Raw genomic sequence first — 72,089 nt, forward strand, 5'->3', positions numbered from 1 at the left:
TGAAAATGGGCCTCACATTTGGGAGCAGTTGAAAAGAGGATTTGGCTGAGGGAGCCAAACAGCGAGTGAGAAGTAGTGGCCCAAAGAAGAGTCATTTCAGAAGGGAAGTGCAGAGGGTCTGGAGGGGAGTGTTAGCTCAAGGGCTTGGCCTGAAAGGGCCTACTGAGGCCCAAATCCAAAAGTTCCTCCATCCCCAGAGAAAGGGAGCTGGGCCTACCACTATCTTGGTTAGGGGATTACAGGCAGGGCCAATAGACAGGGCTGGCCAACTCGAGGAAAGGAACAGCCGGAAACACAACGAAAAAATGGCAGCCACAGCATAACCAGTGATTTCTGTCAACAACCATTTGTTGAGCATATACTTAACACCAGGCATTGGTTATAGGCTCTGCCTGCTCTCCAGGAATTTACATTCCAGTAGGAGACAAAGTCAAAGCATAGATTATTACCCTATAACACCAGGATGCTGATATTCTGTAGGGGAGACAGATGTAGAAAGGGCTTTGGGGGTTTTAGCATTGATGTGTGCCAAAGAAACGCAACAAAGAGGTCTGTACACAGTCTAGTTAATATAGGGTCTACTTTCCTCCAGGAAGTGAAGAAGAGGCTTCGTGCTGAGGTCTTGGGGTTTCGTTTAATCTGAATAAGTCCATAAATCCACTAGATGGTTATTTTTTGTATTTTGTCACTTTTGTCGTTTTATAATGAGAAATATTTTTCAGAGTCTATATATACATCATTTCAATTCCATTTGAATTATGACAAAAAGGATCAATAACATGCCCTGTTAGAATAAAATAAATACATTGAAAAGCATTCACCTGCTTGGGGAGCACATCCTAAGGGTGGTCCTGTGGGGACTGCATGCCCTTAACCTCTGGAGCAGTGTGTGCCTAAAACCATCTATGCTTCCCTAATATTGGCAAATCAGTTTTAAAAACTGTTTCAATAGTACTTATTCACCTTGGAATCATTTCTAAAAATACTTTGTATGTAATTTTTAAACATAACTTCTTTTCTGATTATAAAAGTAAGGCACACTCATTGTAGAAAAGTTGGGGGGAAGTATAAAGCAGATTTTTTTGTCATCTTAAAATACCATTTGTGAACTGGGGAATATCACCATCGAGATATATATATATATATATATATAGTGCCAAAAATGTATATACATTTTAGGAAAGGAAAACTGTATTAAAAATGTAATAATATATACTGATAACAAAAGATGAATACAAGTCATGTTTGACTTCTGCAATTACAAGAGGTGCTCAAAGTGGTTACCATCAGCGTCCAGACACTTCTGATTATGGCAAACTACTGCTTGAGCAACGTTGACCAAAGTGTCCACTTGTATACATTTTTTGGCACCCCCATATGCATATATATATAGCAGATAATATAGAAATATATAATTATTGATATATAACATATTGTTATAATTATAAACATATAAATACATATTTATATATCTATACTATATAGCAATAAATTATATATTATATATAAACAAATATATATTTATCTTTATGATTAATTTATTTATGTAAATATGTTTTATATACATATACAAATAAGGACTTTGTGATATGCCCCAGTTAACAAATGACATCTTATGTATATCAAATATAAAATAATAGGAAGTCTTGTACTTCTTCATCCAAAGGACAGACCAAAACAACCAATCAACCCCAATGCTTTTAACTGGTGAGCTGAAAGTGGCGTATTATTACTTGGAGTTGATTTAACAAGAACTGTGAACTAGACAAAGTTTCTTTCCAGGTGATAATGTTAGGCAGAATTCGTAGACGGCCCCCCTGATCTCCACCCCATGGTGTTACCTCCCGTATGTATAATCCTCTCTCCTGAGTGTGGGTGAGATCTGTGACTTGTTTCTAGTCAATAGAATATGGCAAAGGTGATGGCTGGCACTCTCGTGATTAAGTTACATTACATAAGGCTTCATCTTAGCAGACTGGAGTGAGTGAGTTCCCTGCTAACCCTGAAGAAGCAAACAGCCATGCTATGAATAGCCTTTGGAGAGGGCCACGTGGCAGAGAACCACAGCTGCAGGTAGACCTGAGGGTGGCCTCCAGCCAGCAGACAGCCACAAGGAAGTGAATTCTGCCAACATCCTGAATGAGCTTGGAAGCTGATTCTTTCCCAGTCAAACCCCCAGATGAAAACACAGCCTGGCCAACACCTTGACTGTAGTCTTGTGGGACAGCAGAAAATCCAGCTACACCATGCCCGGACTCTGTGCTCATGGAAACTGGGAAGTAATAAATGTGTATGTTGTTTTGATCTGCTGCATTTATGATCATGTGTTACACAGAAACAGAAAACTAACAAAGCAGCCCCCACCAATCCTGCATTTTTTAGCACTGTAGCCCATATAGGCTTTGCCCTTCTCCAACAATGTTTGTATCAGAATGGAAATGGGGATTTCTAGTGTCTTTTTCATCCTTCCCCCCCCCATTAATTCCCACCAGGTATATCCCACCAAATTGGCCTGAAATGTGTCATGCATATTACTATCTCTGGCTGCATTTTTGTTTATACCATTCCTTCCAATTCAGAATCCCTCCTTTCTCCCTTTGTGCCTCATCCATCTCATCCATGAAACCTTCTGAACTTCTAGACCACTGGACCATTGCTTCTGTTGCACTTTTTATTTGCATCACTTGTTTGTCCCTGATTCATATGCTGCCATGTGGCCTCTTCTGAAATCTTATTTTTCTGAAAATGTTATTGAATATGTATGTGTGGGGGGTGTAATATAATATATAAAGTACAAAGAACATATAATAAGACTATATAAAGTTATTCATGTCTTTCATCCTCAATGAAATTATAAACTCATTGAAGCTCAGGATTCCACCTTGTGTATAAAATACTGCTAGGAATACACACCTCTGCTTTAAAAATCATTACATGAAGTAGCTAAGCGTGGTTGGCCACTTATTGAGCCTCTCCAGAGCTAGATTTGAGAGCATCCTTCATTGTTACCCTAATCTCGCTGAGCTGCACTTTCCTTTACTGAAAAAAAGAAAAATGTCATCTAATGCAATTATTTCAAGGATTAAATTAGGCTAAGGCAGTGCCTGGCACTTCATAGCTACTCAATAAATGTGAATTGAATCAGAATTTAGGTTGACAAACCTCCCACGTGCAAAGACTGTGCAGACACAAGAGTGGGTGGAATTATCACAGGCAGGCCAATACTTCAAAGAGCTCAGTGAAACTGAAGAAGCGTGTGCACACAAAAGGCCAGTTTAGGTAACTGTGTGTAAGCTTTAGTTTCATTTCCAAGTGGATATATGCGGAATGCAAGGCCAGCAAACGACTTACAAATACTGATCAAGAGTGGGGAGGGATCTAAAGGAATGCAAGTAGGTCTTGCCAGGAAAGAAGTTTGCTGTTTCTGAAATGTTTTGGTCTTAGCCACTGGCAGGATTGATCGATTGCAGTTAGAAAAGCGTTGTCTGTGCAGCCTGTCCAAACGTCTGCTTCTGTACTTCTGTATAACTGTTGCTCGAATTCACTTTTCCTTTCGAAGAGCAAGAAGAAAATCCATTCAACCACCCTAAGTATCCTAACGCCTTCCAAGTCCTGTAAAGGAGGGTCCCTAACATTTCCCCTTATCCCCTGCCTGGGTTCAAACTTCAACTCCCAGGGTTCGTCCAAATCCCTCCCCTTGCCCTGTCATCTAATGCATATGCATATACCACATAATTGGCAGCCAATAGTGTGGGTTCTGGTCACATGGTGCCGGTGGTAGGTGAGCGGACAGAAGTTGTGTGTCGGTGAACAGAGATAGCTCTCAGTCTGGGGCGAGCGCTTTAGTGAGCGTGGACGGATGCTTGGGCTGTAGTCTCTGCGGCAGCGGTGGCGGCACTAGTGGTGGCAGAAGAGAGGAAGGGGGAGGGCCCGAGGGCTACACACGCTCACACTTTCAAGTTCCCTTGGAGGGATAGGAGGTGGGGCTGCAGAAAGAGGAGGCCAGGAGCAGTTCCATCCGTCCCGTCCCGTCTCCCCTTTTCCTCTGGCTCCCTGCACCCTGGCTCTCTGAGAGTTGAGGGTTTAGGTGGCAGTACGCGGCAGTGAGGGCAAGAGGACCAGGAGAGCGGGGAGCGGAGCCAGGGGTGCGGGGGAAGATGCCCATCCTGCTATTCCTCATAGACACGTCCGCCTCTATGAACCAGCGCACTGACCTGGGCACCTCCTATTTGGACATTGCCAAAGGCGCTGTGGAGTTATTCTTGAAGGTAAAGGGAGGGGAGGAGAGAGGTGGGGAGAGCTCCGGAGGGATGGGGATTTAGGTATTTCTGTAACGTTTGTGTCGCCCCCTCCTCCCTTTTCCTTTCGCGGCCCCCTCCGTCATCCCTCGTCCCGCAGCTGCGCGCCCGGGATCCCGCCAGCCGCGGAGACAGGTACATGTTGGTCACCTACGACGAACCGCCGTACTGCATCAAGGTAACGGGGCCATCAACGGGGTGGGGCGGGCGGGAAGTGCGAGCCAGTCGGTTGGGGCGGCTTCCTCTCCTGGCCCCCGCCAGAGCAGTCCTGCGTCGCCCCGCGGGGTGTGCGGGGCAGTGGGGGGCGCGCAGAGCGGTGCAGTCGGCGGCTTCCAAGTCGCCGCGGCTCCCAGGGTCGGGGGAGGGGCAGCCCCGGGGAAAAACCGCAGGAGAGCAGGGCCCGTGGCGGCGGCGACCACAGCAGCCTCGGAAGATGGCGGACATTTTGCTTTTGTATGAGCCAGAGAGGGAGACTGAGGGCGCTGCTGAGATGGAAAGGAGGGAGGGGTGGGGAAGAGGACCGAGACCCGCCCCTTCGGGGCGCACCCCGGGCGGCTGCGGCTGAGGCTGAGGGGCAGAACGAGCCTGCGACTCCGCCCCGGGTGCTCCGGACCCGGCGCGGGCTTCCCTGGAGCCCCAGCTCCTCCTTTGGCTCCTCCTTCCCCCCCCCCCGCTCCCCGCTGCTTCTCCTTTTCCCCCTCTTCCTCCGGCTCCCCTCCCCTTCCTGCTGAGAGCGTGGCAGCGCCAGCCACCGGCCTTCAAAGATTAGACTACTGCTTTTGCACTTCTGCAGTCTTCCATCCACCCTCGCCCAAAGGAAAATCTGTCCGCTGAGCAAACCTCCCAACCCCAGACCGGAGAAACTTTTTCTTTCTTCTCGGGAATTGGTCTGGCTAAGCCCGGCTCTCGGTTACCTTAGTTACTGTTAATGTTTTATTGGAGACAAATCCAAACCGCGACAGGGTGGGGCGGGGAAATGCCCAGGCGGAACCCACCAGGGGCAGAAGAGCTTTTTAGGGACCTGGCCTACCTATTTACATTATCAATTAGGTTTGTGTTAGCCACGTAGGGATTTGTCCAGGGAAGAGGAAGGAAGGAAGGGTAGGACTCTACTGGGCGCAGTTACAATAGTTAAATTGGATGATTTGGTCCACAGGATTCTGACCTACAGGAGAAAAGTAGGGACAACTTCACCTCGGTGGGGTAGTTAATATTTGTTACTAGTGTCGAGGAGATAACCGCTTTGCCTGCAGTGACCCGATGAAATAGAGCTCGGACTATTAAATCAACCTGCCTAAGAGTCCTGCTTGCATATTGAAACTTAGAAAATACGTTACCATAATCCTTGATGTCCTTTGCTAGACGCCCTCTTTTTCTCAGAATTATCTTAATAGTGCTGGGGAGGGGCCATCTGGATGTGCTGTGATTCGTTTCAGCCAAGTGAGGTATTTAACAGAATGGAGCCTACCGAACTGAATAGTTGGGCAAAGAGATGTTTCTTCAGAAATAAAACCAAAGGAGGAAAAAAGAATAAAAACCAAAGGGAGGCTTTAATTTTGTAACGCCTAGTTTCGGTGAACAGTTTGATTAGTAGGTTCCCCTTAAAACTTCTGTTTTTGATACTTTGTTTTCGGTTTTTGATTATCTATTTAGAAAAATTGAGCACGTAGACATCTTTCAAAATACCATAATCTTTCTTAAAACGTCAGTTTCCCAAAAGGGTGTGACCACTTATTTCTTCCATCTAGAAAAGCAGATGTTTGTACTTCCTAAGTCTGAAGGTCTGTATCCTTTGAATACTGATACAGATAAGAACTCACCATTTGTAGCGTGGCCATTTGTAGTCCTCCTTAATTGAAGTAGTAAAAAGGATAAACTCCAAAGCAGTGTGACTTTTTAAAAAAAGAATCACTTATTTAGCATTTTTCTGAATGTTGAGACTCATAATTTAAAAAGGGGTTTTGAACCAACATTAACTCATAGATACAGACAACAGAAAAAATATTTAAAAATGGGTTTTGATTTATAAGACTTTCGTGGCAATGTTTACAGAATCTTTGGAAAAGGAAAAGAAAGTCTCATGTTCCTCTTAACCATCATTGCATCTTTTTACCTAGCATTGTAATCACAGTGTACATATTACTTTGTATTCTGCTTTTTCCACCTATATTGCTCCGTGAATTATTCCAGGCTGCCACATAGTCCTCATACTTAAAATTTTTAGTGTCTGTGTAACTTATCCATGGTATTTTAGAGGCTCAAGATAGTTCTGGGGAAAGTTGGATTTTGTTTTTAGTGGAAATTTCATCTGTTAGCTCTTTTTATCCTGTCATCTTATACACTATATTTCCACCCCCACCCCCCCGAAGTACAAAAGCATTCTTCCAAGTTGAGTCTGATCTTTTTTCCTTATGTAGGTCAGGTATGGGAACATACTTTCTGTAATACTTTTAATTACTAATCATTGGTTATCTTCTTAGTTAGTGTTTAAGATTTCCAAGGTTATTCAGGTTTTTCATTTTAATCTTATATGATAACTACATGTGCTATGAAATGATTAATGATCTTAATGATGTTCTTGTCATGTTGTCATCTATACCTGAATTACTAATAATTTGCCATAGTTTGGTAGCATTTTCTTTTTCTGAGTCTCTTTCAGCCACTCCCTCCTGCCCACCCCCAACCCTCCCCTCAGCATGTGGTAACTATTTGTTCTTTTGCTGTTAGGAACTAGCCATTCTGGTAGGTCTGAAATTTTAGAACAGCTGGTGAATTTTTCTTAAAGTTTAGTCTAGTCTTTCACTTGCTAATAGCTAGGAGCCATAAATGTCTGTTTTCTGTCACACTGATCATCAAATAGGTCTTTCTTTGATTGTAAGCAGGCATCTTAGTTGGTACTTAAAACTTCACTCTCCATTAGCAGCCTGAGGTCCTTTCAGCAAAGTGATGTTAGATAGGGTTTGATTTTTGTAGCTTTTTTTTCTGCAGAATAATGGAAAGTATATTCTTTAATTTCTCTGTGGTTGGAGGGCCATTGTTTATCTCTTCTCAAAATAACTGCTTGTTTCTCAGGTCTTCATTATATCCAACTCTAAACATTGCAAAAAATTTTTTTCTACTAGAAGATTCAATTCTATTGGTGTTACAACACGCATAAGTTGTGCATTTGGTTGGGAGGTTTATTCCTTAATAGGCATGGAACTATTCCCAGTATATCCACTTACAAGCTCTGACAATAAATCTTGTTGTGAAAAGTTACTGTGACTGGAACTTTTCACTAATGTATACTGTTGTGTATGTGAATATAGTATTTCACCTAGGACTTAGTAACTTCTCACAGCACACCCCTTACACATGGCTATGTGCTCTTTTTAAATTAGTCATACCTGTTACTTGCAGTCAGCTCTGCACAGATGGAATTAAGTTTGATTTGGGTGCTATATAAAAAGCATATGAAACGCAAGCATTTTGTGCTACATCTGTTTCAAGTATTCCTTTGCAGACAAGTTTTATACATAGTGTCACAAGTGTTAACACTACATTTATACAGTGGTATCTTTAGTGTACACAGCTAGGATGAAACTGTAATATTTTAAATTTTCCAGTGTAGCCTTAAAAGACTAATACATGATTTTTTAAAGTGGTTTTTTTTGCATATTCTTAATAGTTTTGTCTATGGTTCTGTTGTCTTGTATGTTTTGTTTTGCTATGAATCATGATCTCCTTTTATTCAGTGACTAGCAGAGGTAAGCTCGTCACTACTACTAACTCTGAGCCAACTGAGTGCATCAAGAAGAAAGTGAGCCAGGAGACTGGAGTGTATGATAAAAAGATTAAAAAAGAATAAAAAGATTCAAAATAGTTTGATGTTTTGAGCTACTTTCTTTAAATGAATTTTTTATTGAAGGAAATGCTTTTAAACATAAAACCAAGTCACTTTTCTAGAAATAGCCAAACAGAAGGTTTAAATAGTGGACAGAATGTTTCATTCATATATATATATATATATATATATATATATATATATATATATATATATATATATGGTTGTTTCAAAGAAACATCCTGAGTCTGTAATTTGCAAACACAGAACATTTGAAAAAGTGAAATTTTCCCTTGAGTATTGCTTTTTCACATCCTGTAGCTAGCTTTGCTTACTGGTTTCTGCATGCCTTTATTCACATGTATCAGTAAAAGGCAACATTTTGGCTTACAGATTTAGGAAGTAAACTTATGCTTGTTTTATGATCTGTGTTCCAAATATTTACTGGTATTTTAACTAAGGCATAGCTTTTTCATATACCCGTGAGTATATTTTGTGGGCCTTATTTGGAAAAGGAGTGAATTTTAGGGGAGCCTTTTGTTGTGGTTGGAGGCTAAGGAATGGCCCTCCAACTGCTTTTGGGTGAAACAGTAGCAACATGGCCTGTGAGAGCAACCTGAGACAATGGAAGGTGCGTTTAAAACTCAAAATGTGATGAAGGCAGTGCACTGATTTTTAAGATGAATTGTTTCTCCCCTGATCTTGCTTCCTTTACACCTTCCTCATTGGCCATTTGAAGCATGTGATAATAGTTATTTTGCAGTAATAAAAGGGGAGAAAAACCATCAACACAATAAAAAAGCAACCTACAGAATGGCAAAAACTACTTACAAATCATATATCTGATAACAGATTAATGTCTAAAGTATGTAAAAACTCATACAACTCAATAGCAAAAAAAAAAAAAAGAAAGAAAGAAAGAAACAAAAAAAAGAAAACAAAACCAAAAACAAAGAATCTGATCAGAAAATGGGCAGAGGATCTGAACAGACATTTTTCCAAAGAGGACATACAGATGCTCAACAGGTACATGCAAAGATGCACAACATCACTAAGCATCAGAGAGATGCAAATCAAAACCACAATAAGATATTACTTCACACTTGTTAGAATGGATAGCATCAAAAAGACAAGAGATAAGTGTTGGCACGGATGTGGAGAAAAGGGAACACTTGTGCACTGTTGGTAGAAATGTAAATTGGTTCAGCTACTATGGAAAAGAGTGTGGAGGTTTCCCAAAAAAATAGAAATAAAACTACCTTATGACCCAGGAATTCAACTTCTGGGTGTTTATCTGAAGAAAATGAAAACACTAACTAGAAAGATATATGTACCCTCCTGTTCATTGCAGCATTATTTACAATAGCCAAGATATGGAAACAATCTAAGTGTCCATTGATGGATGAATGGGTAAACAAAATAAGATATACATATATATATATATGTATATCTTATTTTGTTTACCCATAATATTCATATGTGTGTGTGTATATATATATATATATAGATATAGATATAGATATAGATATAGATATAGATATAGATATAGATATATATGAATATTATTCAGCCATAAAAGAGAAGGAAATGTTGCCATTTGGGACAACATGGAAGGACCTTGAGGGCATTATGCTAAGTGAAATAAGTCAGACGAAGAAAGACATACCAAATGATCTCACTTATATGTGGAATCGAAAAAGAAAAAGAAGCTCATAGAATATAGAATATAATGTACATTGTGGTGACTATAGTTAATAACACTGCATTGCATATTTAAAAGTGGCTAAGAGAGTAAATCTTAAAAGTTCTCATAAGAATAAAATTGCAAGTATGTATGGTGACGAATGGTAATTAGACTTATTGTGTCATTTTGCAATACATAGAAATATCAAATCCATGTGTTGTACACCTGAAGCTAATAGAGTAATATATGTCAATTATACCTAAATGAATAAGTAAATGCTTACAGACGTTTATCCAACCTATGAATTAAGTATAGTTTACTGGAAAGAATTTTAAGCGTGAGGTACTCTGACTGGTAGCTCTTGTCCTTTATACAAAAGTAGAACGTGGAGGAACTTTATTGAAAGCTTATACAGATTCTTCATCACTCATGTATATACCACTGTATCTGTATTTCTGTTTGTTTCATTTTGCAGTGAATAAAATATTCCTGTTTTTTGTAAAAAAAAGAAAAGGGGAGACTTATTGGTAGAAGACTAAATCTCTGGGCAAGAGAGTAAAGGCTATCCAGACTAGGCACCTGCAGGAAGGTGACTGGGAAGGGCTGACAAAAAACATGGGGTCCTGTCTGTCCTGTATCCTAAACCTCTTTTGTATCGATTCATTCTTATTTACTCCTCCCTTGTTTCAACCTTGATCATTCCTCACCTGGACCGTTGTTGTAGCAGCCAATCAATTCATCTCCCTACTTCTGATCTTGCTCTTCACTGATTCTTCCCCCGTATTGACACTAGATTGATCATTCTTAATATACAATAAAGTAAAATAGAAAGTCATTCCCCTACTAAAAATCCTTCAATGGCTCTCCATTACATTTCAGAATAAAATCCAAACTCCTTAGCCTGTCCTCCAAGGCCTTCATGATCTTCTATCTTATCTTTCCAACAGTGTCTCTCCTCTCTCTTCTCTTCTCCTGGATATCAGGCTCCAGCCACAATGAAAAATTAGGCCATCTTCTCCAAATTCACTCTGCCATTGCATGTATTGTTCCCTCTGCCTGGGACACACTGGTTGTTGGCCTGAAGTGCCTCTACACTTGGATCTACATTCTCAGAAGTCATCCTGCACCTCTGCCCCACCCCGACTCCAAACAGTGTAACAACTCCCACTGTGGTCCCTTAACACTTTGTCCAGACCTTAACTGTCTAGAGCAGTTAGCATGTTACATGGTGATTGTCAGTGTTCACGTTGGCCGCCTTAATGTGAGCTCTTTAAGGGCACATATTTGAACTTCTCTATATTTGTACCCCAAGTACCTAAGGGAGTGCCTAAATTTTAGTAGCTACTCAATAAATGGGGAAAAAATATTTCAAGTACTATGTAAGTGTGAAAGCTACCCTGTTCCCCTCACCCCTCCCATTTCCACTACTGTTCTCCAGAGGCTAATCGCCATTAACAATTTCATACTCGTATGTTCAATATTTATTACAGCTAGCATGTTCATTGAGGTTCAGGTTTATAATATGGTGGAATTGTATTTTTACAAGACCAGTGTATATGTGTCCCCTTTCTTTTGTTCATACAGTAAAATACATCAATCTTAATGACTTGATGCATTTTTACATCTTTGTGCATTCATGTAACTGCTACCCCAGGCCAAGATACAGGACATTTCCATCAACCCAGAAAATGCCTCTTGCTTTCTCATGCAATCCCTTTCTCCCCTGCTTGGTAACTGTTGGTCTGACTTTTGTCACCAATGCAGCGATATGATCAAAATGGTCTTTCTGGAAGATAAGTCTCACAGTGGATTGCTACTACAGCAATTTAGGCATTCATTTACCATGGTCATTGAGTACCCTCTCTGGACCAGGCTTTATTATAGGGGACTAAGGTGACACCAATAAAGACCTGGCCCAAGGGGAGATAAGAATAGTAAAATGGTCCTACTTATCAAGGGTCTTGAGAATAGTCATTGGAGATAGATGACTGGAGAATGTGGATTAAAGTGTGGGAGGTGTCAGGAGCAGTAGACGCTTAACCAACAAATTGGAGGTGGGGGGAGGATGGGCAGGACTAGTTGAGATTGGATCGCAAAAGGGCTTTGAAACTTACAAGCTAGAGTTTCTACATCTCTCCCAGGGTAAAGAACTATGAGGTGGATTTGAAGAGAAACAGGGCAAGGCTTGTTATCTGTGTGCTTGTTTGGTTATTATTACATAGAAGCATATGTTGAGGTGGGCTTGGGGGAGGGAGGGAAAAATGAAAGGTGGGGGAGACCCAAAAGATGTAGTTGAAATTGCCTAGTTTTGTATTAGTGCTGGCTATTTGAGAGCTTTTGGCCTTGAGTTTGGGATTGGGGTAAGAAGGACAGCAGAAGGGCAGGGCCATACGTAAGCACAGGGCAAATATTGTCCTTTTCAGTTTGTCTTTGCTTCAGAAAGATAATTAGAACTGCTCAGGAGACAGACGTCATTTCATACTGGCCAAACATGGCAGCTCTTCTACATCTCAGGGAGAAATGTTTCCAGAGAAGGGCAGGATTGAAGGACCCTCTATATGGAGGGTGGGGGAACAGGGATGAAGAAGGGAACCCACTGGTTTTAAGTTCTTAAATGAAAAACTTGGTAAACATGGCCTCCAGTTCCCTTTCACTGAGAGTTTAAATGAGAGATCCAGGCAGTCTTTTTGTGTACATATTGGAACCTTGGAACACACTCTGTCCTGAATACAATGTTCTAAATGGTGATTAGGTTCCCAGACCTTCCTCCCCAGGAAAGCCTTTTTAACCCCTAATGTCACTTAGCCATAGAACTATTGTGTTTGTTATTGTTTCTACAGTGAAATGGATTTGGGTTTCCAAGGTGATTTGTGAAAAATACATCCTTCCCCTCTTCTTCCTCAAACTGTGGCGGACTAGTGGTCCCAGTGAGGGGTGGGGACATTATAAGGGCTCCATCAAAGAAGATTAAGGGCTGAGGTGGCAGTGAGGGTAGGCATGGCTCTTCAAATATACCAGCTATTCATATTTTAGATAGGCTATATTTACACTGTTCGGTACAGCATCCACTAGCCAAGTGTGATTACTGAGCACTTGAAAGGCAGCTAGTATGAATCAAGATGTACTTTAAGTGTAAATTAAACACTTGATTTTGAAGACAGCACAAAAAAGTAAAATATCTCATTAACAATTTTATGTTGATTACAGATTTTACAAGTATTTCTAAGATATTGGGTTAAATGCAATATATTATTATTATCACCTGTTTCTCTTTTTTTAATGTGGCTACTTGAAACTATAAAATTACGTATGTGGCCTCCACTGTATTTCTATTTGACAGCAGTGTTGGTCTGTATTCTTTCTTAAAATATTTATGGTGTTCACATACTAGAAATTGCTTCTGAAGGAGGAGCCTTTCTCTTGAAGTTCTGTTTAAAATGAACACCACCATAATGGACTCATCTGTGCATGAAAGGTTGTCGTACAGTTCAGAGTTGATGGGTTGATAACCCTTGGACCCAGGGCAAAATATGAAAGCATCCCAGTCTTGTGTGTATTGAAAGCCAGTTTGGTTGCTTAGACTTATGGATGTAGTTGGTGATCCAACTGGTTGGGTTAGAAAGTTTTTTCCTGGGGTAAGTTCAGTAGAAGATATATGTGAACTCCTAGTATAGCTGCAGTAATTCAGAATTTTGTGTGTTGCGTGTAATATGTGCTCACTAGTGGCACTAAATGGTCCATGCTTTTAGTATTACTAGAAATATGTAACATATCCCTTATTAAATTTACATAGCTACTTGGATCAAGAATTCCTAAGAACAGTATTCACCATGAAAAGTAGGATAAAGGATAAATTCTCTAGCTTGGCATAATGTAAAACCTAAGAAATAAAGGGGAGTTTGTATCACTGCTCTTATTGAGGGCTTTCTGGATGTCCCCTAGCAGAGCCCTTGTCTCATATCCTAAGAAGTCATCAGTAGCATTAAAAGAAGGGGAGACGTCCAGGTCCACATGATAGGCGTGCTCCCATGAATGCTACTTTCTCTAAGCTCAGTCCTCCTAATGCGGATTACGGAAGTGACTATGTTAGTTTTTGTTACTTTAATGGCTCCCATTTAAGGAATAACACCAATGTTCCATTCTGAGGCTGGGTGAAAGCAGCGATGTGCTGATGAATAGCATGTATAGGAGGTGGAACCATTTTATAGCCCTAGTTTTGGATCCTCCTAAAACCTATCTTATAGTCAAAGGTGTTATCTGGCTTTTACAGATATGATTCAACTTACATCTACTTGTAATAATGAACAATAGTATAATAGCTTTCTAATGATAGCAGCTGACATTTATGCACGAGGCAATTTGCCAATGAATATAAAGTGCTTAATTATTAATCTTCCCAACCAGCCTAAGTTGTAGGTACTATTATATTATTATCCCCATTTAACAGATAAGGAAAACTGAGTACCAGAGAGGTTAAGTAACACAGCTGAATAGTTAACCTAGGTCTGTTTCTATTCCAGTCTTAAATAATGAGTCACTTCATTCTTCGTATCAATGATGATAGAATATTCCTTTTAGTAACTTCTCACTGGTTATTCTCATTATTACATGTGTCCTGGAGCCATGTTTTTTAGACAGAATTGTCATGCTATTGTTTACAGTTGCTTTTGATATAACAGTGCTTGACATAATAGCAAGCACTCAATGAAAGAAAATTATGACTGCCAGTGTTACCATTTTTATTATTTGTCTATTTCTAGGTGAATATCGTAGTGCATTTGTTTGTGAAACACTTTGGCCTTTGATGTCCCACAGTTAGGCCCCTACTTAGAGACAGATGTGGAGTTGTTGTGGCACTAAGCTGATGAAGCTTGAGATAGTGTGTACGTGTTGGTGGCCAAAGCTGTGTAGGAAGAGTGGTAGGCTTGAAAAAGCTACAGTGTAGTTTGTGGCTATCTAGTGGCCTCCAGAAACTGATTTGCCATCCTCATTTTATCAATGTCCTGATAAATGTTTTTCTTATAGGGAAAAGAAAGACATCCAACGTACTCCACAGTAACCATTTCATTTCTCCTAATCCACAACCTGCGAGGGAGACAGAAGTGGTTTTGTACAAGGCCTGAAATTACCACACCACCTTTGTGGAGCCTTATGTATCAGCCTGTGCCTCACTTTATGGTGCAGTCTTTATTTCATCCAAATCTCCCACTCTCCTCAAGCCACACCCCTGCCATATAGCCAGATAGCTTTTTTTCTTTCCTGCTTAGTTAGGTTGATAAGGGGTGGATTTCAGAGAAGGAATGGACATCTCCCCAATCAGCCACTAGGGGCTTAACCAGAAAAAGTTATATATAAGACTTTTGCATTGATGTGCCAGGTGTTTGTAGAAAAAGAAGAGTTCTGTATCTGAAACCATATTCACCTGATTAGACTATTAATGGCAGTTGCTTTTTCATTAGTTATATCCTGCCCTATAGGTTGAGTAGTTTAGTAAACTTAGCATCAAGAGCCAAACTCTGGACTTAAATGCTGTTGAACAAAAGACTTGAAACATTTATGTGTGTGCAAGTAAGGAACAGTACTAGTGAGAAAAGTAAATATGATTTATTAAGGTCTTAGGATTTACTGTATCGTTACTTGGGCCAGTTTACTAATGTTTATTCTCGTTGCCCTTGACTATATTTGAAACTGTTAATACTCCTTCTTCCAGAAACTTAACACCTCCTCTGTTCTGTCTCTCCACTGATCTGTCTCTGATAAGTCTTCCTCTGTCTTCCCAATTCTTTCCCTTGGTGAATGCATCCTACCTCATTCAGGGTTTCAAGCAGTCCTCCTACACTGGTGCCTCTCCATCTTTGGTTTCTCATCCAGGCATCTTTAGCTGATGATAGAACATCTCCGCCTGGCTATCTATCCCACCATCAACTCATAGCAGCTATTATGTGAAGACCTCCTTATGACTCTAAAGCCTATCCCCTTTTCCATATTCTCCATCTTTTAGTCTCCCAGGATTGAAAGCGAGGCATTGTGTGGCATTGATCCTATCCTTCCATAGTCTTCTAAGGCCCATCCCTTTGAAATGTCTCTTACATATATGTTCCTTCAACTTAATTTCTGCTGCCATCACTTGAGTACAGGTCCTGAGCTTTTATGCTTTGACCATTATAACAACCTTCTACGCGGTCTCCCAAGTGCCTCCCAAATTCCTACTCTCTACCCATACCAACTGCTAACTTTCTAAAAAAAACTGGTTTCATCATATCACTCCCCCTTCCTAAGCCTTCAAAGACTCCCCATGCCTTTGGATGCCATTCTGAGCTCTCTAGGATCTCTTCCATGTGTCTATATAAACTTATTTCCCATTATTTTCCCATAGGAGCCCTGAGCTTCAGCCAGACCTGTCTTTTTCACCCGCTGAGTTGGTCTCCCCATTCCTGATGCCAGCCTTTAGAACATCAGTTAACCAAAGGAAGAAGAGATACAGAGCCAGGAGAGCTGGAGGCTCTGGGGAGGAGAGCAAGTGAACTGAAAGCATTCCATTAAGGGTGCGACTTGAGTGGGAGGATGCCACAGAAGGTGCTTTAAAGTGCTATGCTAATAATGAGAAGTTGCAGAAGGAAGAGGGAGGGAGCTGAAGTATGACCTTTAGTGGTTGATTAGCCTGCGCTAGATCAAGATGTTTTGATTTAGGTTGGCCTGAAGTTGCCTGGAGGCACTGCTATTTAATCGGAAGCCCCAGTCTCTCTTCCCATTTGTCTTTGCAGAAGGAAGCCCACAAAACTAGACAGTAGAAATAGGATTCTAGGGAGAATATCTAGGTTTTAATACAGCCATGGCATTGGAAAGCTGGGAGTCCCTCTTGTTTTAGTTCTTGTAAGAGAATGCTGAAGATATGCAGAGCATAGCTCTCCATTTTTCGTAAAAGCTTATGTATGTGTATGGACATTGTAAATTCCATGCTGATGTCTCTGAGCTGTATGTTGGAAGTCTGCTTAAGTCTGGGTACTTCTATAAAAATCAGATTTTACAAAGTGGTTGTAATCCAGCCTGTCCGTAGATCACACCATCCACTGTCATGTAAATCTGGGTTTTGTCACTTTTTGTGGCTCTGTAAAGAGTGCTAGGCTAGAAGGCTAGAGACCGGGGTTCTTAGCCACAGTCTGCTTCTGATCAGATAGATACATGACCCCAGGCAAGTCACTTAACACTTTTTAGATGTCAGTTTTCTCATCTGTAAAATGAAGGCATTAGACTAGATTATTAACACTGTTCCTTCCAAAAAACGTATGAAAATTGTATAACTGAAAGGCAGGAAGTGGAATAATTGAGGCGTGGAACTTGGGGTGATTTCCAAATTGCTTTAAATTTTAGAAAATAGTCCCTGTACACGCTTAATGTGCTATATCACACTTACTAGTTAGTTAGATCGGTAAATGTCACTTCATCTCATTGGTATCACTTATTTTTGGGTCAGGACAGAGTCCTAGCAATGGTTACCTCTGAAGAGTGGAACTGGGAGGTTGGTGAAGAGATAGACTAACCTTGTATGTTGAGATTTTTAACAATGAATGTGTGTTACCTTTATGATGTAAAAAAAGTTCGTAAAATGTTTTTGACAGGATTATTTTTAAAACTTAGTCAAGAGGAAAGAGATGCTGTATAATTTTTACAAAGTAATGAATGGCTCTTCTGCTATCTCCTCTGTTCAACTCTTTCTGCAATGTTTGGGTGGCTTAGTCTAACTCCTATCTTGTGTATTTTTCCAAGGCCACATTTAAAATTTTTTATTTTGTGTATGTATTCATTAAAATGTCTTCTATCAAAACAAAAAATCTAAATAATCGAACGTGTGATCTGCATAATAACATTCATTTTTCTGAGAATAGGTATTGGTCAATAGTTACTGTTGAAATGGTCTGAGAGTGAGAGAGGAAACTGAACATTTTTATCTGAGGGAGTTTGTCAAATTCTTTGAAGATATTTTTTCCTTCAGTAACAGTGCAATTGATTACTGGACGAAGGAGAACAGTTTCTAAAATTCAATGTCTACATGTTAGGATCCTCTAGTGAAGATCAAATTTCTTTTGATCCTGTCGTGTTTTCAAGTGAAGTCTGACAGATGTGCTACTTCATAATTTTTCCTAATTCCCTGGGGTAAGAATTGAAAACTCAAAAATGCATTTTGCAGATATTTTAGACTAATTCTTACGATTGTTGAGCCACTAAAAAATCATACTAGGTAAAGAGACTGGTAACACAAAATGGTGGCCTGTGTCTCAATAGAATTAAACTATAAATAATTTATTTGCCCAGTTTATTTTATTGTTATTTTTTAGTTTATTTTTCAATTACAGTTGACATAAAATATTATATTAGTTTCAGGTTGCCTAGTTTATTTTAAAATATGTGGTCATGAGAGTCTTTAACCATCTACTGAAGAAACAATTCAGCAGGCCACAGAATATCAAGTAAATTTCCGCAATATATTAGGGGGTCAATTTCTTAAGAACTTTTTTTAAAAATAGAAGACTCAAGTAAGCTAGAATTCTTTTATGTGGTCCTACTGGTAGTATTTCCTGAAGTTTGTTCATGAAAATTGGTGGACTGAACCCCAGAATGATAGCATTGAGTGTTCTCAGGGAGAGAACTAATGTCATCAAATAAAATGGAGTTTGAACATTTCAGCAAGTTCAGGACACTAAGAAGTGCCCCTAGGAAAGAAACTTTGAGAAAAAGGAATCCAAGAGAACTGGATATTCCTTTTTTATTTTAATTTTTATTTTCTTCAATTACAGTTGACATGCAATATTATATTAGTTTCAGGTATACCGCATAGTGGTTAGACATTTACAGAGCTTACGAAGTGATTCCCCCACTAAGTCTAGGACCCACCTGGCACCATACTTTGTTATTACAATATTAATTGACTATATTCCCTATGCTGTATTGTACAATCCCCGTGACTATTTTGTAACTGCTAATTTATACTTCTTAATCCCTTCACTTTTTTCACCCAGCCTTCCAACCCCGCTCCCATCTGGCAACCATCAGTTTGTTCTCTGTATCTATGAATCTGTTTCTGTTTTGTTTGTTCATTTATTGTGCTCTTTAGATTCCACATATAAGTGAGATCATATGTTATTAGTCTTTCTCTGTCTGACTTATTTCATTTAACATAATATTCTCTAGGTCCATCCATGTTGTTGCAAATGGTAAGATTTCATTCTTTTTAATGGCCTAGCAATATTCCATTGCATATATGTACCACTTCTTCTTTATCCAGTCATCTATTGATGGACACTTAAGTTGCTTCCATATCCTGGCCACTATAAACAACAGCACTACAATGAACATGGGAGTGCATTTATTTTTTTTGAATTCGTGTTTTGGATTTCTTCAGAGAAATACCCAGAAGTGGAATTGCTGGGTCATAAGATAGTTCTATTTTTAATTTTTTGAGGAAACTAAACCATTTTCCATAGTGGCTGCACCAATCTGCAATCCCGCCAGTAATACACAAGTGTTCCCTTTTCTCCACATCCTCACCAACACTTGCTGTTTGTTGATTTATCGATGCTAGCCATTCTGACATGTGTGAGGTGCTATCTCTTTGTGGTTTTTATTTGCATTTTGCTGATGATTAGTGACACTGAGCATCTTTTCGTGTGTCTATTGGCCATGTGTATGTCGTTTTTGGAGAAATGTCTATTCAGGTCCTCTGCCCATTTTTTAATTGAATTGTTTGGAGTTTTTTGGTGTTGGGTAGTATGAGGTCTTTATAAATTTTGGATATTAACCCCTTATCAGATGTATCACTGGCTAATATTTTCTCCCATTCAGTAGACTGTCTTTTCATTTTGTTGATGATTTCCTTTTCAGTGCAAAAACTTTTTAGTTTGAGGTAGTCCCATATGTTTATTTTTTCATTTGTTTTCCTTGCCCTTTTTTTCGATATTCTTAAAACAAGTAATTTTACAAGAAAAAAATGATATTAGTATGCAGAATACACAGAATAATAAAATGCCTCCTTTGAACCTAAAAGTGTATCAGTCCCCTGAGTTAAGTGAGAAAACCACAAAAAAAGTGAAATCAGGCCAAATTATTACAGCATTAAGGGAAACAAAATTGCATCAAATAGGATCAGAAAATTTAATGCAAGAAGAGAGTTTTAAAAGGAGATACAAGACAATTCCATTCTTTTAATGATACAGCATCTTCCTAATGTGCACTTCACAATTTTAACATCCTCCTTTATAGGTGTGTTAGCTGTAAACAATTTATTAAGACATTTAACACAATAAAAAGGCATTTAACATTTTAAGGTGATTCAGCTGTCACAGCGTTCTGTTTACCTAAGGGGCAAGTGAACCTTTTCTTATAGCTATCAGAATTGGGGTCCATTTTAGTTGTGAGAAAAAAATTGTTGAATTTGAAAAGTTTTAACTTGCACAAATATTCCATATAAGGCTAAGGGGAAAGTCATTTGTCTCCTCCGCAGATAGAGTTGATTGAAAAAGCAGGGCTTCTTATTTTTCATGTCATTCTTTCTCATTGGTCAGTTTACCAACAAAAGAGCACTTTGTGATGACAAAGATGATAGAATGTTAAATTGGATAAGAAAGTAAGTTGGTTGAAAAATGCTGTTGAAATTGATTTATTCAAATTGTCTGTGTTGTTGCAGAACAAGTTTTCCCCAAACTTGTAGAGAGCAGATGGAAAAAGAAAAATAGTTTATCTTCCAACAAGAGAAATGATGTTCCTACTAAATATAGACTCTTTGGCTTTAACTTGAGACATCTGGGAAAATATTCAAACCCATTAAGCATCTAGATTGTAACCACCTAGAAGAGCCCAAGGTCCAGGATAACCCTCTCTATATGGGATAACAAAGGGCAAATATTACCAGGCTGATTTCATTTCCTTTAATAAAATATAAAAAGTTTTGTCAAGGAGAGGGAAACAAACATGTCTCTCTGCATTCCAGCAAGGCTTTTTATTCATTATCAAGGGCTTGGTAGCAAGCTAGGAAGGCTTGGACTGAACTGAACTACTGTTCAAGGAAGTGTTCAGATAGGCTTTTGGGTGTGTGTGCCCCAAGTGGGTCAGTGCAGTGGCTCAGCACCAAGTCAGAGGGATGTAGTAAGTGGTGCTTTTCAGTGAGAGAGCCTTTCAGTGTAGATTGTGACAATCTACAATATAGAAGGATTATTTTTGCTCTTTGGAAAGATTCACTGCCATTCCCTTTCAATAGTTATCACCCTAGAGCATTTTAATTAGCCGATTATTTTTTGATTTACAAATATTCAGTTTATGTAGTTTTTAAGGGATACTTCTCTTGTGAAAAGTTAGATGCAGCTGCCCTAAATATGTTTTTCAGTTACCTTGGATGGGGAAATGAATAGCATGTTCATTAAATTTGCACATTATACGAAGTATAACCAGATCATCTATGTTTTGGAAAAGGGTTACAAGTGACCTTTAGAGATAGAGCAAGGGTTTTCAGAAAGGGCTCTAACACCACTCCCACATCCCCTTCAAGGACGGTTGATCTGCTTTTGTCTCTTTTACTTACTTATACTTCCTGGCAAGATTTCAATGGAGGAAAGGGTTCTTCTATTTGAAATAAACAAATAAAAACAAACAAACAAACAAACAAACAAACAAACAAATAAATACCTAGCAATGAATCAGAGAAATGGTCTGGCCAAAATAGGATGAAGTTCAGGAAGGACAAGTATTGGGATGCTGAGGTTTGTGGGAGCCACTAAATAACACCCCTACCTTTCCCTCCTCCATTGAAACCGATGGAGAAATAAGACACGGGAGCCAGACTGAGTTCTAAATAACAGCTTCATTCCTGTTAAAAGCTAGACTGGATGATATAGCCTAGATGTGTGTTCACAAAAAGCTTCCAAATAATTCACACGCTGACAGACCTCCCCTATGGGTCTGTTGTAGGGGCAAAGCCTACCCCTTAAACACTATATGTCAGAGAACATACCAGAAAATTAGAAAGACCTTCAGCAATAGGCCTAGAGGAAGCATGCCAGTTTCCTGTTGCCAAACCCACTGGTCAGATAAGAAGATGGAAATAAGGGTGCAGAGGTTCAGCAACAGCCCCAGTAACGGGTAAATGACTTACTCTGGACCACTTGCTTTGCTAGTTAGTTACAGCCAGGAATAGACTAGGGACTTCCAAGCCCTAATCCACTGCTCCCATACCCAATTGGTCTGCGTTTAGACATCAGGGAAAGTAGGCTTCAATTCAATGAAATTTGGAAATTCTTTTAAACTTACAAATTTTTAAGCTAATAAAACAAGGCATGTCTATGAGGTGACTACTTTGTTTCCCCGAAAATAAGACCTAGCCAGACTATCAGCTCTAATGTGCCTTTTGGAGCAAAAATTAATGTAAGACTGGGTCTTATATAATATAATATAGTGTAATGTAATGTAATATAATATAATATAATACTGGGTCTTATGTTAATTTTTGCTCCAAAAGATGCATTAGAGCTGATGGTCTGACTAGGTCTTATTTTTGGGGAAACACGGTATGTAGAATAGGTAGAAGAATCTCTAGTACAGTGGTTTAAGTTGGTAGGCACTCAAATTAGGTTACCTGGGTTCAAATCCTGGCTCTGTCATTTACTAGTTGTTTGATCTGGACAAGTTGCTATCCTCTCTGAGCCTCAGTGGGCTCATCTATAAAATGGAAATAGTAATAGCACCTACTTCATGGTTATAAGGCTCAGATGAGAACACATACAAAATGTCATGCTTAGCATAAACGAATTACTGACACATAGGCACTGATAAATATTACCTATGGTTATTATTTGTCGTCATGATCATGATCATGATTTTACTTCTGGGAGACTTTTAAAACTTGATCTGTGAAGACAATAAACTCTGACCTTAGGATTTTACCCATTCCAGTTTACTCCTTTGTCCTAAACTTTTTAGGTCTCCCAGGCTAGAAGTTTTGTAATCAATCATCTTTTACTCTTTCTCTTTTAGGCCCATGATCTGTTTGTCACCAAGTCCTATCTTGTTTTTTTAAAATGTTTCTCTGGGGGTGGCTGGTTAGCTCAGTTGGTTAGAATGTGGTGCTGGTAGCACCAAGGTTTTGGGTTCGATCCCCACATGGGTCACTGTGAGGTGTGCCCTCCTTAGATAAATAAATAAATAAACAGTACTAAATAATAAATAAATAATAAAAAAAAAGGAAATGAGCTTCATTTAAAAAAAATAAATGTTCTCAATTAACCTCTTCATTCCCATCCTAATTCAGGCCCTGATTCCCTCTGGCCTGGATTGCTTTTCAAGCCCTCTAGCTTCTTTTTCCTGACTGTAGCTTCTTCTCCAGTCTGTCCTATATGACACTGCCAGGCTGACCTTCCTGAGGCACTGCTTTGATCCTGTTTCCCCTGCCTTGGAATCTGTAATGAGTCTATTGTATGCCAAAGCAAGGCCAAGGTCTCCCACCTGACCTTCAGGACCTTCTAAAACATCTCTTTCCAGTAGATATATGATGCCAGCCAGACACAAAATTGGGAGTTTTCTAGTAGCCACATTAAAAAGCAAAAAGAAACAAATGAAATATATTTTATTTAACTGAAAACATTCAAAACATCATTTCAACATGTAATTATAAAAATAAATGAGATATTTTCATTCTTTTTTTCTTTTGTTCCAAGTCCTCCAAATCCATTTGTATTTTACACTTACATCACATCTCAAGTCAGACTGGCCATGTTTCAAGTGCTCAGTAGCCATATGTGGCTAAAGGATACTGTATTACTGCCACTGTAGAGTGTGATTTGCTACCACTGTCACCCCCCACACAAGACATACCTAAATCTTACTTCTTCCTGGTTTGTTAAAACAAAACAAGGATGGTAATACCATGACTGTTTTATAAGGTTGTCTTAAGCAAATGTGAAGTGTGGAAGTGCTTTGAAAGCTGTAAAGCTCTGTGAGAATGTAGGGAAGTTATTATCAGGAGTAAAGGTTTTTACTGATACTACGAGAGTAGGATATCTTTGGAATAATTTGAAAGAAAAGACTATTAAGGAGGTAAATGGGCTGTCCTGAATTCACACTTATGAAAAAATGAACTCTAAGCAATGAAGGAAGAATAGAAACATATACTTTCACCCATTAGCTCTTCATAATTATCTTTTTGAAAGAAATTTGTCATATTAATAAGGTTCTCTAAGTTAATTTAATTAATTTAAATTAATCTGTAGGCCTTTTTTCCCCTTCAGCATTCTGAGGAATGGATTTAGAGGCATTTAGTTCTTCTCTTGAAGGAGCTAGACTGCTACCAAGAAGTTCACTGCTTTGGGCAGTAAATGTAGCCCATACCCTTTGTGGTACTGACATAGGAGAAGCATTCAGATTTCTTGTATTGTCTGCTTTGTTGCAAAGAATTGGAATTGACCTAAAAACACAACGCTAGCAATACAGGTGCAGAAATGATTTGTAAAATGTTTTCAATTCATATTATAAGAGGAATTTTAAAGAGTAATTATTCTGTCAGGTTAATTAGTAAGACTACTAACAATCAGAGGACACATTATTTTAAATATTGTTGAGTTATAGTGTGCTTGCTTAAGTGGTACCCAAATCTTATTCCAGCCCTTTACCAAGACACGTAGTCCACTAATTTTTCTTTAGTCATGCCTTGAACTAACTTGTGGCTCTCAGGAGTTCAACATTTGCTGTAGATGTAACTCTGTTTACAGTGTGAGAAATAAGATTGTTAAATGAAGTAACTCTGGAAAAAAAAGTCAACTTTATAAAGTGGTTTCTGGGTAAGGGACCCCACCATTTACAGGTTTGCCCAAACCGGAGACCTCAACCTAACATGTGACCCCCTTCTCCCTCATCCATCCCTCTAATTAGCTACTAAATCCTTATGACTCCACCTCTGAAATACTTCTTTTATCTGCAACCACCTGTCCTTCCCCACTGCAGGCTTTCATCACTTTTCTCATAAGCTATGAAGATCGCAACAATCTTCAAGTTTCCCTGCCTCAAGCTTCAGCCTCCCCTCCCCTCCACAATTTATTCTCTAACTCCCAGCAGAACGATCTTGCTAAAATACAGATCTGATCATGCCACTCCCCAAATTAAAAACTTCAAGTTATTCCCAGGACTGACAGACAAAATCCAAACTACTGAGCACAATGTACAAAGCACGGTACAGTCAGAGGCCGACTTATCAGCCTTGCCTCCTGCCATGTACCCAGAAAAATGATAATCAAATTACTTGCTGTTACCCAGGAAGGCCTATTCTCTTATGAGCTCTGTTCTCTTCCTTTGGACTGCTCCCTCCACTCCTCACCTCAGTGTGGGATGTCCCATGATCTTCATGCCCTTCAGCTTTATCTAATACCCTATCTACTGTGAGAAGCCTTCGCTAACTCTCTGATCATTTGTTCTTTCAGTCTCCCTAACTGCATTCCTTATTCTTTGGTGGCAGGAATTCCTCAAGGCTAATTCCTGTCTATATCCCCAGTATGTAATATTCTGCCCAACATAGCATAGTTAGTCCATAAAAAATGTTGAATAAATAAAGGAATGAATTGATGCTATCCGTCTCAACTGTATACCTTTCTCTTCTACCCCAAAGAAGAAAGCTAAGGGGGCCAGCCCGGTGGCTCAGGCAGTTGGAGCTCTGTGCTCCTAATGCCGAAGGCTGTCGGTTCGATTCCCACATGGGCCAGCGGGCTCTCAACCACAACGTTGTCAGTTCAATTCCTCGACTCCCACAAGGGATGGTGGGCTCTGCCCCCTGCAACTAGCAACGGCAACTGGAACTGGAGCTGAACGGCACCCTCCACAACTAAGATTGAAAGGACAACAACTTGACTTGGAAAAAGTCCTGGAAGTACACACTGTTACCCAATAAAATCCTGTTCCCCTTCCCCAATAAAATCTTTTATTAAAAGAAGAAGAAAGCTAAGTTTTGAATTCAGTGTGATTTGCAATCACGTGCTGTTATTTCTAGGTATTTGATGAGGACAGTTAAAATCACAATCTTTCCTTTTAGCTCAAGTTTAAATTGTCTAGTCTAGTAAGATTTTGCTTGGGCCACAAGGAATTATTCTCATGCTCTACTTTCCCCATCTACTAAAAGTCATATTTACAATCTGGCCAGAAAAACACATGGAAAGATTTTACCTTTAGATCCTTTGATTTATAGGATACTTTAGGAATATTAAAAACAAACAAACAAAAACTAAGCACATCTTTTTTGTTTTTTAAATTTTTATTGGGAAATATTGGGGAACAGTGTGTTTTTCCAGGACCCATCAGCTCCAAGTCAAGTCGTTGTTTTCAATTTAGTTGTGGAGGGTGCAGCTCACTGGCCCACATGGGAATCGAACCAGCGACCTTGGTGTTATGAGCACTGCGCTCTAACCAACTGAGCCAACCGGCCACCCCAAGCACATCTTTAATTTCACAGAATCCCAGATCATTGGACTGGAATGGATCTTAACCAGGATCACCTTCACTTTGTATGGTTATGCGGGTTGTGTACTGTTCAACCTCAGGGGCCACCATTCTCAGGGATTCTAATGTGAATGCATCCTCGAGGGTTGTATCGTGCACAGCCTTGCACATCCTTAAACAGCGTCCCTTCGTTTCTAATGATCTTCATTTTCAGATAATGAAATTTAAGTCCTAAGAACCAACAGGTTTGCTCTAGGTCATGTAGATACACTTCATGGAAGGGTGCAGTTGGTAATCTTCCCGCTTTCTGCCTCTCAGTCATTCTGATCCAAATTGCTCCAGGAAACTGAAACTAGAAATATGGTGTTTGAAAAACTCATAGACACAGACAATAGTTTAGTGGTTACCAGAGGGTAAGGGGGGTGGGGGTGGGGGGTGGAGATGAGGGTAAGGGGGATCAAATATATGGTGATGGAAGGAGAACTGACTCTGGGTGGTGAACACACAATGGGATTTATAGATGATGTAATACAGAACTGTACACCTGAAATCTATGTAATTTTACTAACAGTTGTCACCCCAATAAATTAAAAAAAGAAAAAGAAAAAAAAGATGGTGGTTGCTATAGTTGTATGGATAATGGACGATATGCCTTCAGCTACACATGAAATTTAAATCATGTGGTTTTTCTCTGTATTATTTACTCTTGCTTTCCACCTCCAGCTCTACTGGCCTGATCTGCATGATTTCAGCATTCAGAATGTCACTGCTGCCCTCAGGGCTACCAAGACTCAGGTGGCTGTTTGTCCCACCAAGTTGCCAAGCTGTATTGTCTGCTCTCTGTCTTGCTGGCCTGCTCTGTGACCTACTGTTAGCTGCCATTTTCTTTTTTTGGCTTCTCTTCTTGGCATTTTGTGCCGCTTTGTTTTTATAGCCATCACTAACCAGTCAACATGATTCTCCTTCTATTCTACAGACCATTCAATCACAGCATGTTGACTGTTGACCTTGTGCCTTTGGTTCTTTGCTGCTGCTTATAGATGCCGGGGTGCTTAGGGGATGCTGCTTCTTTGCCAAAACTTTTTAGTTTCTTTTCTTTTTCTCCTTATTCTAGATTTGGGGCTTTCTGAATGCTTGAAGATGCCAGAAGGGTTGTCTCCAAATAGTTGTGGCGCTATTCCTATAATTCCCCTTTTATTCTTGTTTCAAGTGAAAATACTGTTCAGGGGGAAGAATCTTGGTTAGGAAAGTTACTATAAATCAGATTCCCAGTAGCTAATTGTTTCTATCAAGGACAATGCATTTAAAAAATTACTCCTTCCTCTACCCCTTACTCCATGATCGTCATCAGTGTCAAACAAAGATAAATACTTGGTAGGCTTGATTGAGCCTGAATAGAAAACTGGACTTCTTTAACCAAAGCCCTCTAGCCATGATGCACAGATGCACTATTTGCATCTTTGCTCTTAATCGTTAATGCTGGCAGATCTTTCTGAAACTGCTTGCTGTAGTTTCACTTAATCAGTTGAGATATAGAATAGAATTAGATTAAGGAACTATTAATTTGTTAGAGGTTTGATAGTTGCTGTTTAGTGGTTGCTTGTACTTTATATATTGTTCATTGTATAACTGGGAATTTCTTTGTAAATGTTTGGTTTTCAGGCTGGTTGGAAGGAAAACCACGCAACATTCATGAATGAACTAAAAAATCTTCAGGCTTCTGGACTGACTACTCTTGGTCAGGCTCTAAGATCCTCATTTGATTTGTTAAATCTCAATAGATTAATATCTGGAATAGACAATTATGGACAGGTAAAAAAATTTTGAGTGAGTACAGCTAATTTATTTTGGTGACTTGGGGTATGAATTTAAAATTGGGTATGGTTAACAAATTTTCTGCTATTTTTCATAACTTTCAAAAAGAGGCCCACATATCTTTTAAATATATATATATAAATATATATATATGTATATATATATATATATATACACACATATATACACACATATATATATATATATATATATATATATATATATATATATATATATATCTTTTGGGGTCGTCTTATATGTAACTTGATCATAAAATAGTTAAAATCACCCACCCATCAGATCACCAGATATCTGAGAATGGGATTAATAAATTGCTGAGAAATATTAGAACAAGACAATTGAAGAGAAATTTAACTCCCTCATCCTTCCCAATTCAATGAAAAAGCTCTAAGAATGACAGGAAGGCAAAATAGCATTTGCTGCTGCTACCATTGTCCTTTCCTACTGTCATAACTGTGCTCACAATAACCAGAGTCACTCTCCAGGTTGCAGAGCATAAGTCACTAGTGTCCCCCATCTGTGCCAGGATTTTGACTCAGGAGAATGGATTCACGAGTGTGGATGATGCTGCCATTATAGTCTCTTTAATATCTTTTCTTAATGATTACTTGCAAAGCAGAAGGAGAGGAGTATTTGGATGTTACAGTTTGGGAGTTCCTGAATTATAACAATTCCTCAGTTTATTCTGAATGTTACCTCTTCAGGGATTGGTATTTTGATCCCCATCCACTCAGTCCCTAATCTTTCCCTTCTTATTTATCCAGGAAAATTTTATCACACACTTGGGAGATCACTGGCAAGGCAAATGTAAAAGTTTAAATACAATATTATTACTTTACACGGCTCTAATACTTTTTAAATGTATTTTAGGGGAGAAATCCATTTTTTTTAGAACCATCTATTTTAATTACCATCACAGATGGAAACAAGTTAACAAGTACGGCTGGTGTTCAAGAAGAGGTGAGATTTCATTTTTAAATTTTTCGTTTAAATAGCAGAGAACATGCAGCTATTTCTGTGGGAGGCATACATTTCTAATTAAAAATAAGTTTAATCAAACTTTCCATCTTGGTGATCCTTGAAAGATTGCTTCATTTTATTCAGTAAAGTGAAAGAAACGTGAACCCTTTAATTCTTTCTTCATTTTTGTATGGGTTGTTCTGACGAAACTCTTCACATTTTGCCTTATCAGCTTCATCTTCCTTTGAATTCGCCTCTGCCTGGAAGTGAACTAACCAAAGAACCTTTTCGTTGGGATCAAAGGTTATTTGCCCTGGTGTTGCGTTTGCCTGGATTGGCTTCAACTGAACCAGAGCAATTAGGGAGTGTACCAACTGATGAATCTGCCATCGCACAGATGTGTGAAGTCACTGGAGGTATTGGCAGTATTTAACATTCTAAAGGAAGAATTCAGGGCAGCAGTGGTTAGTTTTTCTTAAATGTCATCTCCATCCATCCTTTACTTCAGAATCTTGTAATGCTGCTGCTTAAGCTCATCATTAGTGTTGTATTTTAGGGTTTCAAGTGCTTGTATTGTGAAATAGCATTTTATTTGATTGAATTTGTGCTATTTGTTTTTCCTTCTGGTATAGGTCGCTCCTACTGTGTTAGAACACAAAGAATGTTGAATCAGTGTTTAGAATCTCTAGTTCAAAAAGTTCAGAGTGGTGTAGTTATTAACTTTGAAAAAACGGGACCAGATCCACTTCCTATTGGAGAAGGTACAGTAGAGAACTTTGTTTTCACCCTATAGTGTTACATGGGAGAATGATCTGAGATTGGAAAAACATTAAACTAATCTTAAATGACACTCAAATCATTAAAACAAATATTTTACTAATATAATTTAGACTAATGAGTGATTACATTGAACTCTGCCTTGCCCTATTTTGGGGGACAAATGAAATATGCTAACTTAAATAATTAAAATGCATGTGGGATACATGATGCAGCATTATACAATGCGCAGTTTCCCTGCAATTTTAAGGGTGATGGGGAAACTATAATGAATCAGTCCACAATAAACTTGATGCATTTGCTTTGTGTTCCGTCCCCTAACTATATACATAGGTTGTATTATCAGCATTGCTTCTACCTTTCAGTAAATTTCGATAGTTTTTATTTTGCCTTTGTGGTCATTGAGTCAACTGGTTAGTAAAGAATTCTTTTGTCATCTAATTGGGAATTAAAAGAAAATCTAAATGGAATTTATGACCTATTTTGTCAGATTCCAAAACTGTAAAACAATACCAGGGAATGAACAATTTCATTTGCCAAATTTGGAAAAATAACTAGTGGTTTGGTGTGTTTATGTGTCTAAATCTGAGAAAATTTAAAACTAATTTTACAATAGTTTCCCATAGTCTGCATATTTTGTTCATAATTAAGGATGGGGGGGATGTTGGATTAGAAGGGATGGATTAGATGAAAAGAGTTGCTAGGGAGAACATTCAAAAATCCTACTAGTCACTTTTTTTCATGAATCACTGTCTTGTACTTTGCTTTCAGCTGAAAAATGTGTACAAGAAGATCAGCAGCTGTGAAAAGAAATTCATGCTTTTGTCTGTCTTTTGTTTAACTTTTAGATGTTCTTATGGATTCATCTAGGCCAAGCAATTCATTTGCTGTTCAACCATGGCATAGTTGTCATAAGCTCATTTATGTACGACCTAACTCTAAAACTGGTGTTCCTGTTGGACATTGGCCAATTCCAGAATCTTTTTGGCCAGATCAGAATTTACCTTCACTAGTAAGTAACATAAAACAAAAGTTAAACATCATTCTGGATTTACTGATTACAGTAAACCTTTTTTAAAAGCTTTGAGGCTTTAAGCCATGTCTTCTATCTCTTGCCAGAAGTATAGCTTGTACCGTGTTTCCCCAAAAATAAGACCTAGCTGGACAGTCAGCTCTAATGTGTCTTTTGGAGCAAAAATTAATATAAGACCTGGTCTTATTTTACTATAATGCAAGACCCAGTCTTATATAATATAATTTTTGCTCCAAAAGACGCATTAGAGCTGATTGTCTGCCTGGGTCTTATTTTCAGGGAAACACGGTACCTAAAAACAAGAGAAGACTTCCTTTCTATACTGGCATTCTTTCTTTCAGTTGCCTTTACCACTTGAACTGCCCTCTTTGGATGTTAAAGCATTGTTATTTTGGATGCTGTTGCAATCCGTGACTTGGTTTTATTTCAGAGCAGCTGACTTGATTTACATGGTATACACAATATCTAAGAAGTGCAACATTGATTTTCATGTACAGGATGTGATCAAACAATATGGTGAATGTTTAAAAAAAATTATTACAGTAAAAGACACATTGCCATTAATCCCCCTCAAAATACTTCTTCTCGCTTTGAACACACTTATCCCATCATTCTTGCCCCTTATTGAAGCAGTTCTGGAAGTCCTCTTTTGTGAGTGTCTTTAGTTGCACCATCGTGGTTGCCTTGATGTCCTGAATCATTTTGACTTTGGGGAAGAGCCAGAAATTGCACGGTGCCAGATCCAGTGAATAAGGTGGATGAAGATACACTGTGATGTTTTTATTTGACAGAACTGCCATATACCAGAAGCGATAAGTGCCAAGGAGCGTTGTCATGATGGAAGATGACTTGTGGCACACTTTAAAACACACCTTCTCTTGACCATAGCTCACACCCGACTGACTGCACAGAACAAGCTGAAACTTGTCACACACTGTTACTAAGGTTCGACGTGCTGCTTCCCGTATTGAAGATCCCTGCCTTTCTGTTGGATGGCACTTAGCAGCAACATTCACCATATTTTGTGATCACAACGGAATGGCTCTGTGTGGCACATTACTTCTGGTACGGCAATTTCTGTCAAATAAAAACATTACTCTCTCAAGATCCATCCATGTTGAGAGAGTAATGCTGAGCGAAACAAGTCAGACAGAAAAAGCAGAGAACCATGTGATTTCACTGATATGTAGTATATAAACCAAAAACAACAAAAGAACAAGACAAACAAATGAGAAACAGAAACTCATAGACACGGACAATAGTTTAGTGGTTGCCAGAGGGTAAGGGGGGTGGGGGGGTGGGGGGGGAGGTGAGGGTAAGGGGGATCGAATATATGGTGATGGAAGAACTGACTCTGGGTGATGAACATACAATGGGATTTATAGATGATGTAATACAGAATTGTACACCTGAAATCTATGTAATTTTACTAACAATTGTCACCCCAATAAATTTAATTAAAAAAAAAAAAAAAAAAAAAAAAAAACATTACGGTGTGTCCGCATCCACTTTATTCACCAGATCTGGCACCCTGCGACTTCTGGCTCTTCCCCAAAGTCAGAATGACCATGAAAGGTAAATGTTTTTAATCGATTCAGGACATCGAGGCAGCCACGACAGCGCAGCTAAAGACACTCACGAAAGAGGACTTCCAGAACTGCTTCAGAAAGTGGCACGAACAATGAGATAAGTGTGTTCGAGGCAAGAGGGAGTGTTTTGAGGGGGATTAATGACAGTGTGTCTTTTACTGTAATAATTTGTTTTATTTAAACATTCACCATATTTTGTGATCACACCTCGTACATCCTCAAGAAATTCGAACTTGGTCTGCACTTTGTATAGGTTTTGAAACATTCAAAACACGTCATTTTACTTCCTCCTAGGAAGTCATTAAACAACCAGTGGGACTTTGTAGACCTGCTTTTTATCTTTTTGTAATCAATGGACTTGTGTCCTTGTCAATGCACCTTTAAATGATGGGTAATTAAGCAATATTTAAAAAGTGATCTCTAAGCAAGGACTTGTTTTTTGTTCACTGCATTTTGGTAGAAGAGGGTTTGATATTGTAGTTGTTCCTAGTACCAGAGGAATTGGCTTTTTTAGGGGGAGGGCTGGTGTCTAGTAATTAGGGAAATTATATGAAACCTACTCTCCCTTTCATATTCCTACCTCCCCCCAAGAGAGGGGGAGGGGCACGAAAAGATCACTACTTCTCCAGTATAGCATCTTCCTGGTTCAGCTAATCTGTAGTCTGTCTAAGTTTTAGAAATTTCTGACATGAACTGCATTTTTTCCTGGATTACTATTTTTAGGCTCCTGCATTTTTTCCAGGAATGGCCATGAAAGGCTTGAAGGTACAACTGAAGAACCATTTTCAGCCCCTGCTGTGGGTGAGGGTAAATCTTTCCCTCCTTCCCTCAGGGCTTCCAGGTGGTACACTTGTCAAATCTCAGTGCCCAGTTACTCTCAGCCCCTTCAAACCCCAGAATGAATGTTTTAGTTATGAAATTACTTCATTATTGCCCATGATAGGGCTTCACTCATGTCTTTATTGCTTTCTTATAGATTTAAATCTAATAAGCCAGAAATATTTCTCAAGTTTAATTAAAATTAAAATCAGGAAAAACTGGAATAAAGAAATTCCAAGTAACTCACACATAGCTCATATGACCATGCCTTTAGCTTTAAAAGCACACTTGGGGGCCATTTTTCTCAGCTCCCAAAATATCTTGTAGGTTTGTAAGTCATAAAGGTAAGTCAAAAGGTTTTTCCCCTTTTATAAAGGAAACAGAAATATTTTGTCATATTCATATTAGCCTTACAGATCTCTCAGCAAGAATAGGCAGAGCCATGCCCCACCCTTGTCCCTGGGACTTGTCCTAACTCCTTATCTCTCCGTATTGCCCTTGCTGCCACCATTTCTCTCTCTGATGTTCTCCATTCCAACAAACTACACCTGTTAATAAAATGGCTGCTGTATTAATCTGCTCTGGCACCCCAGGCACACAGGCCTTTGCAGCCCAGCCAGATGCATCCCCAGCTCTAGCCATTCAAGGCAAACATGTGGGTGTGACAAATGCTGTGAAAATTAAACTGGAAAAAAAATCTGCTGGGCTCTGGAGTTGTGACTGGTTCATTTTCGGTCTCTATCTTGCCCTTCCCATACCTTCACAATTTTTCATCTTGCTTGTTAGTGGCTCTAGCTCTGTCATTATCTCATTAGAAAGTTTCATGGATTTCTTCTTCCCTCACAGTGTCTGTCACCTCATGGTACAAAGGAATGAAGGGCAGATGACGCTTGGAGGTGACAAAATGGATCTAAAATCCCAAGTTCATCTTGCAGAGCTTAATTAATGACTGCTGAAGCATATTCAAAGCAGTTTTATTTTTCACTTCACTGAAATTGTAGTTATGAGTGTTATAATTTACCTTTCCTCTTCCCATTGCCAAGGGATGGTTGAGATGAAGAATCTAAGTGCCCTCCCCCGATCAAGCCATTGGTGGTACCTAGAGATCAGGAGCCCTATTTCTTAAAACACTAGTCTGTACCTCAGTGATGACTTTAAAGATGTAAAAGTGATTGCAGACTTGTTAGAAATGTAAGCTCACTTGGTAATGGACCATATTTCCCCCTCTTGTTTTTCAGCCTCCGCGAACATCTCATCCTGTTGTGAAGTTCTCCTGTGTAGATTGTGAACCAATGGTAATAGACAAACTTCCCTTTGACAAATACGAACTTGAACCTTCACCCTTAACTCAGTACATCCTGGAACGAAAGTCTCCCCATACCTGCTGGCAGGTACTTATTTTTACCTGTTAGACAAATATCTATAACCACTCTGGGATCTGGAAATTGTTTTAGGAAGTTTCAGAGGTTAATCTGAGGATAATTAGGCTGAGTCTGGTAATAATGTTTCTCAAAAAATGCTATCAAAAGCAACAGGGCCAAGGAAATAATTTCACACTGATAGGAATCATTAACCTACTGTACATTGCCATTTAAGGCAGTCAAATCTGATGAAACCTGTGTATTTGAGGACTTGGAGGATTTCCCTGAAGCTTGTCCAGGGAGCCCGGGTTAAGAGTCCCTAACCTAAGGGATGTAATTCTATTCAACTACGGCTTCTGCAGCTGAAGTAAGCTTCTCAGCCCTTAGTGTGAACTTGACAGATTGGAAGTACAAGATATCTTTGACAAAAAGCCATAAGCCCTGAAACTATTTTCTGTATTCGAGTAACGTAGCCAGACTCTACTTGTAGTACCAAACACACTGTTGTGTGTAGTGTGGCATTTACTTGGACAAAGCAAATGCACATCTACCGGCTCTTCTGAGTATGAACCTTCAGCTGGAAGGGCTTGCTGACTTGTTATAGACTCACCTTTGGATTTTAATTTGTAAAAATCCAGATATGGCAGTCACAGCCTTTTTATTTGGCTGTAATGAGGAAGTCCTACGTTGTTATGATGTTTGTTCTATTTCTAAACTACAGTACCACATAGCAGTCAGTAATTGTTAGCTTCTATTTACACAAGGAACACTTTCAGACTACCATCCTAAAATGTGAGATAATTGCTACTAGCTGTCTTTAAGCTACTTGAATTCTCCAAAGATGCTAAAATTGGTAGAAAAAAGAGAAACAGGCTTAAAGCAAGGATGTAAACGTGCAAGAAACAGAACAATCTCATGAATGTAATGTTGAACAAAAGGAGCCAAACATAAAAAATCACATATCATATGATTTTATTTCATTTATGTTTAAAAAGAGGTAAAGCTTACTCTGTCAGGATAGTGGTTTCTCTCAGGGATGCGGAGTGGTGACCAGAAAAGGACATTAGGAGGTTTTTGGTCATGTTCTATTTCTTGATCTGTGTGCTGATTACAAGTATGCATTCACTTTGTGATTTTTTTTAACAGTACAGAGGTTTTTTTTTAATTTTTCTTTACACTTATGCTATGAATTCTTAGGGAATGGGTTCCAGCAGCTCAGACTCCTTTCCCCTGGTTCTCACAAAGTGTGCTTCTCTGAGTGGGGCAGGCTGGTGTTTCAGTTGAAGCCAGGTACCTTTCTCTTTGGCTTCCTTCCTTTTTTGATCATTTTCCTTCACTCGTTTCAGGAAAGCTGTCTTGGCTCTTAGAGTGTTTAATATGCTCAATACGTACATTAATTCTCTTGGCAAAGATCTTGCCCTTAACTTGTTTACAACAATGCCAACTGCATGCTGGGTAACATTGTAGACCCTTCCAATTTTGCCACAGAAACATTTGTAGGGCATTCATTTTTGAACAGTGCCCATTCCCGTGATGACTATAATATCACCTTTCTTGTAGATTCACATGTATGGGGCCAAAGGAACGGCTCCATGTTTTCTAAAAGGCCTAGAGAACATATAGCAGGCACCTCTCCTCTTTCCCTTTGTGTTGGTCATTTTGGTGAATTACTGGAAGATGGCAGTCCCCCTCTTTGTGATCTTTTATTGAGCTATATACTTACAATTCATGCACTTTTTAAATATATTTTTACATTTCAATAAAATGCACCAAAAATGTACTAGAAATGTAGACAAGTGGTTAATAGAATGCTAACTTAAAGTCAAGATAGGAGGTTTGAATTTATTGGTTGAAAAAATTTTGCAACGAAAACAAATAAAATTACAAATTATACTTTTCCTCTAAAATAAACTCTCTTTTCTATATAGCACATTCCTTGTAAATCTTCTCCACTTAAGAAATCCTGCCCTTGCTTCCTGCACCACCCCTCAAATATTCCATATGCCTTTCTCCTGTACCTTAGGTTACTTTGGTTTAGAGTAGTTTTAATACAGTGAGTTAGTGGGAGTGAAAAAGAATAAGATGAACCAGGAACCAGGAAATTTGGCAAAATCATGATGGAGACTGGCTTCTAACCCTAGCTCTGTCACCAACTATGTGCTCTTGGACCAGACACCTACTTTTTCTAGTCGGTCTCTAATGATCGTTTTGAACCCCTAAATTCTATGAATCTGCAGGTGATAAGGAAATTGGAAAAACTCAAGAGACTTATGGGAAAGAAGGAAGGAAAGTAGGAAGGGAGGGAGGAAAGAGAGGGAAAGGGAGTGAGAGAGGAACAAAATCAGTGCTTTTCCTTTCATAGGAATCATATGTCTGATCCTTGATGGCTGTATGTTACTTTTTTTTTATCCTTTATGATGAATTTTCCCCCTCTTCTCTCATACACACTGAGAAGATCGGGGAAATCCAACGTGTTTCATTAGTTATCTGTTTCTACTAAGATTCAAATTAAGACATGAAATGTAGTAGATAGTTCATGTTTTAGTATAACTCATTCGTTTGTGGAATCAAAAATTACATAGCAAGAATTTATTCTTAGCTATAACTAAATATAGCAAGAATTTAGTGAACTGGTAGGCGATACTTCTGGTACTGAGAATTAGCAAAGTAAATGGATTCTGTTCACCGTCAGGGTTTGCCTTTTGTCTTAAATGATCCTGTTGAAGAACTCATGAGACACAGAGAAAACATCGTAGCTAGAGGACTCCATACAGCACATCAAGTATATGGGACCTGACAATATAGTATACATTAAATCAGGAATATCAGTGAGGAATAAGGTGACAGTCATATGGAATAAACATTAAATATTTTAGTTGTTATTGAATGTTTTCTCTATCAGCATAATTTACAAGATAAATGTCTTCTAGAGTTATCCAAAGCATCTCCTTGCTGCCTTAAAATAATTAGCACTAGTGCCTGGCTTATAATAGGCTATTCAGTAAATACTTCTTGGATGAAAAATGAGTAGGTGGCTAGGGGAATGGGCCATCAAAGGGAAGTAGAGAGCAAGATTTAATAGTAGTACACATGAAGAGTATTAGCATAATCCTTTAAATGGGCTTTGTTTTTGTAGTGGTGTGCTTCAAGCATGGAGCCGTGTTCCATTTTCCTAAAAGTCTTTACTCCGGTCACTTGTTCTTTTAAGAAGTCAATTCGTTTTAACAACTGGTATTGCTTAGTGGTATTTCAGCCTTATTTTCCATTGTGCTAATCAAGTAAATATTTGGGTATCATTGATGTAGCCTGCCATCTCTGAATGGTTACTGCACAGTACAGTTTCATTTCTTAATATAATTTATAAAAGAATTGCAATCTGAACATTCTTATATACTATGATATATTTGACATAACCATAGGTTAAAAGCACTATTCCCATTTTTAAATTACCATTAAATTATGCCATAGATGGTGGCTATGAAATGTTGCTGTGAGTTTGGTTTTACATAAAATCCTTATTGTCGTAACTGTATATCACTTAATGTTCTTCTCAGGTGTTTGTTACTAGCAGTGCAAAATACAATGAACTTGGATATCCATTTGGTTATTTAAAAGCCAGTATGACTTTAACTTGTGTAAACCTCTTTGTGATGCCATACAACTACCCAGTTTTACTCCCTCTTTTAGGTAAGTCAAGTATGTGCTATTTAATCATCTTTAAAATACAACAAAAACGAAAAATATGCATGATGGACCAAGCACTTTAACTGTAGTCACAGTAATTGATACCGAGGTAGATAAAAGTCTAAAAGCTAATTTGGAAGGATAGAATTTGCATACTGTTTTCTGTGTTGTTTTCTTTTTGTTTTCACATAAAATAGAAGAGATACTTAACCTCTGGTATGTGATCCTTATACAGTTCTTCAGGTTGCAAGCTCCAATACTGTCACCCCGCCCCCCCGACCCTCAGTTTTAAGTGCATTTGACTTTTTTCTACACTAGTTTGGGCCAAAAAGTACCATTGATTGGATTAATGCTTCAAATATCTGATGGATTTTTTCAGAAAATAGAGCTTCTGTGGAGGTATTGGCTCACAGCCATTCCTCACAAGAGTATTCAATGCTCTTGAGGCATCAGTTTTAGGCAGGGTAGCAAGTTAAGGTAATAGGTACAAGAGTAAACTCTGCAATACCTATAGTTGTAGAGGTTGTGGTTTCCATATCCAAATTCTAAAAGGAACAACTCCAGAGGCTATTACTCAGATATCACCGAAAATGTGTGTAGAGATTTTTTTCTCATTTAAAGAGCCTTATCTGTTTAAAGTAATATAATATCACGTGGTATCCTTCTAGTTGTAAAGTTGTGAATATTTTTATTTGGTGGAGTTTCTTAATTTTTTGCAAAAAGGACCAAACCTTTACTGAGTTTGTTTTTTAATTTTAATTTTTTTTCAATTACAGTTGACATTCAATATTATATTAGTTTCAGGTGTACAGCATAGTGGTTAGACATTTATGTAACTCATAAAGTGATCCCCCTGATAAATATAGAACTCAACTGACACCATACATAGTTATTACAATGTTATTGACTCTATTCCTTATGCTATACCCTATATCCCCATGACTATTTTGTAACTGCAAATTTGTGTTTCTTAATCTCTTCACTTTTTCACCCATTCCTCTCCACCTCCCTTCTGGTAACTATCCCTCTGCTCTCTGTTTCTGAGTCTGTTTTTGTTTTGTTTTGTCAGTTTGTTTGGTTTTTTTTTTTTAGATTCTACATATAAATGAGATCATATGTTATTTGTCTTTCTCGGTCTGACTTATTTCACGTAGCATAATACCCTCTAGGTCCAGCCATGTTGTCATAAATGGTAAGATTTCATTCTTGTTTATGTCCAAGTAATATTCCATTGTATACAGAGGGTGCCAAAAATGTATACACAATTTAAGAAAGGAAAATTGTATTAAAATTGTAATACTCAACATATACCAATAACAAAAGGTGAATACAAGTCACGTTTGACTTCTGCAATGACAAGAGGTGCTCAGTGGTTACCATCAGCATCCAGACACTTCTGATTATGGCAAACTACTGCTTGAGCAACGTTGACCAAAGTGTCCACTTGTATACATTTTTTGGCACCCCCGGTATATGTACAACCTCTTCTTCATTCAATTGTCTATCAGTGAACACTTAGGTTGCTTCCATATCTTGACTATTGTAAACAATGCTACAATGAGCATAGGAGTGCATATATCTTTTTTAATTAGTGTCTTGGATTTTTTCAGGTAATCCAGCAGTCGAATTGCTGGGTCATATGGTAGTTTCATTTTTAAGTTTTTGAAGAACCTCCAAACAGTTTTTCATGTGGCTGCACCAATTTGCAGTCCAACCAACAGTGAAGGAGGGTTTCCTTTTCTCCACATCCTTGCCAACACTTGTTTGTTGATTTATTGATGATGGCCATTCTGACAGGAGTGAGGTGGTATCTTGTTGTGGTTTTAATTTGCATTTCTCTGATGATTAGTGATATTGAGCATCTTTTCATATATCTGTTGGCCATCTTTATGTCCTCTTTGGAGAATTGTCTGTTCAGTTCCTATGCCCATTTTTTAATTGGATTGTTTTGTTATGTTGGTGTCAAGTTGTATGAGTTCTTTATAAATTTTGTATATTAACCCTTATTGGATGTATCATTGGCGAATGTCTTCTCCAATTTGGTAGGTTGTCTTTTCATTTTGTTGATGGTTTCCTTTGCTGTGCAAAAACAAAAACATTTTAGTTTGATGCAGTCCCATTTGTTTATTTTTTCTTTTGTTTCCCTTGCCCGAGGTGATATATCCAGAAAAATATTACCAAGAGCAATATCGGAGCGTTTACTGCCTATGTTTTCTTCTAGGAGTTTGATGGTTTCAGGTCTTATAACTAGAGAACCACAAAGATTCCACCAAAGAACTATTAGACCGATAAATGAATTCAGTAAAGTAGCAGGATACAAAATTAGTATTCAGAAATCGGTTGCAATTTTATACACCAATAATGAACAATTAGAGAGAGAATTTTTTTTAATCCCATTTACAATTGCATAAAAAAGATGAAATACCTAGAAATAAATTTAACCAGAGAGATAAAAGACCTGTACTCAGAACACTATAAGGCATTGAAGAAAGAAATTGAAGAAGATACAAATAAACGGAAGCATGTACTGTGCTCATGGATAGGAAGAATTAACATCGTTAAATTGTCCATACTACTCAAAGTAATCTATAGATTCAGTGCAATCCCTGTCAAAATACCAATGTCATTTTTCACAGAACTAGAACAAGTAATCCTAAAATTTATATGGAACCACAAAAGACCCCAAATAGCCACAGCAATCTTGAGAAAGAACAAAGTTGGGTGTATCACAATACCTGATATTAAACTATAGTACAAAGCTATAGTAATCCAAACAGTGTGGCACTGGCATAAAAACAGACACATAGATCAATGGAACAGAATAGAAAGCCCAGAAATAAACCCTCACCTATATGGCCAATTAATCTATGACAATGGAGGCAAGAATATACAATGAAGTAAAGACAGTCTCTTTAGTAAATGGTGCTGGGAAACCTGGATAGATACATGAAAAAAATGAAACTGGACCACCTTCTTACACCATATACAAGAATAAACTCAAAATGGATTAAAAGTTTAAATATAAGACCTGAAACCATAAAATGCCTAGAAGAAAACATAGGCAGTAAATTCTCTGACAATGCTCTTAGTAATATTTTTTCCGGATATAGCTCCTCAGGAAAAGGAAACAAAAGAAAAAATAAACAAATAGGACTACATCATACTGAATTTTAATGTAGTTATTAAAAGCACAAGATTTTTAGTGCTATAAATACTATATGTATAAATGTACCGAAAAAACAATTCTTTTAAAATGTTTCAAGGTTAAGAATGGGTCATCAGAATTATATTAACATGATCTTTCTGTATAGCCTATCTACTTTATTTCTTAGTCTAATCTAAAAATATCCACTAAAAGGTGATTGTCACTGATGTAAAATATAAGCTATGTTTGGGATTGATAAGACTACCAACAAAAAATACTTGTATTTTGTGGATTTATTTATCCCTTTTTCTTTTCTTTCCTTTTTTATTTTATTTTATTTTTTTTAAAGATTTTATTAGGGAAGGGGAACAGGACTTTATTGGGGAACAGTGTGTACTTTCAGGCCTTTTTTCCAAGTCAAGTTGTTGTCCTTTCAATCTTAGTTGTGGAGGGTGCCGTTCAGTTTCAAGTTGTTGTCCTTTCAGTCTTAGTTGTTATCCCTTTTTCTTAAATATACCTTTATGACCTCAGTTTTCACAACTATAGGGAGTAGTAGTATTTTTTCCATTTTAAGTACACTTTTTATTTTGAGAGAATTGTAGATTCGTATGCAGTTGTAAGAAATAAAAATAGAGATGATACCAAAAGCACAGACAACAGAAGCAAAAATCAACATGTGGGACTACATCAAACTTAAAACCTTTGGTACATTAAAGGAGACAGTCAACAGAGTGAAAAGGAAACCAATGGAATGGGGAAATTTGAGAATCATAAATCTGCTCATTTTGAGGGCATCTATTTTCTGTCCTTCAGATTGGGTGATTTCTATTGTTCTATTTTCCAATTCACTATTTCCTCTGTCCCTTCCATTCTGCTTTTGAACCCACCCATTGAGCTTTTTATTTTGGTTATTTTATTGATCAGTTCTAAGATTTCCATTTGGTTTTTCTTTATATCGTCTACTTCTCACTCTTTGCTTAGGCTTTCTATTTTTTCACCTGTTTCAAGCCTTTGTATAATTGCTTGTTAAAACATTTTTTGTTATCATGGGTCTTTTAAATCTTTATTGAGTATTTTAAATATCTCTGTTATTTCAGTGTTGGTGTCTTTTTTTAAAAATAAATTTTATTGGGGAATATTGGAGGACAGTGTTTTTCTCCAGGGAGTTGTCCTTTAATCTAGCTGTGGAGGGCACAGCTCACTGGTCCATATAGAAATCGAACCGGCAACCCTATTGTTGAGAGCTCGTGCTATTGTTGAGAGCTCGTGCTCGAACCAAATGAGCCATCCAGCCGCTCCAGTATTGCTGTCTCTTGATTATCATTTTGAATTTGTTTTGAGATCTTCTTGGTATGATGAGTGATTTTCAATTGAGACCTGTACATTTTCAATATTATGAGTCTCTGGATCTTAATTTAAATCTATTTTAGCTTGCTTTCTCTCACACTCCTCTGGCAGAGATTTTGAGGTACTGCCTCAATAGTGCCAGGAGGGGGTTGAAGTCCAGGTTCCCCAGTTGGCCTCTGTTGATACCCAAAAAGAAAGAGCTCCTTGTTATTGCTGTGTAGGGGTAGGAGTTCTGGATCCTCACTAGGAGGATACGTCCCCGCCTGCGAGAAGTAAGAGTTCTTTGTTACTCCTCCCCGCATGGTTTCCATTGACATCAAAGGGGTGGAGGTGGTCTCATTACCACACGGCAGTGGGAAAGCTCTCTAGAACTATTATGGGCTGAATTCCAGTATCTCATCTTTGCTCTAAACTCAGCTTGCCTTCCAAATTATTACTATATGAAAATGTCCAGAACTAGAGTAGCTGGTCTCTCTTTAGAAATTAAGATGCATAGCACTTTACAATAGCGAGACTCACCCTCTAAACCTGGTCTTTGCTGGTCTTGCAGGTAACAGAAGTCAGATGTGGACATAATGGTTAAAAGGAAGCATTCGGTTCTTCCTTTGCCTAAAACCTTTTGTGCCTAAGTTTCCACATTCCCAGACTCCCTAGTACTATGAAGGTCAAATCCTGACATTGTCTTCCTGGTCACCTCTTAGTCTGTATCAGTCTATTACCCAAATGCCAAGTTCCCCTTCTCTCTTGAAACATCTTCTGTCCCCAGGGATACATATGTGGCATTTGTTCCTGGTTCTCCTTAACCTACAACACTGAGAATCCAACCCTGTCTAGAGCATCACCATCCCTTTGCAAACATCTCAAACCAGAAACCCTAGAGGCATCTTTGATTCCTTCCCCTTCCCTAACGCCACACATTCATTTCAGGGCCATCCCATCCTTGACTTAGTTCCCATTCTGCCCTTTGGCTTCAAATATCTATTTCCTGGCTTTTCTATAACCTGTGTCTTCTAAAGAGCATAGGTTTTTTTTCACACCCTTTGAGGCTGGAGGTCCTTGTGCCCCTGAATCATAAACTTGGGTTTCATGTTGAGGTTCTGAAATAGATACTCTTAACGTTTCCACCATTAATTTGCTTTCTGGGTTGTGGAGCTTCCAAGTGGTTAAGAGTATGGACTGTAGGGCATAGCTGCCCTGGTATGAATCCTGGCTCTGCCATTTGCTAGCTCTGTGACCTTGGATAAGATACCTCTCTGTGCTTCAGTTATTGCATCTGTAAAGTGGGAATAATGATAATACCTACCTTACAGGGATTTAGTTGGGATTAAATGAATAGTTAATTGCGCAGAAGTCACCTGGCAAGTAGTAAGTGTTCAATAATGCTATTAGCACTATTATTACTATTGTCATTATCAATGGCTATGTTATCTTAGCTCTTGAAGACATTATTTCATACTAAGGATATAATACTATAAGACATAAGACGGTTCTGCAGTTTTAGTGGGCAGAGCATTTAGTAAAAAGACGAGTTAAGTCACATACACTTCATAATGCCTGGACACATCACTGTATTACTGTGTGGTACATTAACTGTCCATAAAGATGACTCCTGTTTCTTTATTAATTCAAGATTTCCATCAAAAGTCATTAACAAAAGTTTAATGATTTAAGCACTAAAACTTGCCTGGGATAGATAAGTGAGGCTTAATAGAATCAATGAGCTACCATAAGAATCATGTTAATAGGGCAGTAACCAGATTACTGTAGTAGGCAAGGAGACGATGTCTCAATCAAGAAACTAGGAAATTATTTTTTTTCTGTTGAAAGCCAATAACTATAGAAATTAAGGCATTTATAGCAACTTTTCTTTTTTTTAATTTTCTGAAACATGCCACATTCAATTCACCTTTTTTTTTAATTAAAGTTTATTGGGGTGACAATGGTTAGTAAAGTTACATAGGTTTCAGGTGTACAATTCTGTAATACATCATCGATATATCACATTGTGTGTTCACCACCCAGAGTCAAATTCATCTATTTTTTTTAAATTGAGAACTAGGGACTTGTGTAAAATATAAAATTCATTTCCACATTAAGACCAGAAGGAAGATAAGAGAATAATGGAAGGAGGATAATTTGATGTGTATTAATCACTGTGCATTTGGTGCTTTACAGTTTACACTGTTTTTCATTTTGTACAGTGTTTTCATGTACATAATCTAGTTCTAAGAACAGTCGTGTATGGTAAGGCAGTTATCATTAAACCGATTTTGTAGATGAAATGGAGGCACAAAACGTTGAAGTGATTTCTCAAAGCTCACTCAGCTAAGTATGTGGCTGAACTTAGACTCAAACCCATGTCTTCCTTCTCTTTGATGCAGGTAATGGGGAGAAAGGAACTGGAAGATAAAATGTCAGTAGTTTTTAAGGTGGTGGCAGTATCATTTCACTCTCATTCTACATTGTCACTTCCTTGTCTTTCAAATGTTGATTAACTAATTATTTATGACATCTTTACTGTCACTACCATCCTAGACTCCATGTGAATGAAAATTTAATACCATGGAAATCATTTTCTGAGCTACAGAGATAGTGACTAAAGCAGTGGCACCCTAATTGCTCTCTACCCTTAATTTAGACTGTGGAGGATTTTCTTTTTTCCTCCCACCCCTGTTAAAAAAAAAAATCCGACAAGAAATAATTAGGCTAAATTGGCTCCTGGGTGGAATCATTGCAATCAGCATTGTTAGGAATACGGTATTAAGACTATTATTGATTCACATTAGCTAATCTATTTATAGCTAACTGTCTCATCAGTCTTGTGGTATTTAAATTTGTCAATTAGTTTCCCAAATCTGCCTAATTCTCAACAGACTTCACATAAAGACATAGTCTAACAGGATATTTCCATGGTCTCTCTTGCCTTTTTGTTAAGATATGAATGGTCTTTAAAAGACCTGCATGCTACAATGAGCCAGCAGTCTCTTTAGATCTTTTTTCTTTGTTCTTTCTACCCTGTCTCAAAAGAACAAAAAACCTATATTTTATGACTTCGTAAATTCATTTAAATTAGTTTCAGTAGAAGTGAATAATTTATTATAGCAGTAAAAGGAAGAAATTATGTAGTTGCTTTTCTTGACTAAAGTAATTCAGAATTTCAAAGAATAGCCCTATTTGTAGAGAAATTATGCATATGACATAGGAATGGTCTTGTCCCTGGAAGTAAAGCATTGGTTTTGGATTAGAGCCAATAAAACCTGAAGAAACAAAATAGAGGATGAATTTATAATATCTTTGATATTCATAGTAAGTGTGGCAGGTTTATTTTGATGTCTGGGGATATCAAATTTGAATTATTATATTAGAAAAAATACATTTTTACCCTCAGAAGGAAATAATCAGATATTGTGCAAATTTTCATGTCGTGTATATAATGCATTTAGATTATTAAAGTAATTAAATTTAAGTGTGAAAAGATAGGGGGTATCTGTTTATTCAAGGAAAATATCTTTAGTTGTATTAATGCATATGGTATTCAAGAAACATATTTAGTTGTACAGAATTTTAAACTTCAACCTAACATTTCTACTTGCTTTTACTAGTGCCATCACCCAATTGTTAACTAATATTTGAAAGACCCTAAGTTTGGCTCAAAATGTCTGACCACTGAAATCAAAGAAATGAAGAAGGGGGGAATATAGCTAAACAAAATATAGGCTGATTGTGGAGAATCCAAAACACAATTTAGAGCTTGCCATCATTACCTAGAAATTAGAGTCTTAGCTTTTGTTCTCATATACTTTCTAAAGTCTCTTATTTTGACCTTTCAGCAAAAAGTAGAACTCTGTCTGTCTGTCTATCTATCTATCTATCTATCTATCTATCTATCTATCTATCTATCTGCCTACCTATTATTGAGATATAATTGACTTTTAACATTGTATTAGTTTCAGGTGTGCAACATAATGAGATGATATTTGTATATATTTTGAAATGACCATCACTGTAAGTCTAAGTACCATCCATCACCACACAGTTACAAATATTTTTTTCTTATGTTGAGAACTTTTAAGGTCTACTGTCTTAGCAGCTTTCAAATATGCAGTACAGTATTATTAACAATAGTCACTGTGCTGTACATTATATCCCCATGACTTATTTATTTTATGATTGGAAGTTTGTACCTTTTGACCACCTTCACTCATTTTGTCCACCCCCCACCCCACCCCCACTTCTGGCAACCATGAATCTAGTCTCTGTATCTATGAGTTCAGTTTTGTTGTTTTTCACACCCTCTATTTAAATAAATAAAATATTTCATTAATCAGTGACCATGGATTCCCTCTCAGGTGAAAATTACTACGGTAGAGTTACCAATATGTAACAGATCAGAAAAGTAGTTCATGTGGGTCAGAGTTAGTGTTTTAATATTATATTTTATGTAGCTTCACAAATGAAACAGGAATCTGTAACCTGAGAATGTATTTCATTTTCTATAAAAATATTATATATAATTTTGGTAAATAGTACCAAAAAAGACAAACTCCAATGAAAGGTTCATCTAATGTAATTAAAACTTGAGATTTCTGGGAAATGATGTAATAGGCGTGGGTTGCTTGATTTAGATCTTGGAAATTCAGGACTGATGTAATGTAATATTTTATTTGGTTTTCTCTTACAGATGACTTGTTTAAAGTTCACAAGCTTAAGCCAAATCTGAAGTGGCGACAGGCTTTTGACAACTACTTAAAAACTCTGCCTCCATACTACCTATTAGTATGTATTTATGTGTACATATGCATTAACTTTATCCGTGATGATCCTTGTCACACGAAATGTCAATGAACCAAAAATTTTACCCCTGAAATAAGATAGTTTTTTTTTTAATTTATAAATATTTGTATCGCCACTGTCTTCTCAAATTATGCATAAGAGCTGGGAGATGTCACGGTGGCACAAAAAGAACTGTTTATTTTATTTCCTTTAACTGCCATGGTTATTTTTATAATACACATCTATGTTTCTCTTATTAAAACTAACCTTATGAAATTGTAATTTTAGAATTTAAGAAGAATAGGTCTGGATTCATGTATTACATCAATTTCCCTTTTTAACTCTAGAAATTCTCAATATGGGGATTCCCTCTGAAAACACAATTCTAAGATATTATATCTACTTAATGCCTGTTAAATGTGTCCTAGACACAGCGTGAAGTAAGGGTGCTGGTGCGGAGGGTGGGGACATATTCATGATGATTTTGAACTGGTCGCATAATATAAATCAAGATTTATCAAAATAATTTCAGAGGCGGATGTGGTCAACTGTAAACCAAGTTTCTAGAGGTGAAAAGGCAGAACCATTGGTGTCTGGTGTCACTGGGAGGAGAAATTGGGGTGTATTAGTATTTACCATGGCAGGAATGGGGTGCACGATAGAATGCAATGTGAAATAATTTTATGACTTGGGAATTAAGACTGAAAGCAATTTACCTGTTTGAATTTGCTGTTCTTTGCTCTTCTTATCCCACTCTCTTCTGATTTTTTTTACTTTCTGCTCCTTACTTCTCTGCTATTTTCATTGCCACTTTTTAATGTTCCATGTTTGGTTTTATGTGCAGCACCTTGACTTCTAAGAAATGAATCATGTCCCTTTGCCCCTTATAACTGAACTTTGAGTATTTTAAGATTTATTCTATTCTTACCGTTGTGTATTTTGTTTCCTTATAGCCGTTAAAGAAAGCACTAAGGATGATGGGAGCTCCAAATCTGATATCAGATAATTTAGATTGTGGACTTAGTTACAGTGTTATCTCTTACCTTAAAAAACTCAGCCAACAGGTAGTATTGGTAAAAACAAACAAACAATACTCCTTTGCCCTCAGAAGTGCATTTCCTTATTCTCTAGTGTAATGGTCATTTTTAAAAAACTAAATGTGTATCTATTTCTACACTATCACTTAGTACTACTGGGATTCTCTATGGCTTCTAGCTTCACCATTAAACTGAAGTGAAGGGTCTGTCAGTATCATCGGATGCTGTGCCATTTCTCCTTTTGCTTGCCAGTTTGTCCTACCCACAAGCTGGTTGCTGTTTTGTGGCCTAAGAGGGGCAGAGGCTTAATAGAATGATTTCATGGGTCACATTTTGTCTATCCTCAACCTAGTTTCTCCTCAAATCACATTGGGCTAGACCATCCCCCCTTTTTAGGTCAGCACACTGAGGCACAGTGATGTGATGAAATGACTTGCCTGAAATTAGTTTTTAGGCAGTAACTATCCATATGCTTTTCCTTAGAGAGGGGGAGATGAGACCAGTATTCCTCATACTGGAGGTTGATAGGCCCCAAGGGGACCTGAAGAGTGGAGTTCCACCTCCTCTCTTCTTGCCCTGCATCTGTTACTTTATACCCACAACTCATTTACCATTATTCACCTTGTCCCTTGCCTGCCCCTCTCTATTAGTACCTCATCCTCCACTCACCCCTACTTATCATACTTCTCACCTCTACCTAGCCCATTCTTGCGAGATGGAATGTTTGAAAACTATTGAGTTAGAGCTTTACTGCCATACAAATGTATTATGTTATATAACAAATTCATGCGGCAGCTTTATTTTCTTATGCACAAATGTATTCCCAGGTAGGGAACAGTAGTAGCGTTTGCAATGACTACAACGCATTAAGTTGGATATGTTTGGAAGTTGGGCCTTTAAAAAAAACGAGAGTAGTAAGCAAAAGAGTGGCAGATTTCACTGAAGACCCCAAATGCCTCCACAATTTGGGAAGCTGACACACCTTGCTAGGAACTGGCAAAAAGTTAAGTACGGCCTGGCGTTTACCAGCTCCTACCAGTCCAGTGTGCTCATTGCAAAAGAAAGGAAAAGCAAACCGAGATTTCTGGTCTATTAAGTGTCCCCTTAACCCCTTTTCCCCTTTGCTGATAGATTTTTGTTGTTGTTAATGTTTTGCTTTGGTTATTTATTGATTGATTGATCTATTGATTTAATATTTTTATTTGATGTCTATCTTAGGCCTTTAAGGCTGTGTCAGCAGGGTATGGCCACAAGGAAGAATAGTGGACAGTTGAAACTCATGCAAGTTCTGGGACCTTCTGGGACACATTGCTTTTATAGTTTTATAAATGAACTTTCAGGACTATTTATGGAAACAGACCCTTCATTTGCTGTTATCCCTTCTTTCATGACTTAATTTTTTAAAAAGATAATAAACATACTTAATTCCAATAATTAGGGAAAATTAATGAATATCTCTAACCAAACCATAAAAAATTCAGAATTATTTTGGGCTTACTGGACATTGGTGGAATTTTGTCTTTTAGAATAAAAGAAAAAATCATTTGTAATTTAAATTAGTTCTAATTAGTAATTTAATTATTAATTTAATAGCTAAATGTCACTAGTGTTCCTTGAACTATCTTAGATGTATGTAAATAACAAAATATGCCCAATATATTGCTGCAGTTCACTCTTGAGTACTGTTTACCAATATGGTATAATAGTATCTAGTAAGAGGATTGTTTTGTTGTAAGTTAGTAAGAAATTGATTGAGTACATATTGCAAATTATTTACTTGGCAATATTTGTTAAATTAAGCATTACTGTTTTTGGATGGTTCAATATTAGAAATAAAAAGTTTAAGTTTTTCCGAAATAATGCCAATGTATATAATCTGAATTTTAGCACTTGTTTGCATTTATAAATACAGAGTCTTATACCTTTATGTCTGGGTCCAAAATGAATGTTGACTTAGACTAGATTTTACAGTAACAAAATGTGATTTTAAATGTCTATGAATATAATTTTTATCCATGATTTCCATTCTGTCCACGATTCAGTCATTTTGACACTAGACAAGAGAAAAAAATGTATTATATGTCTTTCTAGCCCCCCCCCCCCCGTTTGCTGTGGTAGTACAGAGAAGCACAGGAAAATGTTTAATCACCCGTTTTTCTGTGATTCAATTGAAAATTGTTCTCCGGGGTTCTTAAAGTATTATCTTTCTTAAGTAGTGAAAATATCAGTGATAATATAGATCTTTTCATAACATACTATGTACTTTCATTTTAGACGAAACTAGAGTCAGAACGAATACTAGCGTCAGTGGGGAAGAAACCTCCCCAGGAAATTGGAATCAAAGTGAAAAATCATTCTGGAGGTGGTGTGTCCTTGACTCACAGTAAAAATTTTAGAAAACTATTGAAAGAAATCATAGGGGAAACTTCACTGAGACTGACAGAACTGAATACCAAAGAATTTGCTGGCTTCCAAGTAGGGCTCTTAAACAAGGTATTTGTTGGAACTTGCCTGATAGATTTATGTCTTTCATATTACTTTAGTTTTGAAATTATTCCAGTCCTGTTTTGAACTTTATAGTTATTGATGGACCAGTTTAGGAATTATCCTGGCAGCAGACACGAATATGGAATTAAATGTACAAGATCTGTTTTGGGGGTAATGTCTCTGAAAGATAAAGGGGAGGGGAACAGGAGTAAGCTGGGAGAGCCTTCAGGCCACAGTGCTGATCCAGCACCTGTGAGAGGAGGGAGCAAGGAAGGAAGAGTGGGTATGAAGAGCCTCAGGCATTGTGTAGCTGGGAGAGAGTCTTGGCCAGCCCAACAGGGACCTCTGGCACCAAGATTTCCCATGGAGGAGGTCCACATTGGGCAGAAAATCCAGGCCCTAAAACCACCCCCACACACACCATTCTCAGTCACTGGCTGGGGGCAGCCTGGGAAGAGCCTGGCCTCGGCTCAAATGCTGCAGCAGATCCCTGAGGCACTGCAGCTGGAGGCTCAGCTAACTGCACTCCTCGCAGGATCAGCCATTGCTTCCTGGAGGGAGAGCCCAGCAGCTCATCTCCGTGGCTGCCAGAGAAATGCATCTAGATTACAAGCAGTGGGGCTGCAAGGCTGCTACAGGCATAAATCTCAGGATTTGATGTTTTAAGTGACATACTCGCAAAAGGATATTCCCAGTGGCTTTAATGCTCTGTGGGTGTATTAGAATTCAGAATAAGGCCAGCGAAGGCAAATATTCTACTGGGAAAATTCTACTGTAGTCGATTGTATTGAATATAGAGTCCTTCACTAAGATGTTAAGAGGGTTACTTATTAAGTATATAAATTAAAAACATCAGGAGTAACTGAATTCATTTGTTTCATTTCAAATAGGATTTGAAACCTCAGACATATAGAAATGCTTATGATATTTCACGTAGAGGTCTTTTAGACCAGTTAACCAGAATGAGATCCAATCTGCTGAAAACACACAAGTTTATTGTTGGACAAGATGAAGGTAAATGAACACAGAAGTTGTTTTTGTTGATTAGGAAAATGTCAAGCCTGACGTACACAAGTAGGTTATTTTGTAATACTTTAATGTTTAGAATGCCTGTTTTCACTAAATACCTGTATCTCCCCAGGCAAATGTTTATTATTCTCAGCTTTAAGGGGAAGTGTGCATTAATCAGTGCATATATTACAATATCATGCTTTAGCTCTCTAGGCCTCAAAATAACCCCATGAGATAGATACTATTTTATGCCCATTTTATGGATATGGGAACTGAGAGTGAGCATTTTAGTAGTTTGCCCAGGTTTAGTGAGTTGGAAAGTGGCAGAACTCCGTTCTGTCAGATTTTGGAAATTGTATGTCCCAACACTATACCACCCAGCCTACTGTGATGAATTCAATCCAGAATTCCTCACTTACATGAAAAGAATGAACCTGATAGTGTCCAGGATAATTGGACAATGTACAATTCCCCTACACTCCATTTTGTTCATTTTATAAAGGGTCATTTGTCCACTGAGATGTGCAAATCTTAGCCTGGCCAACCTCCTGAAATTATACACCAAGTTTTGTGGGGAGGGTACTTTTCTAGGAAGAGCACCTGTAGACTTAATCAAATTCTCCAAGAGGGTGAAACCCACTAACCAATGTTCCCTGGATGATACAAGAAAACCATGAGGCCTAGGCTCTTTGAAACACAGAATAAACATGGTGTTTTGAGTTGGGATGGTGGTATAAGAGATGTCAGTCCATTCTCAAACTTGGTTTGAAGGGTAAGGGAGTTGTTCTTGGCCTAGTGATTTGAGCTTGTACGTAGGCAATAGTAATGGTGGACTGGTAATGAGTGGGATGAAGAGAGATGATTTTAGGTCCCAGAATAATAGATTCAAGATTTTAGGCTATTGGATGCCGACATACATATTGCTAAGCCAGACAATGATCATGTCTTCTCAAAAGGACCATACACTTCAGCTGTATAGCATGCTTCTTTTCTGACGGCTTTGCAGATTCTCTTCATAGTGTTCCAGTCGCACAAATGGGTAACTATCAGGAATATCTAAAGACATTGGCTTCTCCACTTCGAGAGATTGATCCAGATCAACCCAAAAGACAACATACTTTTGGCAATCCATTTAAACAAGATAAGAAGGTAGGATACCTATTTCTATGTCTTCCTAAATGGTGCTATTCTTGCTATAATTCATTTCTTCTTGGCAAGACAAATATAAATCAGAGGTTCTCCTGTTTATTTAAAAGATCAAATATGATTCCAGGGCTCTTTGTGAATGGAAAGTGGAAGCCTCCTGATGCAAGAGTGTCTTGGTTGAAGAAAACAATAGCTGACATTTAATTAGGTAGTAGAAGTTGGTGTTCGAAATGATCACATTTAATGCTCACAACCATTCTGCAGATAATATTACTGTCCACCCTTTAATAAGAAGAAATCAAAGCTCACAGTGGTAAATGGCTTACCCTAATGACACAGCTGATAAAAGCCAGGATTTGTAACCACATCTTTCCAGCTTGAGTCTGTATTCATTCCTACCACCACAGACTAATTTATTTAATATTAAAATCACCATTTATTTGCTCTGTTTCCAGCATTCAGATGTCTAGTGCTCTATCTAGATAGTGGTGAGGTATGAAATATGAGGTACTAGGTGATGTTGCTTTATTTGGGTTGTCCTACTAGAAATCTAAATGTGAGGTCTGTGTGTGTGTGTGTGTGTGTGAGAGAGAGAGAGAGAGAGAGAGAGAGAGAGAGAGAGAGAGAGAGAGAGAGAGAGAGAGAGAGAGAGACTGATGCAATAATCTCTTCTGTAACAAAAGTAGACTGAAAGGTATTCCACTTCACCCCAATCCTCAATTAATGGAGTTTTTCTGAATCTTTCCATGTCTTGGTTTCCTCATTTGCAGTACTGGAGATAATTATTACACCTAACTCATACCTAGAGCTTTGTGGAGGATTGAGTTAGTACATCTATACCATTTAGAACATTACCTGATATGTAGTAGATGCTAGTAAATATGTTTTCCCCTTTCTATACTGTTTCTTTTGCTTTGGAAAAATAATTTATCATGATTGTATTCAAATAATGGGAGCGCATATTCATGGGCTATCCTTGGATGAGAACAGCTTTTAGCTAACCTTCTATACTGTGGGCTCTCATCTTTTATCTACCCCCAAGAGTGAAAAGCCCCTTATTTCTGTCCAGCACCGAGGTGGACATATTTGAATCTGTGTGAGGTTGCCATCGAGGGAATTACATTTTCCATCTACCTGCCCTTCACCCTCTACATGCAACATTCTGTACAGTGATAATCAGTGTTTCTTAATGATGAGTTGAAAGCACAGAAGCACACAAAAAGGAATGATTTCCCTTACTAAGCGTTGATTCAAAATGGTTTGTACTTCAGAAAGGTAACTGTGAGTTTATTCCCATTTTGATTGCTGGGAGTTGCTCATTCCTCAAGTTAATTATGAATGTATTATGTTTGACCTTGGGCAACACCTTATATTTTAGTTTCCTCCTGATTCCCCTTAGACTGGTTTAAAATTGAGTAGCATTTTCTGAGAACAGAGTCTGTGTGCAGCATGATAAATCTTTGGCCCATGATTAAGACCTATATTGGTTATGGAATATATGATTGTATATACATATGAAGTGTGCTTTCAGTGTTGTCTTTAATGGACTATGTTCATTGATGTTTTTTAGGGAATGATGATTGATGAAGCAGATGAGTTTGTAACAGGGCCACAAAACAAAGTGAAACGTCCTGGAGAACCCAACAGTCCTCTATCATCTAAGAGAAGGCGGAGTATGTCCCCGCTGTTGAGGAAACCACAAACACCACCTACTGTAACTAACCATGTGGGCGGAAAGGGACCACCCTCAGCCTCGTGGTTCCCATCTTATCCAAACCTCATAAAACCCACCCTTGTACATACAGGTATAGAGTAGTGGTTGTGATTTCCTTCTGGCTCCTAGAAGACTAAGACACTAAACAATTTTAACTTCCTTTGTATTCATTTCTTTTGTATACAGTTTAGTTCATTAAATAAACCATTATGAAATCACCAATGTGGTAGGTATAGAGGGCCCTAGGGGCAGGGGGGAACAGAGACCCTGTTTCAAGAATCTCAATTTCTATGAGGGGGAAAATGATCCATACTTACATAGTAATTAACACAAGATGTAGAAAGGGAGAGAGATGAACATGTTTGCTTTGCCAGGGCAGGACATAATGTGGTACGAACATTGAAGCGGCTGCACGGCACCGAAAGATAGAGCAGGTTCCTGAAGCACTAGGAGCAGATGGGCTCAATAAGAAGATGAGTCTACACTTTCTCTCTGTGTCCGCATCTCCTCTTTATGCTCTAAACCAGTGCCATCTGGCTGTGGCTCCTCCACCTCACTGAAACGGGTCTCATCAAGGTCCCCAGTGTCTGCTGTATGTTGCCATTACTTCGTAGCATCATTTGGCACAGTTGTTCACTCCCTCTGCCATGGAAACTTTCTTGAGTTCCCAGACACCACAAACTCCTGGTTTTTTCCTCCTTTATTAGTGACTCGTTTTCATGTACTTTTTCTGGTTTCTCCCCTTCTTTCCCACCTCTACATAGTATAGGGATGGGATGCAAAGCTCAATTCTGGACACACTCTTCTTCACTGCACTCTCTCCCTAGGTGATCCCATGCAGTCTTGTGGCTTTAAATAAGATTTATATTTCAACAACTCAGACATTTATATCTTTAGACTACAACTTGCTCTAAACTCCAAATTCAGATTCAAATTTAACTGTGGGCACGGTATCTAATAGACATATAAAACTCAATAGGTTTCACTTGTATCAACTGAACTCTAGGAGACCTTCCCTCCCCAAAATACCTCTACTTGCAGCTTTCCCCAGTGCAGCTAATGACACCATCCAGCGATGTATTGGTAAAGCTGTGACAGCTGAATGTCCACAGGTGTGGGGATTGTGAAGGTGGAGAAGCCCTGGGTTGTAGTGTTTGCAGATTTCCACAGTGTAAATAGTCAACATTATCAACGTCAAATTATCAATGTGAGGTCACTGAACCAGATTAGGAATAGTTGGCCACAATCCACTCTTGTGAGCAGTTGTGTACCAGCACCGGCATAGCCCTGCCACTATTTACCCAGTAGTTCAGCGGAAAAACCAGAGTCACCACAATTTCTCTTTTATTCTTCTCTCACTTCCATCCATTAGCAAGTCTAGGCAACTTGACCAATATAATTGTATCCCACTGTTTCTCTCTGTCTCTTAGTCTATGCTGCCATCATTTGTCACAAAGCTACCACGTAGCTTCTTATTTGATTACCAGGCTGCCCATCTTCTCATCTAACCCATTTTCTGCCCTGCAGCCAGAGTGATCATGTCAACACGGAAATCAGATCCTGCCGAGTCCACCGTGCAAACCCACTATCAACTTTCCAATGCATTCACAACAGAATCTGAACTCCCGACTCTAGTCTACAGGCTCAACACGACCTGGCCCTGCCATCCTCTCCTAACATGTGTCCTATCCATCTCCTCCTTGTTCTCTCTGCCTCTGTCCTTTACTCTATGGTTTTGGCTGGAACCCTCCTAGGGGCCCTGCGCTTGACTGGAGCTCTTCCTCTGTATGTGCACAGAGTCGGCTCTTCCTCCTCTTCCAGGCTCTGCCCAAAGGACACCTCCTCCGAAGGCTCTGCCTGACCAACCCCCCCTCCCCCCCATCCAGTGAGGCTCCCCCTCCTGCTCTTTGTCACATCCCTGCTTATTTCTCCCTAACAGAAATTCAAACTGTCATTATTTCATTTGCGTATTCCACTTACTGTCTGACTTCCCCGTGAGATATAAGTGCCATAAGGACAGGGATTGTTTGTCTTATTTCAACTGCTGATCCTGATCTCCTGGCACGGTGCCTGGTACAGAAGAGGGTGAGAAAATGAGGGGTGTCAGACTTAGAGTAAAAAGAAACCCAATTATTTGACCTAGAAGAGAATGATGACAATCATATACAGACAAGGATTTTTGATGATGGAACTTTCACACCTAATGTCCACCTCTGTTTTCTCAGAACTTTTGAGGTAGAGAGGAGGGAGGTTGAAGGGGGCCTACATAGTCTGGTGTCAAGATCTGTAAAACATGGCATTTTATAGGTAAATTATAGATATCACAACATCAAGTGAGACTTGCTGCTTTTCAGCTTGTAAAGCACTAAACCTTGAGTGCCAGGGATCGAGAATGTTTGTTACTTGTACTATCTTACTTAGTTTCCATATATGTTTATAGTACCATGCAGAGAATAAAGTGCTTTTGTTGTATTATCTTCCTGAGCTCAATTTGAGGGGTCTCAGACTCCATCTGGTACATTCTCTTGCTTTATGAAACAAATTATTTCCTCGAAACTGAGGAGCAGTGGGCTCTACCTGTGGGGCTGGTATGATGCACCTACCTCGCAGTTCAACTTCTTAATTTGGTTTCCAGATGCTACTGTCACTCACGATGTCCATGAGGAAAAGATGGAAAATGGTCAAATCCCACCTAATGGCTTGTTGTCAAAATCTGCTGCACCAGAGCTTATGAATATGGCAGGAGATGGTATTCCACACAACCAATTGGATTCTCTGTCTGATGACTTCACTAGCCTAAGGAAAGATGGCCTGATTCACAAACCTGGTAGTAATGCACTTATAGGAGGAACCAAAAACTGCAGTGTCTCTGCAGATGATCGAAAAATCTCAGTAGCATCTGCTTTGGGAACTGTGCCAAATACATTGCAAATAACTCCTGCTATGGCACAAGGAATCAATGCTGATATAAAACATCAATTAATGAAGGAAGTTCGAAAATTTGGACGAAGTAAGTAATGAAAGAATATCTATCAATAATATAATGGGAGGTCCCTCTCATTGTATAACTCTAAATAGATTCAAGCTATCTTTTGAGGTGCATTTTTTTGGAAGCATCGGGTTTTCACATAATTTAAAGTGATTCCTCTTGCTTTAACTGAAAAGATCCAATACACCTTTTGCTCTTTTCCCCCTTACTTATTGTATTAGTTTACTTTTGCTGCTGTAACAAGTTACCACAAACTTTGTGGTTCAAAACTATATTATCTTACCATTGTGGAAGTTAGAATTCTGAAATGATTTTCACTGGGCTAACATGAAGGTGTTGGGAGGCCAGCGTTCCTTCTGGAGGGTCTGGGGAGAATCTGTTTCCTTGTCGTTTTCAACTTCTAGAGGCTGCCTGTGTTCCTTAGATCATGGCTCCTTCCTCCATCTTCAAACCAGCAGTGTTAGCTTCTTCTCTCCTGTCTAACCTCTGCTCCCATCCTTACATCTTTTCTCTCTTATTACCTCCCTCTAATAAGGATATTTGTGATTATTTGGGCCTACATGCACAAACCTGGATAATATCCCCATCTCCAGATCCATAATTTAATTACATTAGCAAAGTAAAGTCTCTTTTTCATATCAGGTAGCATATTCACAGGTTCGGGGATTAGGACATGAACAACTTGGGGATCATTATTTAGCCTACTACATTTGATTAGTGTTTACAAGCATTTCCTTAGCAGATGTCATGATTTGAGTGTTTAACGTACAAACTATGTCTATCTTTCCAACCATGAAGAATGATACTGAGGATGTGTAAAGATTGAATTTTATTTCCCATTCATATTTTTTAAAATACTGAAGTTTTGTGTTTTTTTTAAATATCTTCAGAGTATGAAAGAATTTTCATTTTGCTCGAAGAAGTGCAAGGACCTTTTGCAGTCAAGAAACAATTTGTTGAATTTACCATTAAGGAAGCTGCAAGGTGGGTGTAAAGAGGAGCTCTTTGTTCTTTTTTAAGTGGTAGGGCCCAATACAGGACAGGGGGAGAAATAGGCTCTGCCTTGCTTTTCTCAAAACCTGCCCCTCACTCATGGTTAAGGCTGTATCCAGAGGCATTCAGATTGATATTATCTGAGACCAACTCATTCATCCAACTCTATGGAGCCTTGTAGGCTCATCATAGTCTGAGGTGGGCCTGGGCCCTCAATTGGCACTGTTGGTATTTACATGAGGATGCATTTCTATGTAGATTGTCACTTCCATTTGTACCCCACTCAGTGCCTTGCACATCATAAGTGCCTTAAGTATCTTTTGGTTAATAAAATGTCTCTTTAATTTTAGGTTTAAAAGACGAGTCTTAATTCAGTACCTTGAGAAGGTACTAGAAAAAATAGATTCCCACCACCTTCACAACAATGTTAATCACATCAACAGCAGATCATCATGCTAATGCAGAGACCAAGGAGAGAAAAGGACACGTTTTCTGTGCTGTAGGATGGGATATGGTTGAAGCTTCCTAGAATTTTTTAGTCAAGAGAATTGCCTTCTAGAAGCTAAGACAAAGTGGAGATTTTTTATTTATGATTCTCTGGCAGTAAAAGCTGGCTTTTGCTCTTAAGAATTTTCTCTGAAAGTATTAATTTGTTATTTTGTTGTTTCTTTTCCCAATTGAGGAAGGTACTGTTATTAATGCAGCAGGTTAAATTCAGTAAACACTGTCGCCCCTACCACAGGTGACAAGTGTTCACTCATTTGAACTTGGCTGTTCTGGGCATTTCCAGAGTGACTAGGGGCCACCTGTAAGTGGAGCACAATTTAGTGTTCTTACTATGTCCTTTAGAAAGAATTGGTGTCCAGAATCCAACTGGTAATCTTGTGTGTGCCGAACAAAGTTTTCAACAATTCCTAGTTGTGCCTTTTAAACCATGCAATATTCAGGACAGATTAAATCAAAGAGTAAGAAAGCTGCTATTAGGGTAACTTATTTCTCTGTGGGAGGGATCAGGGAGAGTCACCAAACAATCTACCTCCAACTCTCTTTTAATTTGTCTAGAGACATTACCAAGTGCACCTGAGGCTGCCCCAACCCCTGACATTTGTTCTTGCATAAGATGACAGAAAGTCTTCAGGTGAACCTGAACATTCTGTGCTTTGAAAGCACTAAAAAAATAATGTATATATTTCCTTTAATGTTTATACAAAGGTTTATATGGAACAGTATTGTTATGTTTATTGTATTAATTTGCAAAAATTATGTGTACAAAGAGATTTTGACTTTGCATATATAAAATAAATCATTTTATTGATTTTTGCAAGTTTATTAATGCTAGAGAAATTTCTAGTTCTGTCTTTTGTGATTTGTTATTCCTTTCAAAAAAAAGACATACTATTAAATTAAGATTAACATAAGGATTTACACTTGAAAATGTCATTCAAAGAAGTGAGTGATGCTGGTGAAAATGATAGAGTGGGGTATTCTAGGGGTTAATTCCTCTCCAGAAACACTGAAAACACTGGGAAAAACTGTCAGAATCAAGTTTATTGGAACTCTGGAAGACAGTCAAAGGTTTACAGCAACCAAATGAATGCTGAATCAGTATAAAAGCCATTGAAACATGATAGTAGAGATTTGTGGCATTTTGATTATTCTTGCCCCATCCTCCTCAATGGCATAGCAGTGGTCTTGAAGATGGCAGTCTGCATTCCAAGTGTGGGTTCCTTGTTCTGGAGGGAGGAGGGTGGACCTTATGCACAAGTATAACTGTTTGTTTGAACATGTCTGAGGGGGCTCCCCGAAGGTCTGACACAAGGGGATTGACTGCTTTTGTTTCACCTAACTCCAAACTCTCTTAGGGTCAAAAATCGGCTATGTGGAGAATGGTCCTCAAAAACATTGAAAGGCAAGTGAACAATAGACATGCCAAAATCCTGGGAGGAAAAACTGGCGAGTGAGATGCTTTGGAAAATAAGGGATTTAATTTATTTTTTATTATTTTATTTTTGTGTTTTTAAAGTTTTTTAAAATTGGGGTAGGGGAACAGGACTTTGGGGAACAGTGTGTATTGCCAGGACTTTATTGGGGAACAGTATGTTTTTCCCAGGACCCATCAGCTGCAAGTCAAGTTGTCCTTTCAATCAGTCGTGAAGGGTGTAGCTCAGCTCCAAGTCCAGTTGCTGTTGTTCAATCTTAGTTGCAGGGGGCACAACCCACCATCCCTTGCGGGAGTCGAACCAGCAACCTTGTGGTTGAGAGCACTCACTCCAACCAACTGAGCCATCCAGCCATCCGGGAACTCAGTGGCAGCTAGTTGTCTTCATTCTAGTTGCAGAGGGTGCAGCTCGCTGGCCCATGTGGGAATCGAACTGGCAACCCTGTTGCCCAGAGCTCAAGCTCTAACCAACTGAGTCACCCATCCGCCTCAAAATAAGGGATTTTAAATGCTCCCATGCATACCTGGGTATCTGGAAAACCATGTGCATGCCCTGGGCCGGACTCAGAGTCAGAAAAGACCACAGAAAACCATAAGATTTCACCTCTGGCTAATCTTAGGCTCAGCACAATAATGGATAAACCACTAGTCAGAAGATCAATAAGGAAACAGAGGACTTCAACAACACTGTAAACTAATCAGGTATAATGGACACCTACAGAACACCCCATCCAACAACAGCAGAGTACATATTCTTCTCAAGAGCTCACAGAATATTCTCAAGGATTGATCGTATATTAAGCCACAAAACAAGTCTCAATAAATTTTAAAAACTTGAAATCATGCAAAGTAACTTCTTTGCCATAATGGAGTCAAACTAGAAATCAACAGAAGTTGGACCCTCACCTCATACCATATACTAAAATTAACTAAAAATTAACCAACACCTAAATATAAGATTTAAAATTATAAAACTCTTAAAAGGAAACTTTGGAGTAGACCTTCATGACCTTGGATTTGGCAATAGTTTTTTTAAATATGACCCAAAAGCACAAGCAACAAATATATATATATAGATCATTTGACTTCATCATAATTAAAAGCATTTATGCATCAAAGAAATAGAATGGGAGAAAATATTTGTAAAGCACACATTTGATAAAAGTCTATTATCCATAATATATAAAAAAAAATTCTTTCAACTCAGCAACAAAAAGACAATCTAAGAAAAAAATGGGCAAGGAATTTGAAAAGATGTCTCCAAAGAACATATACAAATGGCCAAAAGTACATGAAAAGATGCTCAACATCATTAGTCATTAGGAACATGCAAATCAAAACCACAATAATGTAACACTTTACACCTATTGAGATGGTAACAATCAAAAATAAAAAGAAAAACTAATGTGCTGAGGATGTACATTGCTGGGAATGAAGTACTGATACATGCTACCACGTGGATAAACATTGCAAGTGTTATGCTAAGTGAAAGAAACCAGACAAAACAGGGCACATAATGTATGATTCCATTTATATGAACTATCAAGAACTGGCAAGTCCATAGAGACAGAAAGTATATAACTGGTTGCAACGGGCTGGAGAGAGGGAAATTGGGAAAAGCTGCTAATGGTATTTCCTTTTAGGATAGTGAAAAAGTTCTAGAACCAGATAGATTTGTGATGGTTGCACAATATTGTGCGTGTATTTTAGGTCATTGAATTGTACAGTTTTAAATGGGAAATTTTATGTGTAATTTACAACAAAATGCTCCAGAGCAGTCCAGCCATCATCTATTGCTACTTGATGCCATGTGGAGCAGAATGATTGCCCATCTCTGCCCTGCTCAAATTCCTGACATACGAAATTAAGAGATGTAATAATTTTTTTAAAAACTACTGAGTTCTGGTTTCCTGCACGTAAAGAGTTTGAAGTCTCCACTCCATCCCAACAACAAGTAAAAGGCTGAAATTTACTGAAAAATCAATTCTTCTTAGGTCTGTAAAAGAAGGGAGGACACAGGGCAAATCACGGCCCCCACTATTGGAGAGAATGATGGGCAAATAACAGGGAGTTGTGACTTACTAGAGCAGAGATTCATGACAAGAAACTACCTTGAGAACCAGTGCAGGGGTAGGAAAACCCGAACTAAAATTGAGAAATTGCCGGACGCTCAGTGTGGACAAGTCTGAGAGAAAAATCCCAGCTTTTGGTTGTCAAGATGTCAGTTCTTCCCAACTTGATCTATGGAGTCAATGCATCCCAATCAAAACCCCAGCAAGTTATCTTTTGGATTTCAATAAACTGATTCTAAAGTTTATACAAAGAAGCAAAAGATCCAAAATAGCTAACGTGATATTGAAGGAAAAGAACAAAGTTGGAGAACTGACACTACCCTACTTCAAGATGTACTAGAAAGCTACAGTAATCAAGACAGTGTGGTATTGGTAAAAGAATAGACAAGGAGATGATTGGAGCACAATACAGAACTCAGAAATAGACCCACATAAAATAGTCAACTGATCCCTGATAAAAAAGCAAAGGCAATACAATGGAGCAAATGTAGACAGACTTTACACCCTTAACAAAAATTAACATAAAATGGTTTTCCCAGTAAAGATGGTGGAGTCTGTAAACGCTGTGCTTACCTTCTCCCATGACCACATCAAAATACAACTGAAGTACAAACAACCATTATTGAGAATCACCTGAAGTCTAGCTGAACAGAGAAATCCTGTAACTAAAAACATACAAAAGCCACATGGAGACTTGGAGAAGGGGTGGAGACGCTGAACAGACTGGTCCCAAACCCATGTATGGCAGTTAAAAATTGGGAGGACTATCTCAGCCTTAGAGGTCCCCCCACCGAGGAGCGACGGGTGTCAGCCCCACAGCAGGTTCCCTAGCCCAGGCTACCAGTGCCCAGAAGAGAAGTCCTCGTAACTTCTGGCTGTAAAAAGCATCGTGGCTGAGTGAGACAAGGGCTGCTGGAGTTCCAGGCATTCCTCTTAAAGGGCCCATGCACAGACTTAGTCGCTGACAGACTCACTCTGAGCTCCAGTGCTGGGCAGCAGCTCGAAAGGCTCCAGGGGCACATGGGGAAGAACTGAATTGTCTAGCTTTAATACACGCATTAGAGGGGCAGCTTTCTCCCAGACAGAAGTGCTGGCAGAAGCCATTGTTCCTTTGTCGAGCACCCCTCCCCCAACGCAGCCTACACCCACAAGTAGGCACCATATCCACGTCTTCATCAACCTGGCTAACATTGTTCACCCTGCCCTGGTAATTCCCTGAGACCTCAATCCACCCAACTTGTGGGCCCACCCAAGCCACCTCCAGTGGCTTTTCCATACAGATGGCCTGTCTTGGCTTATGCTGTGGACTTTCCTAAAAGCTCTCAAAGGTTCACAACCCCAAACAAGCATCATCTGGTCTCAGTGTGCCCCATACCTCTTTCTAAACAGCCCCAAGCCCAGCATTAGTGGCAGCCAGCCTCAGTTCCCAGCTTAGCCCCTCCGAGGCACCTCCAAGCCCAGCACAAGTGGCAACCACCTGCAGCACACTTTGTAGCTCCTACTAAAGGGCCCATAGCAGGGCACAGGCAGTGGCTGACCTTGGCCTGCACCAGAGGATCTCCCAAGAGGCCCCAGAACCAACACACATAGTGGCCAGCTTCAGACAACACCAGAGCATCGCCCAACCACCTCCACAAACAACACACCCACAGGGCAGACTGGGCAGGCATCCAAGCCCCACTAAAGTGAATCCTGCTCCATAGGATAAGTCTCTGTACAACAGCTCCTCCACTGTAGTTATGGCCCGTCCTCACAACAAATCAGCCTGAAGGCCAACCACTTTTATTGATGTGCCAACAGCAATCAAGGCTTAACTACAACAGGAGGTTACACACAATCTACACAAGGGACACACCTGTAGCACTCAGCTCAGGTGACCCAAGAGACTGTACCACTGGGCCCCACAGGGCACCCGCTACATAAGGCAACTCTACCAAGACCAGGAGACATAGAGCTCTACCTAATGCATAGAAACACAGGGAGGCAGCCAAAGGGGAAGACAAAGAAACATGTCCCAAATGAATGATCAGAACAAAGCTCCAGAAAAAGAACTAAACAAAATGGAGACAAGCAATCTATCAGATGCAGAATTGAAAACACTGGTTATAAAGATGCCCGTTGATCTCAGTGAGAACTTCAATAAAGAGATTTGAAACACAAAAAAGGAGATAGAAAACATTTACAAAGCAAAAGTTAGAAATAAAGAATACATTAGAGGGAATCAACAGATTAGATAAAGCAGAGGATAGAATCAACAATTTGGAAGATAAAGTAGCAGAAAATACCCAATCAGAACAGCAAAAAGAAAAAAAGAACCCCCAAAATGAGGATAGTTTAATGGGCCTCTGGGACAGCATCAAGTGTACCAACATTCACATCATAGGGGTACCAGAAGAAGAAGACAGAGAGCCAGGAATTGAAAACCTATGTGAAGAAATGATGACGGAAAACTTCCCTAACCTGGTGGAAAAAATAGACATACAAGCCCAGGAAGCACAGAGTACCAAACAAGATGAACCCAAACAGGCCCACACCAAGACACATTACAATTAAAATGCCAAAGCTGAAAGACAAAGAGATAATCTTAAAAACAGCAAGAAAAAAGCAGTTAGTTACCTACAAAGGAGCTTTCATAAAACTGATAGCTGATTTCTCAACAGAAACTTTGCAGACCACAAGGGATTAGCACAAAATATTCAAAGTGATGAAAAGAAGGACCTACAACCAAGATTACTCTACCCAACAAAACTATCATTTAAAATCGAAAGACAGCTTCCTAGACAAGAAAAAAGCTAAAGGAGTTCATCACCACCAAACCAGTATTATAAGGAATCTTAGAGGGACTTTTTTAAGATGAAAACAAAAAAAAGATCAAAACTATGAATAATAAAATGGCATAACTACATACCTATTAACAATTACTTTAAATGTAAATGGATTAAATGCTCCAATCAAATTATATATATATATATGTATGTATATGGCTACAGGAAGCGGAGTACAGCATTAGGAATAGAGACAGTGGAAATGTAATGGCTCTGTGCGATGTTAGAGGGATAGTGGATGGGGGGAGAGGGGTTCACACAACGTGAGGGATATAAATGATAAACGTCTAAGTATTACTTTGTCTTGTGCACCTGAAACTAATAAAAATTTTTAAAAAAGATAGGGGGGCTGAATGGGTAAGAAGACAAGACCCTTACATATGCTGCCTACAAGAGACTCACTTCAGATCGAAAGACACACACAGACTAAAAGTAAAGGGATGGAAATAGTTATTTCATAAAAATGGAAAGAAACAAACAAAAAAGCTGGGATAGCAATACTTATACAAGATAAAATAGACTTTAAAACAAAGGCTATAACAAGAGACAAAGAAGAACTCAGTAATTCCACTTCTGGATATTTATCCAAAGAAACCCAAAACATTAATTTGAAAAGACGTATGTATCCACATGGTCATTGCAGAAATATTTCCAGTAGCCAAGATATGAAAATAACCTAAGTGTCTATCAATAGCTTTGAATAGATAAAGAAGAAGGGGTCCATATATACAGTGGAATGTTACTCAGCCATAAAAAAGAATAAAATCTTGCCATATGCAAAAACATGGATGGGCCTGGATGGTATTATGTTAAGTGAAATAAGTCAGACAGAGAAAGACAAATATCATATGATATTACTTATATGTGGAATCTAAAAACAAAATAAATGAATAAACAAAACAGAAACAAACTCATAGATACGGAGAACATTTTGATGGTGCCAGGTGGATGCAGGTTGGAGAGATGGGTCAAAAAGGGGAAGGGATTAAGAAGTACAAATTGGTATTTACAAAATAGTCATGGGGGATGTAAAGCACAACAAACATAGGGAATATAGTCAATAACACTGTAATAACTATGTACGGTGTCAGATGGGTACTAGACATGTAGGAGTGAACACTTTGTAAGTTATATAAATATCTAATCACTATATTGTACACCTGAAAGTAATATAATATTGTATGTCAACTGTAATTGAAAAATTAAAAAATATATATTTTTTAAAAAAACCAAAAAAATTAACACAAAATGGGTAATAAACTTAAGTGTAAAATGAAAAAGTATAAAACTCCTACAAGATAACATAGGAGAAAACCTAGAGGATTTGGGGTATGGCGATGAATATTACACCAAAAACACAATCCAAAATCCATGGAAGAAAAATTGACAAGCTAGACCTCATTGAAATTCAAAACTTCTGCTTTGTGAGAGATAACATCAAGAGAATGGGAAGTCAAGCCACAGATTGAGAGAAAACATTTGCAAAAGACATAGGTGATAATGCACTGTTCTCCAAAATATACAAAGAACTCTTAAAACTCAACAATAAGAAAACAACTAACATGTCTAAAAAAATAGGACAAATATAACAGACATCTCACCAAAGATTATTGTAATTAGCAATAATTAGAGATAGCAAATAAGCGTGAAAAGATGCTCCACATCATACGTCATCAAAGTAAATTCAAACAACAATGAAATACCACTATATTCCTATTGGAATGACCAAAATCCAGACACTGATCACACCAAATGCTGGTGAGGATGTAGAGCAACAGAGACTCTCATTCATTGGTGGTGGGAACAATCAAAAAGAACTTGAGTCAAGGACTTTAGTCCCACAGGGCAAGGAACTGAATTTTGCCAATAATCTGAATGAATTTGGAAGCACATTCCACTCTACACCTTCCAGATGAGAACACAGCTTGGCTGAACTCTTGATTTCTACCTTTTAAGACCGGAAGCAGAGGGCCAGTTCAAGACTACCCAGACTTCTGAGCTACACAACTGTGAAATAATAAATAATAAATGGGTGTTGTTTTAAGCCACTAAATTTGGGGTAATTTTTAAGTCACTATTTTTTGGTAATGTGTTACACAAAATAAAAAACGAATACACTCTCTGAATCTGCACCCATATGCCCATGTGGATTTCACTAAAACCAGATGGCTAGAAAAGCAATATGGATTATAGGTATTTCTTCACAATATGCAGACACTACCTATGTTAGTTTTCTTCCAGCACAAAAAGAGAAAAGTATAAATAATTTACAGTCTGATTCATTGGATTTATACTTAATTCAAAATGTAGTATATATGAAGAAGCACTTCTGCATTGGTGGAATAAGGGACTATGAAAATTGACTGCAGCATGAAAGCAATGAGAACACTGGCAAATATTGTCAAAATAAACGTTTTCCAGAACTCTGGAAATTAACCAAATGTTTGCAACAACATAGAAAGCATTTATTCAAGAAAAATGGCTAGATCGCAATACAAAGAGTGAACTTTGGGCTGTTGTGACTTGCACTATTCCCATCCCCACCCTCTTCTGCTCCGTGGTAGATTTGAAACCAGAGGTTCAAACTCAGAGGTTCTTTTTAATTTTTTTCTTTATTTTTTCAATTACAGTTAACATTCAACATTTTATTAGTTTCGGGTATACAGCATGTTGGTTAGATATTTACATAACTTACAAAGTGATCCCCCAGGAAGTCTAGTATCCACTTTGCACCATACGTAATTATTACTGTATTGTTGACTATACTCCCAATGCTGTACTTTTCACCCCCATGACTATTTTGTAATTGTCAGTTTGTACTTCTTAATCCCTTCATCTTTTTCACTCTGTCCCCTAACCCCTTCTCCCATCTGACCTCGCTTCTGCAGTGCCTCTGAACCCCAATAACCTGTCAGTCACTGGAGAGGAAAAAACTGATTGGAGCTCCCAACATGTCTCTTCCCAGACAACTCACTGTTTGACGTGCCTGATGAGTCCCTGGAAAGCACCCATCTTGGGATTTGTCCATACTTCTTGTCTGAGAGCTCGCTCTGTGTGGACAGCCCTATTCGCTGCCAGAATGTGTAAGGGAGGGATTCCTACAGTGCAGTGCTGAATAGAAGGGATGTCAATGGACATTCTTGTCTTATTTTTTTTATCTTACAGGAAACACTTCTAATTTTTCACCTAGGAATAATGTACATTATAGATTTCTGGTATATATCCTTCTTAACAAATGCTTTTAGATTTTTCTTTATGAATAGTTTTTGCTTTTCATCCCAGGCATTTTCTGAACTCATTGGGAAGATTGTACGACTTTCCTCTTTTAATCTGTTAATAAAGCGTGCTGGTTATATTGCCTATAAGCTCCAAATTCACTCTTGTCCTGCTCTGTGAAAATGTTCTTGGTCCTTTAAATTTTTTTCTTGTGGCCGTTGTTACTGAAATTTGTCTGTAGAGGGCAGCAGAGACAGTGAAAGGGGAAAGTTTTGCTTCCTAGTTCTGATGTGCTGGCACAGCCAGCTCCTGCTCAGCACCAGGCTTCTCCAGCACCAGTCTCTGAACCTCACATGGCTTCTCCAGAGCCTGACTGGTACGGGGCATGGTGGCCAGCAGCACTCTATGGCCAGAAGCTTCTCTTACACCTTCCTCGGGCAGTAATACTTCTGAGTGCTTCTGGTGAGACACCTCCCTATGTACAACATTCCCAGACACTTTAGAGGCAGATGTCCAACAACGTTCAGAGGGCAGATTTCTAGAACGGTCCACTGGTGTGGCACAATGACAACCTTATTCATATTTTGTGAGTTTCTGCCAGTCTCCTCCAGGAAAGTGAGAATTTCAACACTGGGGGTGGGGATACTTTCCCTTGGGTGCTTTATCTCCTGTGTGTATTAATTAAGTACTTGATTTCACCCTTGTGGGAAGGATCTCTCTCCAGCGCACTCTATCTCAGCCATGTATTGGAAGGAACTTTTCCTTGGGTGAACTCTCTCAGCCCTGGGCAAAGGAATTTTTCCTTGCATGCTACATCTCTAATTCCAGATGGCGGATTTCCAGCCAGTTCCACAGGTGTGGCACCACAAAAATTCTCTACTGTCCATTGAGTCACACCTGGGCCTCTCCTGCAAGGTCTAAACTCCAACCCTTGGGGGTGGGGGTTCCTTGTAGGCTTGCCCTAAGGCTATGGAGAACTTGCATTGGTCATCAAGCTCAACCTGACTTTGCTGACTCTTCCTAGGACAGGGCTTTCACATGGGTGCATTACCTCAAACCTGGAATGGATGGTTCCTCATAGGCTCTGTCTCATCCCTGTATGGTGGGGCTATTTCTGAGGTGCTCTATCTAAATATTGGAAGGAAAGAATCCATAGGTGGTCTCTCTCAGTCCTGAGGGATGACACTTTTAGGGGGGCTTGATCTCAGTCCTAGGGAGGAAGGCTTTCCTTGGGTGCATGATTTCAGCCCTGGAGGGGTATCTAACTCAGAGGTTCTTTTTACAATTTTTCTCTATTTTTCAATTAAAGTTGACATTCAACATTTTATTAGTTTCAGGTATATAGCATAGTAGTTAGACATTTATATAACTTACAAAGTGATCCTCCAATATGTCTAGTACCCACCTGTCCCTATGCATAGTTATTACAATATTATTCACTATATTCCCTTTGCTGTACTTTACATCCCCATGACTATTTTGTGACTATCAATTTGTACTTCTCAATCCCTTCCCCTTTTTCACTCAGCCCCCCAACCACCCTCCCATCTGGCAACCAGCAGTTTGTTCTCTGTATCTATTAGCTTGTTTCTGGTTTTGTTTTTGTTTATTTTGTTTTTTAGATTCCACATGTAAGTGAAATCATGTTCTGCTTTTCTCTGTCTGACTAATTTCACTTAGCATAATACCCTCTAGGTCCATCCATGTTGTCGCAAATGGTAAGATTTCATTCTTTTTATGGCAAAGTAATATTCCATTGTATATATGTACTTCTTTATCCAATCATATATTGATGGACACACAGGTTGCCTCCATATCTTGGCTACTGTAAATAGTGCTGCAGTGAACATAGGGATGCATATGTCTTTTCGAATTAGTGTTTTGGATTTCTTTCAATAAATATCCAGAATGGGATTACTAAGTAATACGGTAGTTCTATTTTCAGTATTTTTGTTTGTTTGTTTGTTTTTAATTAAAGTTTATTAGAGTGACAATTGTTAGTAAAGTTACATAGATTTCAGGTGTACAATTCTGTATTACATCATCTATATCTCACATTGTGGGATCACCACCCAGAGTCAGTTCTCCTTCCATCACCATATATTTGATCCCCCTTACACTCATCTACCACCCCCACCCCCTTACCCTCTGGTAACCACTAAACTATTGTCTGTGTCTATGAGTTTTTGTTTCTCATTTGCTTGTCTTGTTCTTTTTGTTTTTGGTTCATGTACTGCTATTTTTAGTTTTTTTGAGAATACTCCAAACCATTTTTCATAGTGGATGAACCAATTTGCAATCCCACCAATAGTGCATGAGGGTTCCCTTTTCTCCTCATCCTCACCAACACTTGCTGTTTGTTGATTTCTCGGTGATATTTATTCTGACTGGTGTGACGTGATATCTCACTGGGGTTTTGATTTACATTTCCCTAATAATTAATGATTTTGTGCATCTTTTCACTTGCTTATTAACCATTTGTATTCCTTCTTTGGAGAATTGTTTTATTCAGGTCCTCTGCCCATTTTTAAATTGGATTGGCAGTTTTTTTGGCATTGAGTTGTATGAGTTCTTTAAAATTTTGGATATTAATCCCTTATTGGATATATCATTGGTGAATACATTTTCCCAATCAGTAGGTTGTCCTTTTGTTTTGTTGATGGTTTCCTTTTCTGTGCAATAAACTTTTAGTTCGATGTAGTCCCATTTGTTTAGTTTTTATTTTATTTCCCTTGCCCCAGGAGACATATCCAAAAAAATAAAACTACTAAGACCAATGTCAAAGAGTTCATTGTCTATGTTTTATTCTAGGAGTTTTATGGTTTCAGGTCTCTTATATTTAAGTCTTTAATCCATTTTGAGTTTATTCTTGTATATGGTGTAAGAAAGTGATCTAGTTTCATTTTTTTTGCATGTGTATGTCCAGTTTTCCCAGCACCATTTATTGAAGAAATTGTATTCACTGCATTGTATATTCTTGCTTCCTTTGTCATAGATTAATTGACCATATAAGTGTGGATTTATTTCTGGGTTCTCTATTCTGTTCCATTGATCTATGTGTATGTTT

General features: G+C 38.5%; 1 protein-coding gene across 4 annotated transcripts; it reads left to right on the forward strand.

Annotated features, from left to right (window-relative positions):
* Positions 1-3,776: 3,776 nt before the first annotated feature.
* LOC109436244 (integrator complex subunit 6-like) lies at positions 3,777-60,314 on the forward strand. 4 transcript variants are annotated; one of them, XM_019714684.2, is made up of 18 exons: positions 3,777-4,268; positions 4,399-4,476; positions 27,932-28,081; positions 28,976-29,065; positions 29,298-29,481; positions 29,698-29,826; positions 30,691-30,854; positions 34,522-34,674; positions 38,199-38,331; positions 47,502-47,596; positions 48,547-48,657; positions 50,905-51,123; positions 52,008-52,131; positions 53,135-53,277; positions 54,845-54,947; positions 57,624-57,998; positions 58,868-58,961; positions 59,321-60,314. In XM_019714684.2, exons 1-18 carry the CDS (start codon positions 4,158-4,160, stop codon positions 59,427-59,429), a joined length of 2,565 nt encoding a protein of 854 aa, XP_019570243.2. In that variant the 5' UTR covers positions 3,777-4,157; the 3' UTR covers positions 59,430-60,314. The 4 variants fall into 4 exon arrangements, with proteins under 4 accessions (XP_019570243.2, XP_019570242.2, XP_074180409.1 ...); XM_019714682.2 differs by having other exon boundaries at positions 4,020-4,268; positions 54,845-55,079; XM_019714683.2 differs by lacking the exon at positions 48,547-48,657 and having other exon boundaries at positions 54,845-55,079.
* Positions 60,315-72,089: the final 11,775 nt, after the last annotated feature.

The sequence above is a fragment of the Rhinolophus sinicus genome, chromosome 18 (assembly GCF_057876585.1).
Source record: "Rhinolophus sinicus isolate RSI-liver-muscle chromosome 18, RSI-T2T, whole genome shotgun sequence".
Classification (NCBI taxonomy): Eukaryota; Metazoa; Chordata; class Mammalia; order Chiroptera; family Rhinolophidae; genus Rhinolophus; species Rhinolophus sinicus.

Coding starts and splice junctions, on each gene's coding strand:
- LOC109436244 (XM_019714682.2), top strand. CDS start 4,158: ATGCCCATCCTGCTATTCCTCATAGACACGTCCGCCTCTATGAACCAG. Junction 4,477..27,931: donor AACCGCCGTACTGCATCAAG/GTAACGGGGCCA, acceptor TTTGGTTTTCAG/GCTGGTTGGAAGGAAAACCA. Junction 29,827..30,690: donor TCCACTTCCTATTGGAGAAG/GTACAGTAGAGA, acceptor TTTAACTTTTAG/ATGTTCTTATGGATTCATCT.